The following is a 67,458-nucleotide window of genomic DNA, read 5'->3' as shown; positions in this document are numbered from 1 at the left end:
TGCAGTCCCGTGGTATTTCCCTTGCTTCCAAGTGTCTGTGTTGTGTCTCTTCTTCTTCTGTCGAGTCTTTACAGCATTTGTTTGTGTCTAGTCAGTCGGCGAGGTCTGTTTGGGACTACTTTGATGGCTGGTTTCCTGATATACGCACACACATTCACACGTGCACTGATATTGCACTTAGATTAGGTTTCTGGTGGAGGTCCTCTCACAGGGCTCCCACCTTCCACATCAGCTTCATTATTCCTTGCTTGGTCTACTGGTTCATTTGGACGGAGAGAAATAGCTGCAAGCATCGCAGCATTTCTTTTCGTGCTTCCCATGTGATTTGGCAGGTTGTACATCAGTTGCGGACTTTGGTGGCGGCGGGTGTGCTAGTCCCCCTTCATTGGCGTGGTTGCACCCCGGCTGCCGATTTCATGCCCATGGCTCCTCCTCGCCGGCGAGTTCTGAGGTCCTTGAGTGTTCTTTGGCATCCACCTGATGCTCCTTGGGTAAAGCTGAACACAGACGGGGCCTTTTCTACCTCGACTGGACAGGCTGGTGGTGGGGGAGTGGTTCGTGGTTCAGACGGTTCTCTCCTGAGGGCCTTTTGCACGCCCCTTGTAGCCGCGTCGGGCTTTGAGGCGGAGCTTCTTGCTCTTCTTCATGGTCTGAGGATGGCTTTGGAGTTCTCATAACAGGTCTGGGTCGAGTTGGATGCAGCAGCAGTGGTCGCGGTGTTCACTTCAGACCGTAGGGGAGCAGCGGACGTGCGACACCACATGGTTAGCATTCGTCTTTTGCTCTCACAGTTGCAGACGCGCTTCTCTCACATCCATCGGGAGGGCAATCGAGCAGCGGATTTTTTAGCAGGTAGGGGGGTCCAGACCCCTGCCCTCACATTCTTCGATGCGGATACAGCACCTCGGTACTTGAAGGCACTTGTGAGGATGGACCAGTTGGGCTACCCGAACTTCAGATTCAGGTACCGAGATAGATGATCGACTAGGTTTTTAGTTTTTTGAATTGTATAACTATTTTCTTCCTTATGGGTTGGTCACTTTTGGGCCAGCCATGGGTACGTATGTTTTGGTTCCTTGTTACATAGTCTTTTTGCTTGATTGATTGATAGATAGCGCCCGACTTGTGGGGCTGTCTTAGCTTGATTTTCTAGTTCAAGTCACTTTCGGGCTTGGACTATGTATGTTTATGACTTTTACCATTTTGGATGATATGGACAGGTTGGGGGTCTGCCTAACCCCCCACCGCTAAGGTGTTTGAGGAAAAAAAAAAAAAACCCTAAACCCTAAACCCTAAACCCTAAATTTGTCTTTCCTCCTTGTTATAGGAGTTGATTTGTAATTTCCTCCTTCATATATATGATATAAATATATGAAGTTAATTTTTCAAAAAAAAAAAAAAAAAAAAAAAAAAAAAACCCTAAACCCTAAACCATCCAAGCCCCTTGGCCTAGCGGTAAAGGGTGCTGGATACCGCGTCCATCCTGGAGGTCTCGAGTTCGAACCCTGGGTGGCGTAATTTGTCTTTCCTCCTTGTTATAGGAGTTGATTTGTAATTTCCTCCTACATATATATGATATAAATATATGAAGTTAATTTTTAAATAAAAAAAAAAAAACCCTAAACCCTAAACCCTAAACCCTGAACCCTAAACCATCCAAGATCCAAGCCCCTTGGCCTAGCGGTAAAGGGTGCTGGATACCGCGTCCATCCTGGAGGTCTCGAGTTCGAACCTTGGGTGGCGTAATTTGTCTTTCCTCCTTGTTATAGGAGTTGATTTGTAATTTCCTCCTTCATATATATGATATAAATATATGAAGTTAATTTTTTAAAAAAAAAAAAAAAAAAAAAAAAAAACCCTAAACCATCCAAGCCCCTTGGCCTAGCGGTAAAGGGTGCTGGATACCGCGTCCATCCTGGAGGTCTCGAGTTCGAACCCTGGGTGGCGTAATTTGTCTTTCCTCCTTGTTATAGGAGTTGATTTGTAATTTCCTCCTTCATATATATGATATAAATATATGAAGTTAATTAAAAAAAAAAAAAAAAAAAAAAAACCCTGAACCCTAAACCCTAAACCCTAAAACCCTAAACCATAAACCCTGAACCCTAAACCCATTGTCTCGAGCACTATTCTGTCGTGTCGGGTCAGATGGTGAACAGGGGAAAGAGTCATTTCTACCTCTTTGAGAAGTTCGACGCTTGGGCGGCTGAGGTGGCAGAGGCGAGTGGATTCCAGCAAGGATTCCTCCCTTTTACCTACCTCGGTGTCCCTATATATAAGGGGGGGCTGAAGGCCGGCTACCTTTTAGATATCCGACAGAAGATGGTGGACCGGATTCACAGCTGGTCTCACAGACATCTATCTCTTGGAGGGCGCCTCGCTCTGATCAAGAGCACCCTTGTAACCATCCCTCTTCACATCTTCCAGGTCCTGAAGCCGTATCAGTATTGGATGAGGGAGTTGGAGCAGATCTTGGCCCGGTTCTTTTGGGGCACGGTTGGGGAGCAGAGGAAGATTCACTGGGTTAGCTGGAAGAAGAAGATTTGCCTGCCGTTGGATGAGGGAGGCCTCGGCATCCGTTGTTTCCGCGAGGTCGTCAAAGCTTTCAGCATCAAGCTCTGGTGGAGATTTCTCGCGCAGGATTCACTTTGGGCGCAGTTCACCATGCGCAAGTATTGTTTCCATGCTGGTCGTGCTTTCATTTCTCCTTACTCTGTGCATGATAGTCCTATTTGGCATCGTCTCACGGACATTAGGGGTCAGGTTCATGGTCTCATTAGGTGGTCCCTAGGCAAAGGGCGGATTAGTTTCTGGGACGACGTGTGGGTCGGGGATCTCCCCCTTATGACCTATTGTCCGCCCGGGACTGATCTTCCTGCCGCTGAGGTCTCTAGATTTTGGCATGATCATACTTGGCATGTTGAAAAACTGCATGATTATCTGGCTTTGTATGGTGTGCCTTTGCATGTGTTGGATCTTATCAGGGCTGTTCCGATTGAGGTGGGCAGGCGGGATGTGATGCGATGGAGCCTCACTGGCGATGGCGAGTTCTCGACGGCCTCAGCTTGGGAGCTAATCCGGACACGGTCCCCTAGACATTTCGGACTTCGCATGGTTTGGAATGCTGGGCTGACCCCTACCATCTCTGTCTTCATCTGGCGCCTCCTCCTCCAGAGGCTCCCTGTTGAGTGTTATGTTCAGGCCCGTGGTATCTCTCTTGCATCCAAGTGTCTCTGTTGTGTCTTTCTATTTCAGTCGAGTCGTTTCAGCATTTGTTTGTGTCGAGTCCTCTGGCGAGATCGGTTTGGGATTACTTTGATGGCTGGTTCCCTTACATCAGCACACACATTCACACTTGCACTGACATTGCACTTAGATTAGGTTTTTGGTGGAGGTCCTCTCATAGGGCCACCGCCTTGCACATTAGTTTCATCATTCCCTGTTTGGTATACTGGTTTATCTGGACGGAGAGGAATAGCTACAAGCATCGCGGCATTTCTTTTCGTTCTTCACATGTTATTTGGCAGGTTGTTCGGCACCTGCGGATCTTGGTGGCGGCGGGTGTGCTAGTTCCCCTTCATTGGCGCGGTTGCATCCCGGCCGTTGATTTCATGCCTTTGGCTCCTCCTCGCCAGCGAGTTCTGAGGTCCCTGCAAGTGCTTTGGCATCCACCCGACGATCCTTGGGTGAAGCTGAACACCGACGGGGCCTTTACTAGCTCGACGGGACAGGCAGGCGGTGGGGGAGTGGTTCGGGGCTCAGATGGTTCTCTCTTGGGGGCCTTTTGTACGCCTCTCGTAGCTGGGTCGGCCTTCGAGGCGGAGCTTTTAGCTCTTCTTCACGGGTTGACACTGGCTATGCAGTTCTCCTCGCAGGTTTGGGTCGAGATGGATGCGGCAGCAGTGGTCGCGGTGTTCACTTCAGGATGCGGAGGAGCAGCGGATGTGAGACATCACATGGCTCGCATTCGTACTTTGCTCGCACAGATACAGTTTATGTTTTCTCACATCTATCGAGAGGGCAACCGGCCAGCAGACTTTTTGGCAGGTAGGGGGGTTCCAGACCCCTGCCATCACTTTCTTTGATGCGGATTCAGTGCCTCGGTATTTGAAGTCGCTCGTCAGGATGGACCAGTTGGGCTATCCTAACTTCAGATTCAGATATCGAGATAGATGACTACTTCACTTGATTCGTGGTTTTGATTTATAGTTTTTTTTATTTCCTTTGGATTTGGCCCGCTTTTGGCCATCATCCTTGTCCTTTTTATGATGTATAGCTTTGTTATGTTTATTCTCTCTTTAGTTAGATGGTTAGTACCCGGTCTATGGGGATACCATAGTAGCTTTGTTAGCTCTTGTGTTTTGTATCTCTCGTGCGGACCGAGTCACTTTTGGGCTCGTCTGATGTATGTTCTTTTGGTGATTTTTGATATATACAGGTTGGGGGTCCGCCTTAACCCCCCGCCGTGATGGTGTTTGAGGAAAAAAAAAACCTAAACCGTCCAGAGCCTTTGACCTAGCGGCAAGGAGCTTAGACATTATTGTATGAGGTGCTGAGTTCGAGTCCTCTTGACATCAGTTGTAATTTCCTCCTTGCTATAGGAGTTTATTTGTAATTTCCTCCTTCATATAGGATATATGAAGTTAATTTTTTTTAAAAAAAAAAACCTAAACCCTAAACCCTTGGATGTCGCGGCTAAATTTGCGAAGGATATGGAGGAGCAACGTTTAGAAGATGAGAAGAATGGTCATTATGTTGGTCTTCGAGGTCAGAAGGCCAAGACTCTTTCAAAAGTGTATCTAGACGACATCCCGTTGGATGAGGGAGGCCTCGGCATCCGTCATTTTTGTGAGCTCGTCAAAGCTTTCAGCATCAAGCTCTGGTGGAGATTTCTTGCGCAGGATTCTTTATGGGCACAGTTCACCATGCGCAAGTATTGTTTCCATGCTGGTCGTGCCTTCATTTCTCCTTACTCTGTGCATGATAGTCCTATACGGCATCGTCTCACGGACATTAAGGGTCAGGTTCATGGTCTCAATAGGTGGTCCCTCGGCGAAGGGCAGATTAGTTTCTGGGAGGACGTGTGGGTCAGGGACCTCCCCCTTAGGACCTATTGTCCGCCTGGGACTGATCTTCCTGCCGCTGAGGTCTCTAGGTTTTGGCGTGATCATACTTGGCATGTTGATAAACTGCATGATTATTTGGCTTTGTATGGTGTGCCTTTGCATGTGTTGGATCTTATTATGGCTATTCCGATTGAGGTGGGCAGGCTGAATGTGATGCGATGGAGCCTCACTGGCGATGGCGAGTTCTCGATGGCCTCAGCTTGGGAGCTCATCCGGACACGGTCCCCTAGATATTTCGGACTTCGCATGGTTTGGAAAGCTGGGCTGACCCCGACCATTTCTATCTTCATCTGGCGTCTCCTCCTCCAGAGGGTCCCTGTTGAGTGCTATGTTCAGACCCGGGGTATCTCTCTCGCATCCAAGTGTCTGTGTTGTGTCTCTTCTTTTTCAGTCGAGTCTTTTCAGCATTTGTTTGTGTCGAGTCCGTTGGCGAGATCTGTTTGGGACTATTTCGATGGATGGTTCCCCTATATTAGCACACACATTCACACGTGCACTGATATTGCACTTAGATTAGGTTTTTGGTGGAGGTCCTCTCACAGGGCTCCCACCTTGCACATCAGTTTTATCATTCCTTGCTTGGTATATTGGTTCATTTGGACGGAGAGGAATAGCTGCAAGCACCGCGGCATTTCTCTTCGTTCTTCTCATGTTATTTGGCAGGTGATTCGGCATTTGCGGATTCTTGTGGCGGCGGGTGTGCTAGTCCCCCTTCATTGGGGCGGTTGCACCCCGACTGTCGACTTCATGCCTTCAGTTCCTCCTCGCCGGCGAGTTCTGAGGTCCTTGAGTGTGCTTTGGCATCCACCCTACGATCCTTGGGTGAAGCTGAACACAGATGGGCCCTTCTCTACCTTGACGGGACAGGCTGGTGGTGGGGGAGTGGTTTGTGGTTCAGACGGTTTTCTCTTGAGGGCCTATTGCACGACCCTCGTAGCTGCGTCGGCCTTCGAGGCGGAGCTTCTAGCTCTCCTTCACGGGTTGACGATTGCTATGGAGTTCTCATCACAGGTTTGGGTCGAGATGGACGCAGCAGTGGTGGTCACAGTGTTCACTTTAGGACGCGGGGGAGCGGCGGATGTGAGACATCACATGGCTCGCATTCGCATATTGCCCTCACAGTTGCAGGTTAGGTTCTCTCACATCCATCGAGAGGGCAACCGGGCAGCTGACTTTCTAGCAGGTAGGGGGTCCAGACCCCTGCCATCACTTTCTATGATGCAGACACAGCGCCTCGATATTTGAAGTCACTTGTGAGGATGGACCAGTTGGGCTATCCAAACTTCAGATTCAGATATCAAGATGGATGAATTCTTATTTTTGTTATGGAATTTGATATGTTTTTTTGTATTTCCTTTGGGCTTGGCCACTCCTTAGTCATCACCCAAGTTATTATGTATTTTATTAGTTCGTTTGCTAGATGGATAGTACCCGGCTTGTGGGGATATCCTAGTAGCTTAGATAGAGTTTTTGATATGTATCTCTTTTGTGGACCAAGTCACTTTTGGGCTTGGTCAATGTACGACACATTATCGTTTGATTTGATATGGACAGGTTGGGGGTCCGCCTAACCCCCCGTCGTGATGGTGTTTGAGGAAAAAAAACCCCTAAACCCTAAACCATCCAAGCCCCCTAGCTCAAGTGGTTGAGTAGGGTGGCAAAGATACCGCGCCACCTTGGAGGTCTCGAGTTCGACTCCTGGATGGCACAACTTGGGATTAATTTCCCCTGTGGGCCTTTACAAGGCTTGTTGCCTTGGGGCTTGGCAAGCTTACGAGCCTGGACCCGAGCCATGAGGGTGGCGATCGGTTTCCGAGCCATGAAGGTAGCAATGGGGAGGGGCTAGGTAGGTTGTCGAATGTATCTCGAACTCCCAAAAAAAACCCCTAAACCCTAGCCCATATCACTTACCTGGGTGTCCAGCAGTGATTCCTCCCTCTCACTTACCTGGGTGTCCCTATATATAAGGGGGGCTGAAGGCCGGCTACCTTTTAGATATCCGACAGAAGATGGTGGATCGGATTCACAGCTGGTCTCACAGAAATCTCTCTCTTGGAGGGCGCCTCGCTCTGATCAAGAGCACCCTTGTCACCATCCCTCTTCACATCTTCTAGGTCCTGAAGCCGTATGAGTATTGGATGAGGGAGTTGGAGCAGATCTTGGCCCGGTTCTTTTGGGGCACGGTTGGGGAACAGAGGAAGATTCACTTGGTTACCTGAAAGAAGAAGATTTGCTTGCCGTTGGATGAGGGAGGCCTCGGTATCCGTCGTTTCCGCGAGGGTTTAGGGTTTAGGGTTTACGGCGAGGGGCGGATTAGTTTCTGGGAGGACGTGTGGGTCGGGGACCTCCCCCTTAGGACCTATTGTCCGCCTTGGACTGATCTTCCTGCCGCTGAGGTCTCTAGGTTTTGGCGTGATCATACTTGGCATATTGATAAACTGCATGATTATTTGGCCTTGTATGGTGTGCCTTTGTATGTGTTGGATTCTATCAGGGCTGTTCCGATTGAGGTGGGCAGGCGGGATGTGATGCGATGGAGCCTCACTGGCGATGGCGAGTTCTCGACGGCCTCAGCTTGGGAGCTCATCCGGACACGGTCCCCTAGACATTTCGGACTTCGCATGGTTTGGAATGCTGTGCTGACCCCGACAATCTCTGTCTTCATCTGGCGCCTCCTCCTCCAGATGGTCCCTGTTGAGTGTTATGTTCAGACCCGCGGTATCTCTCTTGCATCCAAGTGTCTGTGTTGTGTCTCTTCTTTTTCAGTCGAGTCGTTTCAGCATTTGTTTGTGTCGAGTCCTCTGGCGAGATCGGTTTGGGATTACTTTGATGGCTGGTTCCCTTACATTAGCACACACATTCACACGTGCACTGATATTGCACTTAGATTATGTTTTTGGTGGAGGTCCTCTCACAGGGCCACCGCCTTGCACATCAGCTTCATTATTCCCTGTTTGGTATACTGGTTTATTTGGACGGAGAGAAATAGCTGCAAGTACCGCGGCATTTCTTTTCGTTCTTCTCATGTTATTTGGCAGGTTGTACAGCATCTGCGGATCTTGGTGGCGGCGGGTGTGTTAGTCCCCCTTCATTGGCGCGGTTGCACCCCGGCCGTTGACTTCATGCCTTTGGTCCCTCCTCGCCGGCAAGTTTTAAGGTCCCTCAGTGTGCTTTGGCATCCACCTGACGATCCTTGGGTGAAGCTGAACACCGATGGGGCATTTATCACCTCGACGGGACAGGCTGGCGGTGGGGGAGTGGTTCGGGGCTCAGACGGTTCTCTCTTGGGGGCCTTTTGTACACCCCTCGTAGCTGGGTCGGCCTTCGAGGCGAAGCTCTTAGCTCTTCTTCACGGGTTGACATTGGCTATACAGTTCTCCTCGCAGTTTTGGGTCGAGATGGATGCTGCAGCAGTGGTCGCGGTGTTCACTTCAGGATACGGGGGAGCAGCGGATGTGAGACACCACATGGCTCTCATTCGCACTTTGCTCTCACAGCTGCAGGTTATGTTCTCTCACATCTATAGAGAGGGCAACCGGGTAGCCAATTTTTTGGCAGGTAGGGGGTCCAGACCCCTGCCATCACCTTCTTCGATGCGGATTCAGCGCCTCGGTATTTGAAGTTGCTCGTGAGGATGGACCAGTTGGGCTATCCGAACTTCAGATTCAGATATCGAGATGAATGACTACTACATTGGGTTCGTGGATTTATTTTGTGGTTTTTTGTTTTCCTTTGGAGTTGGCCAACTGTTGGCTATCATCCTTGTTCCTTTTATGATGTTTACCTTTGTTATGTTTGTTTTCTCGTTAGTTAGATGGTAAGTACCCGGTCTGTGGGGATACCATAGTAGCTTTTGTTAGCTCTTGTGATTTGTATCTCTCGTGCAGACCGAGTCGCTTTTGGGCTTGGTTGATGTATGTTCTTTTGGTGTTTTTTGATATAGACAGGTTGGGGGTCCGCCTTAACCCCCCGCCATGGTGGTGTTTGAGAAAAAAAACCCTAAACCCTAAACCATCCAAGCCCCTAGCTCAAGTGGTTGAGTAGGGTGGCAAGGATACAGCGTCATCTTGGAGGTCTCGAGTTCGACTCATGGATGGCGCAACTTGGGATTAATTTCCCCTGTGGGCCTTTACAAGGCTTGTTGCCTTGGGGCTTGGCAAGCTTACGAGCCTGGACCCGAGCCATGAGAGTGGCGATCAGTTTCCGAGCCATGAGGGTGGCAATGGGAAGGGGCTAGGTAGCTTGTCGAATGTATCTCGAACTCCTAAAAAAACCCTAAACCCAGTTCTTCTATCATCTGTCCTCCTTGTTATTGCAGGTCTGATTTGACTGGTTTTTTACTGGCCTGGTTGGTAGGGTTGTTGAGAGTCATCGGCGATGCTAGTACGGAAAATAGTTGCCTTGTAGGTGAGGGATCTTCCTTCAGCATTCCTTTCAATGGGGTGGCTTGGTCAGGTGGTTTCTCAACCCTTCTTAGTTGGGTAATCTCTCTTGACTCGGCTGGTTGTGACGTCTGGCAAAATTCCATAATTGCCCTTCTAATGGCTTGATCGTTCATTCCTCCAGTCATCGCCGTATCAAACCATTCTGCTGCCTCTCTCTTGAGCTGTTCACCTTCAGTGGAACCAGAGGGTGGTTCTTTGAAGGATTTCTTTTTCGGATACTTTTGTTTCCTAGGGCTGATAGCGTCTACTGTTTGAATGGTCTCGCTGTCCTGTGGCTTTCTCACAGCTTTATCAATTTCGAATGTAAGCTGTTCTCCATTAAAACTCGGCTTCATCGTCCCTTGGCGGACGTCGATGACTGTGCTGGCTGTCGTCTTTATGACGAAGAAGTCGGCGGAGTACATGAATTTGTTCACTTTGACAATTTCATCTTCCAGAACTCCCTCGGGGTAGATGCAATATCCGTCTGCTAGCTATATCTCCATATCAGTTTTGATAAGCTTAGCATCTTCCAGCTTCTCTTATATAGAATACGGCATAATATTGATGGATGCCCCTAGGTCGCACATTGCTTGCTCCATTAGAACGTCTCTGATGGAGATTGGAAGCGTAAACACCCATGGGTCAGCTTTCTTAGGAGGAAGATCTCTAGGTTGGATTACACCGTCTCATTTTCTGCTTCGACCATCCTCCCCTTCTCAGCAACCTGTTCACGGGTGCTAGACCCTTCTTCTTTTACGACTTGATTAAAGGCAATGGGGCTCAAAACTTCCGTTATGATTGAGTCTAGGTGCTGGAAAGCTCGCAGATGAACTTTGACAAACTGTTTCCGATTTCAGAGAGACTGTATTGACAATCTCTCGTCCTGTAGGTTGCTGCACTGTGGCCGGAAGCTTTCCTTCATTCCCTCTCAGCTCACCTAAAGACATGGCTACCTGAGATAACTGTTTTGTAAGCATCTCGAGTGCAGCCCTCTGCTCTTTCTGAGTCTCTTGTATTTCTCGCATTGCATGTTGGGGCTGATGCGAGGTCATCACATCTCCTGGACCTTCAAATTGTTGTTTGTTATATCTCTGATTAAATCGACCTCCTCCATAGCCTTGCTGATAGTAACCGGAAGGTCCATACTGCTCTGGCTGGTTCTGGGGGGGATGATTCTGTTGGTTCCCTCTTTGGTACTGTGGGACATAGTTCACAAGTTGATTATTTGACTGTCTTCCCTGGTTGCTAAACTGAGGGCCTTGGTGTTGGTACCCCATTCTCCTTCCTGTTGCCGACTTGACCAGTTAGACTGTCCTCCACTTGACCAGTTCCCTTGAGGTCCATTTGACCATCCTACCTGACCCCCTGCATTATGTTCCCTCCAGTGTTTGGCCTTTCCTGGATCCGAGCTGGCCAGTTGGGTTGCCCTCCATAAGGTTGCGATGGTTGGCTCTGATTCTGATCAGTCCACCTGAAATTTAGGTGATCCCTCCATGGAGCATCTCTCTGCTTCCCCTGGATCCAGTTGCCATTTGCGTTCCAGTGGCCCACGGCATTTACTTGGGCCTGTGGTTCTGCCTCAGGGGGAAACTCGCAATAGTAGTAGTGATGCTCTTCTGGTGGGGACGGTTGCGGCACATAATGCGTTTCTTTTGGTGCAGGTGGTGGAGATGGTCTGGCTTTCTCTACTGCCTCTAGCAATTTCTTGTCCATCTGCTCAAATCGAGCCTCCAACTTTTCCTTGTTACGCGCCTCTGCTACGTGCACTGCCCCTCTCCTATACTGCCCTCGGGATGTCTCATACCACCACTTGGCCTCAATAAGCCTCTCCAGGATATTTTGGCTTGGCCAAATGCGGTTTTCGAGAAGTCCCCTTGAGCTGCGAGGTTGAGGTCGTTCTTGCTATCCACAGTGAATCCACTGTAGAAAACAGAGTAGATTTCCTTCTCCTCCATCTTGTGGTTGGGGCATGCTTGAAGCAAACCTTGAATCTGTCCCAGTACTGGCCAAGGGGTTCATCGTACTCCTGTCTAGCCTCTGTAATCTCCCTTTTCAGGGCACTAGTCTTCGACGCTGGGAAAAAAGATCTAGGAATATCATGCAGAATTCAGCCCAGGTTCTGATGGATCCTTCTGGCAGCCTTGACAGCCGGACACCCGCATCGCCCTTCAAAACGAAGGGAATAGCTTTGAGCCTGTAATCTTCGGATGTGGATCCAGCCGGCACGGGCTGAATATCACAGTACCGGCAGAACTCCTCTAGGAAGGCGTACGGACACTCCTTCGAAAGACCGTAGAAGTGGGATAAGACGGCCAGTACTCCCGATTTGATCGCGATGGTCCGCATCCCAGGAGTAGCGGCAATGGCATGTGTGGGCTCCTTCTCATTATGAGCGTGCAGAGAGCCAATCCCAGAGTCGTCAACGACAAGGGCCATCTCTGCTGGTGGTGGTTGTGTGTTCTGTTCAGCGGCTGCCGCGGCTTCTAATGCTACTCTGTAACGAGTGGTGACCACGCCGGCTTCCTGGACTCTCCAATGAGCGTTAGTCTCTCTGTATAGAAAGGGGTGATTCCAGTGTCCACCTTGTTGGTACCTTCTCATCAACAGTGAAAAACAAAATGAGAAAACAAGAAAAAAAGACTATATACACCTACGCACTACGCACAAACATAAAGTAACACCATGCTTCCCCGGCAACGGCGCCATTTTGGAAGGCCTCGAGAGGGGCGCGAATTCAGACCAAGTTATATTGAAAATAACTGAACCAACTGGATCAGTTAGCAAATGTCGTTGCCACTTGATCGATTCAAACTCGCTCTCGCTCGTTTCCTACCAATGTAATTTGTAAACTCCCAATTTTGCACTACTTTAACAGTAAAGCGGCAAGTTCGGGGTCGATCCCACAGAGAAGTTGGTGTGTCGAGAGTGTGTGTAGTGAACAGGGGGTTGGCTGCTGCCACGCTTTAACTTGGGAGTTTTAACTACTGTTTTTACTCTAGGCAGAATTAAACTTGCTAATTTGATCAAGGTAAATTTATCTACTGGGTCAAGTGAATTGCAGGTGAAAACGTAACAGTAAATGCGAGGATAAAAACGTAATAACTTTGATTAAACTAAACTGAAAGCAGTATAGCATGAAATTGAAACTAAGCTAATACTTCGGAATACGCCGACAGATAACAAGTATTCCGCAGCGCTTCTTTAATTCCCATTTCTAACTACGCATTACTTTATCTAAGCTAAGCTATTCTAGAGAACTGGACTAAGCTAGAGGACTAAACTAAGCTAAACTAGGCGGAAAGTAAAAGATCGGATTCTTTTCTTGTGATGGCACACCCCCTATTTATAAGCTCGATTCGGCCTCCAGCTGGATAACGATCTTGACAGGGAATATTCACTCATGCTGAGAATGAGCGACTCATTGATTGCTACGTGCTCTTCTTCTAGAATGACGACGCTTTTGAGTAACAGATTCATAACTCTGCCCCGTCCTTACGTCTCATAAGTTAGCACGTGTCCCCTTCTAGAACGTCGTCCTTGATAATAGAATGGTGCACCACATCCAGCTCATTTCTTCACGTGTTCTTCTTCTAGAAGCATGCGGTCCTCGCCTAACTGCTTGATCACTCCCCCTTGATCAACTTCCCTGATTCTTGGCCTTTTATCGCCTTTTGTACTTGTTTGATCAGTTCGGCCTTCCTGCCTTGGTCAAGCGGCATTCCTGCACATTTAACACTTATTTTGCGTGATAAACCGATCAAGCAGCGTACATTTTTCCTCAAACCGATGCATGAAATGAGCCTTATCAGACCCTAGTGCAGTTCAACCTACCTATCTCTCGGGAAAGAACCACAAAGAAAACCCGAGATAGAGCTTATAACAATGCTCGACTCTTTATTCATATTACATTATATTAAAGAGCAAAAGAAACACTAAACATCTAACGAGGAACATAGTCTTGGAAACGTCTTGGTTTCTTCCGTATGCGTCGAGCTCTTGAATCGTCTGTGTTGTGTTCTTCAACCATTTGAGTTGGCTGATCCTCTGGCAGTGTTCCTTGACAAGCTAGGTCCGTGGTGTTCTCGTCATTCGACGTATGGTGTGGCTCCTCAACAGAGTTCTTATCAGCGGCCTATCTGTGGCATGCAGGTGGAGGCGCAGGCGCAGGCTGTGACAGTTCGAGCGAGAGGGAGGGGCAAAGTGAAAAGAAATGGCGCGAGATAGTAGCCTAGAGGGGAGAGAGAGGCCGAGAGAAAGAAAAAGATAGGGAGAGAAGGAAACCGAGAGAGAGATGATGGGAGAGTGGATAATGGCCGCCGAAGGGAGGATGCTGCTGGTAGTGAGGTGGCAGCGGCGGCTACTCCTATTGAGAAGGAGGAGGCTAGATTTTGGATAATGAAGAAAAAAAGACTCCGTTTTGATATACTTTGGGCTCCTTTTAGTTAAATGGGGTTGGGCCGTAAAATAGTCCAATTAATTGAAGCTGGGCTTGTTTCTAATAACAAAGTAAATGTAATTAAGATATTAATTACTACATTTTTTAATCCGGATAAATATATTGTTTTGATTAAATCATTGGGTTTTACTAAAAAAATAAAATGTAATCTATGTGGTAACATAGGAAGAATCTCAAAGAACAAATTAATTTGGTAATGAAATAATCTTCCAAGTAATTAAACCTTCGATTCAATTGACCGAAGATTAAACCTCCTACCCAAAGAAAATTCAAGAATGGGGAGAGTCCCTTATCAAATTCTATATTTTCTAATTTCAATTCAAGCTTTCCATGGCTACTAATTTCACAAAAAGGCCAAAAATAAACTTTTAAACTTATCAAATTTGCTAGAGACATGGTGATATTTTTCTTGAGTTCTGTCGAGTTCAGAAACCTAAAACGTGCAAACCTCATCTTTATTGGACGGATGGAGTATAATAATCCCTTCATCCCAGTTTACCATTTTTGGTGTCTCACTTTAAGAGTCTCGGTTAGAATATTCCATGAATGGCAATAAACCTATATTTCACTATCATTTTTTACCAACTTTCCTTTACATTTTTTAAAATGTTTGTTGAACTCAAATGGGACTCCTAAAGTGGGATGTTTTTTAAAATGTTTGTTGAACTCAAATGGGACTCCTAATGTGGGATGGAGGGAGGATTGGACAATTTTTCGTTGTATTTCCTTTTCATAGTAAAATCATTAGTATTCGTATGAATCCATTGGAATGAATAAAAGCACAAGAATCTATCTTTCAAGCACCTCGGACTAGATGACAACAGAGGAGGGGACAGTCTCTGGAGAAGAGTCAACATTATCTTCATGTTCGACTGATTTCTCCTGCTTTGCCACAAGCATGAGCATATCAAGGCGCTTGTCAAAAAGCAATGCACTTTCATCTCTTTTGTCTAGCTCAGCACCTTCAGCCTCAAGCCATTTCTCTCGCAAATCATCAAGGATATTTCCTTCTACTACATTTACCTCAGCTCCTGGAGCACTTGGAGCTGTTGTCCGAAGTGAAGAATCTCCGGATGGAGGCGGCAGAGTCAAAAGCATTGCCCGAAACTCACGAGTTTCAGCAAAAGTTTCAAAGTTGAGCGCTATAGCATCTAAGCAGTATTCACGTATCTTTAAGACACCGTACCTTGAAATGTAACAAAAATCGCTTCAGCAAAATACTAAAACAGAGAAGATTCAACCACAAATGAAAAGGAGTGCCACCTTTTGTTATATACCAAATTACCAATATTCGATTATCTATAATGAGCAACCAAAACTATATGCTCTAGTTTTTACAGGAAAGTACAGGACAAAATGAAGTGCAACAGCCAGTAACAGCAGTACTAAGTGACATGCCAAAATTAATATCACGAACCAAGATTGAGATTAATCATATCAAGATCGATGACAACTACCAGACAAGGATCAGCTATACTGGATTATGCAGGCTCAGGCTTTTACTGAGTTATGACATATGTGTGTTTCAATATCATAAACCCTAGTTTAGTTTGACAATCAATATATGTTGCCATTCCCTCAAGTGTGGTAGCACAAAAGGTCATGTTATTCTAGTGAGCTATAACTACTTTTCTTGTTGTGTTATACTTTCAAAAGAGATACAACAAGATGTCAACGGCAAGCAACATTTCTTCAGCTCATCTTGTGGAACAATGAAAAGGACAGCAGGTGTAGCACTAATCAGAGTTTGCTTAGTGCCTGTTCGGTATGCACTATTAATCAGTATTAAGTGTCAAAGACCGTTTAAATTGGTATTCGGTTGAAAAAATCACGGCCCACAACTCGTAAGAGGCCCTCACAGAAGCCTGCATAAATAATGCAATTTGACTATTTTAATTAGACTTTTCATCTAGCCTTACCCCCTCCGACTAAATCAATCCTAGATAAAGCCCATTCTATCAAAAAAAGCCCATCTCTGTCGTATCCTATATTGTATCCACCATTATTTTATATGGTTAACCGAACGGGCACTTAGATGTTTAGTAAGTTGGAACAAGGTCAATCAATGCAGGGTGATTTTCTCCCAGAGGACTCATGGCTACAGTAAGATGTGTGCTTCCATAATGATTAAACACTCTCCTTACAAGCTTGATGCCTCACTGGGAACCTACATATTAGATAAACTGATAAATATTTATGATGAATTCCACCAAAGAAGACTGTGTCCAACTCCAACCTTATCCGTGTTCAAGTGGCAATACATACTATCATTGAGGATTCAATGTATTAACATGTCAGTTCAGTTTGAATGGAATTATATTGCTTATGGAATATTACACCCTTCACCCCAAAGTTGTTATCATGTGCTATTATCTACCAAAAAAAATTTTAAAAACAAGAACAAGAAGAAACATCCATTTTTCACATATGAACACGATAGTATCTTTTAGAAGACAAAACAGAAGGTGAAAATTAGAGAATTAGTGAGTCATACATGTCAGCTAATAGCAACCAATGACATAATTCTGCAGGGGAAACCATCTCCAACTGAGGCAGAATAGCATCTGCAACTGGCCGTTTAAGAGGAAATAACAAATATCTTGAAGCAGCATCAAACATTTCTTCTGCCTGCAAAATTTTGAAGATTTAATAGGGTGGTGAAAATATATTGTGCAGTTCACAGAACAAAGATGAAGCGCACCTGGTCAGGGTTTATCTCTACTAGACCATCAGTATACCTGTATTGACAAATATGTTAATAGTATAGAAGCCTAAGTAGAATTGTTGGGACCAACTGGACCTTTCAAGAAGTTAACTTGTACAGTATGGGTAAAGCGTGATATTACAAGTCAGAGAGTTTTTTACCAAAAAGGAGCCGGCAACACAAAAGAGGTCTTTGTGCTGGTGTTGATTGGTTGGTAGAAATAATATCTAATTGGATAATAATTTCTACATTAAGTATGAACTAGTAAAGTGAAGTCACTGAAGCCTCAAATTGACCTAACTTCTCTCATTATAGATACAAATGCCTAACAAAATTGATAATCCAATAATGACGAATATACATGTGCCCAATACTTAAAATCATTATCTGTCTTGAACTCACCACATATATCCAGGTAAGAAATAAACAAAAAAGACAGCATATATTAAGCATGTGGATCAAATTTGGAACTTGTGTACGTTGAGTTGTGCTTCTGATAGGATCTAATGGGATAGATATGGGCACTGCACTGGGAAGCAAGGCTCAGTGATGAAAGAGATTCAAGAAAATACGGTGAAAGTATTTGTTTGGTATATGCAAGTGAGATATAGAGATGACTATGTATGGATGCTGTAGTATCTTGATTCGAATAATTTCAGATAGGAAAGTTTCTACTCCCTCTATCCCTTAAAAATAAGAACTATTTCTATTTTAGTCCATCCCTTAAAAATTATGCACTTTCTATTTTAGGAAATTTTTTTCAAGGTGGGCCCCATTCTCTACTAACAATACTTTAATCACTTTTTCTTTCTATCTTTTTCTTACTTTACCAATTGTGCATTAAAAGACACGCCCCTTTAAAAGTTCTACGGAGGGGGTAATATTAAAAGCTTAAATACTGAAGTTGAATAAGAAGAAAGAATGTGCATCAAAGAAGAAAAAATCCTTCCCTGCAACCCCTCCCTATTTGAACTTGCATATCTTTTTCCACCGGACACACATATAACACTTAACACGAATCTTATGGTCCTTGATCGGAAGTTCAAAAATCCAATGAAGATGATTGATTATGTGTGGTTCACCTAGCAATTACACGGTCACGGATCCTTGATGAAATGCTTAATACACAGGTTTTCAGGTCTAGCTTCTCTCACAGTTGATATAAAATTGGGAGTGCAGAGAATGGAGGGAAGAATACATACATATACTCAATCACTTTCTGGAAAGTCTCTGCGTTTAGGTCATGTTCATCAAGACAAGGAAGAGACTGATGAGGTAAAGGGTCACTGCCTTGAATGAAATCTTTTATTCGGGATAATCTGGCCTTAAAGTATTCTGATCGTGAAGCTAAGATAACTCGATGGCATCGGAATATCTTATCCTCAACTCTCACACAAACATCTGCAAGGTCCTCCTCTGTCTGCATGAAAGTATCAATGCCTTGTCCTCTGGGTGAATTGGCAAGAGAGATTTGGAGGATTCGATTTAATGCAGCAGGGAGACGATCTTCTTCAGGAAGCGAAATGCCCTGCAAGATGAACCTCTTCTGAGAGTCTTGTATTTCTCTAAGAGCTTTGTAGTCTGCATGTTTTTGATGATGCATTTCTTTCTCAAGGAGAGTCTGTAGAGAGTGGCACTTGCAAACTTTGCAAATCCTAACAAGATCTTCGACGTCATCAACAGCAACCTCTAGTCTATCAGAATAGAAGAAGTGGACAAGGCTAAAAAGAGATGGATAAGAAAGCCTCTCCCGTGAAAATCGCACTTCATTTCTTTGTTTCCAGTCGGTCTGAAATTTTTTATTGAAGAAGGGCGATCGGGCAGCCAAGATGAGCCTGTGAGCTTCAAGAGGTCTTCCTTGCACGTAGAATACAATATCGGGGGGGCAGTAGGAGGAACTGGACTCTCCTTGTGATGAATGACCTGATTTCAACAATTCTTAACTATGTTGGTGAATTTGTATACTAATATTAGGATTAATTGAATCAGGGTTTAGGAAAAAGTATAGTATAGAGACCTGGGAGAAGAGAAGTGAAATTGAAGTGAAACTGGTGTTGAAGGTAGGCGTTATTGGCTTGGCAGGAGAAGAAAGTGTCTCTGAGCGCGGCCGGTAGAGGCTGGAGAGGCGGCGGGCGGGCCTCAAAGGACTTGAGCAACTTGCGCACTTTGAGATTGAGGGCGGCGTAGTGGCAGCGGTCGCCGTCGAAGGTGTGCTCGGAGCAGATGGCTCCGCTCTCGAGGAGCATCCGGGCGGCATCGAGATGGCCGGCGAGGCAAGCGTAGTAGAGGGCGACGGAATCCCATTGGTCGCGGGCGTTGACGTTGACGCCTGACTCCAACAGATAGCGGAGGCGCCCCACGTCGCCGGCGCGGGAGGCCTCGAAAATGTCGCCGTAAGGAACCTTCTTCAGCGGCAGTGAGGAGTGGAAGTCCGCCGCCTCTAAATCTATATCGTCCAACTCCGACAACATGACTCTATTTGCTACTCTCACTGGCCTCAGCCAATAGTAATACAAATAAATAAAAGTAAGGCCATCCACAACGCTGTCTCTATACCGTCTCTTAAACCGTCTCTTAACTACTATTTGAGCACTATTTGAGGGCCCCACTGTCCTTTTTTCCTCCATAGACGGAACCTGCAACGCTCCGTCTCTTAACCGTCTCTATACCGTCTCTTAATTACTATTCATTCAATTTAATTTATAATTTTTTTTAAAACCCAATTCAATTTAAACAAACACACTTTATTAAAATTAAAACAATATTACAACTTAACATTAAAAAAAACGAAGACATAATTAAAATTCTAAAAAAATAAAAATGACATAATTTAATCTTCTCCGCCAAAGTTTTCCCAAATGTGCTCAATTAGATCCTCTTGGAGTTGGGTGTGGGGGTGGTGCGGCTTCCTCCGCCTCTCGTCGTCGATCTTCTTCGAGTGATTGTTCCATTAATTGGCGCATTTGCTCAAAAGGATCCATTTGTTTGAGTTGATTGAAGATGGAAATTGGAGTGATAGAGAGGATTTGAGAGGAATAGATGTGTGTTTGTGTTTGAAATGAGTATGGAATAAAATTATTTATAGAGTAAAAAAATTAAAAATTTAAAAAATGAAAATAAATATTTAACGGTAATATTACCGTTTGAAAAAAAAAATTTTATTAAAAATCGATTTTTTTTTAAAAAAATGAATTATTGCGTCATCAGTGACGACGCCCACTCGCGGGCCAGCGAGTGGGCGTCACGCACGCATGGGGACGTGCCACGTGTCCCTGGCGCGTGGCGAGACATCTCGTCTCGTGTCTCGCCGAGACGAGCTACGCGACGAGACGGGCGCGAGCTGGAGACGAGATGGGCGCTGCAATGCGTCTCGCGGGGGTCTCGTCTCTCCGAGACGAGACGCGAGCCCGGCGCGAGACGCGTGGTGGATGGTCTAATGCGGAGTCTCACTTTATCCAACCAACCACAGCAACCCTACACACATACTAGTACTACTATCTCTCTCACTCTCACTCTCACTCTCACTCTACACACGCCGCGCGCCGGATCAAACTACACATCTATTCCAGTGGCGATTTTGAGAAACATATTTTTGTTTTTCACCGATAACCTCATCTCCTGCTACAACTGCATTTGAGGTTTTTCAACTTTACCTTTTACATTTGCTTTTAACATTCTAGAGAGAAAATCTCTTGGTTCCTGCTCACTTACTTTTTTAATGCATTTTCAGTTCAGCAGTATGGCATTATCGGATGAAGAAGGCGAGATTGTTCCAGATTGCGCCACTAATTATCTTTTGGTTGACAGCAAAGAAAATCTCATTTCATTTTCAAGTCTACCTCTTATATGGAACGACAGTGGCCAAAGGGGGGTGACAGTACCAACTGAATCTACATTTCTAAAGGGAGCGGTGGATGAAGGTTGTGGACGAATATATACCAGGGTAACTGCCTGGAAGTTTATACTATCATATGCCATTCCCGAAATTTATGTGTTGCGCGATTCCAAGTATGAGAGATGGATTAAGCTCCAAAAACCAAATAGGGGTTATGAATCCATTGCGAGGACGGCCCTCATTACAGTTCACTATCTCCACTTTATGAAGAAGAGCTCCAAAGAGATATCCGGGGAAGACTTATGGAAACATCTCGGGAAGACCTTCAGGTAGCCACTCTTTACTATAGGTTTACATTTATGCTCTGATGTTTTTTTATTCTCAGTTTACCTGCATTTGATTTTTTTCTCATTCTAGTTCGTATGAGGATCCACCTTCTGCAAATGATCTTGCCGACCACTTGCAATTGATCAAAGAGGCTGCTCTAAGGGACAAAGATATTGCAAAGACTAAGGTTTGTGTTCTTACGCTGTATTCATAATAAATTGCTAGTTTATAATATTCTTAAGCTCCATTTCAGTGGTTGGTTTATCTTCTATATCTTCGTGTATTTTTTGATAATGGCGAATGAAACAGAATTTGCATGCCTTTCTTTCTCAAATACCTGAAAAAAGGAAAGCTTTCTGTCAGGTCTGCGCCCATTCCCGAAATCTCCTTACCTGTTTTGAAACTTCTTTCATATCTACCTTTTGCTAATTTCTTAACAAAATTGCTCTGTTTACAGGATAATAAGACAAGGAAGAAACCAAAGTTTATAGCTCATGATGATGAAGACATTGATGCCCATAATTATTCAAGTGATGAAGACCATGATGATTTGTTTGATAATGTCTGTGCATACTGTGATGATGGTGGCAATGTATTGGGGTAAGCAAGTGTTTTGTGGGTACTATTCAATTTTGTTAGATGAAAATTCCTCTATCAGTGATATGAGATTCACATCTCCTTCTACTAAATTTGGGGAATGTCAGCTTCAATAAGCATCACAATACAATAACTTATAACTTATTAGAACCAAAAGCCAGTTCAAAGTGGTTGTCGTAGCCTTTCTTCAGCTATAGACCCTAGAGTATTCGTCTTTTTTTTTTTACAAATTTAAGAAAGTGGTCTTCGTGTAATAAATTGTACTATCAAATTCTTCGACGGCCAATATGAAAACTATAAAAGCATTTCAATAGTTCTTAAGTCCATATGGCACAAAGATGAATTAGTATGCCACTATGACTTTTTGTTTTTTTTTTGGGCTGAAATTGCTTTGTGATGTGACTGCTTTACTCCTACACAGCTGTGAAGGAAGGTGCATACGATCGTTTCATGCAACTATAGAATCGGGTGCTGATTCTAAATGTGAATCTCTTTGTTATAGCAGTGAGCAAGTCCAGGTAAGTTCCACATTTTCTTCTTTCCTCTGTCGTATATCTTTTTCATGTTGCACATGCAGAAAATGTTGGTTTTCTTGAAATGGATGCTGTAGTTCTAGTTCCAGCTCTATTTATCACGGATCTGAAAGGAGAGGTTTTTTGAGCAGGCAATTGATACTTTTCTCTGCAAGAATTGCAAATATCAACGTCATCAATGTTATATTTGTGGGAGGCTGGGAAATTCTGATATATCTTCTGGGGCTGAGGTGCAACTTGTTGCCTGTTTAGACTTTAGAGACAATTTACACTCTCGCATTCCATATCTACAGAGTGTTGCTAATATAAATTTTGTCTTTCTTATCTTATAAGGTCTTCCCTTGTGTCTCGGCAACATGTGGGCATTTCTATCATCCAGACTGTTTATCAGAGCTGCTCTTCCCCAGAAATGACTATCAAGCTCAAGTATTTAAAAATAAAATAAAAGCTGGAGATTCATTCACATGCCCTGCTCATAAATGTAATGTTTGTAAGCTAGGAGAAGATAAAAAGTTACCTGAGATGCAATTTGCAATATGCAGACGCTGTCCAAAGGCATACCACCGTAAATGCTTGCCAAGGTTGCCCATAAGTTGTAGTAACTTATGTTCGTTTGGGTGCTAATTTGTTGAGATATGTCTGAGATCTTAACTGTTAATAAATTTTCAGTTCTATATTGTTTCATCGAGATGATGCCAATAACATCCCTCAAAGGGCTTGGACAGGTCTTTTGAACAATCGAATCTTGATATATTGCAGGTATACATCTTTCATTTCCTTCATGATTTACTCAATTGCCCTGAATTTTTGCAAATCATATATATATATATATATATATATATAAACATATTCTATTCAGGGATCACAAAATCTGGCGTAAAATTCTCACTCCGCGAAGGGATCATTTGCTATTCCCAGATGATGATGATGATGATGGAAAAATAGGGCAACATTCTACAAGGAGTAAGGCATTTGGAAGTCTACCAGATGAAGATAAAGTAGAAAAACATTCCAAAGGAACATCTGGTGATATTTTGAGTGGTGATCCTATAAATAAAAATAGGATAAATCAACCTGGAATTGTTTCAAAACGGAACTCGAGTTCAAGCAAAATAAATGTTGGTCATCCTGAATGCAGAAATCTGGAGCAGCCTTCCACGATCAAGAACAACCAGATATGTGGTAAGCGGATGTCAATATCAAGTATGACAAGAATTCCTGAAAAGGATGCAACTGAAAATCCCCCTACTGGAACTGCTGCAACTTTGAGAACTGCAGAAATGAAAAACCGGTGATGACCTGTATATTTGGCTATTAGCTGATGTAGTTGTTCTTGATGTTTGTCTCTGTAGAGTATTTTGTGCTTGAATGTCTATTCATTTGCAGGATACACAAATTAATGGAAGATTCTGTTTCTTCCTTTAACAAGGAAGAATTTCTTGCAGACCAAAGGAGGAAATGTTCGCATGATTCCTCCACATATTTCCAAGTTAATAAGACAATAACCTTGGGAAAGATAGAGCTCTCGGTGCAGGTTTATTTTAATTCTCTCCTAATTGGGCCCAGTAGTTGTCATAATGCCTTTAGGCGAAGCATACAGCTAGCGTTTATGTTTGATGTCACTCCTCAAATTTAATCCCATAACTGTTTTGCACTTTCTTTCGGTGATGAACGAATTTGATATGAGGCACCTATCCTCACGATATTCTTATGCAAAGTTATTTGGGGAATTTCTGGTAATTGTTAAGGTATTCTCAGCTGCAACATGGAAAAGGTTTCTCAATGGAAGTTTATATATTTTGAGATAGTGGAAATGCCCTTTTCTTCATATCCTATTTGTGGATATTCGTCTTAGGAATCTGCAGGATCTAACTTTTTTTCCTTTAACTTGTTTATTGGTTTCTAGGCTATCCGTGGAGCTCTACAGAAATTACAAGAAGGAGGTACTGTTAAGGATGCAATGGATGTTTGTGAGCCTGCTATTCTTACTCAGATAATCAAATGGAAGGTCTATACCATTATGACATAACTAGTAATAAAAGCTGTCTAGCATTATGTTACACCCTACCAAGGAGATTAAGATTAGAGCAGGTCGTGATGTCTTTCTACGGGGTTGTGGGTTTCTTTAGCAGTTTCTATTTGTGGTGCACAATCTGATATGGAGTCAAAGGCTGGAAGAGAATAACTTTGATATAAGAACTGGATTGGATATAAATTGAAACTAAATACAGAGGTTTGCAAGTATTCGACAAAATGACTGAAAGACTGGAACAATCTCCTGGAATGTAGGTAGTGGTAGATATTGTGTGCTCTTCAAGTTGCATATACTCCTAGAAAGAAAGAGCTAAGTAAGAGAAAAAGGAAGGAAGAGATGAAACTTCATTAACTCCAAAAGGGTTATGTCTTCTGCCCTTATAATGAGTAGAGCAGCCCCTGAGAAATGAATGTTGCTCCTTTGCAGATTGTTCCATGAACAAAAGTTAGAGGCTATAGAGCAACATGTTTTGTGCTATATGATCTGATCTCCAAATCCTATTCTTGAACCTTAATTCATACAATTATCTTTGTCTAGTTGGGTCTCTCTCTTGGGCCACTTGTAGGATGACCCTTCTTTGTCACATTTTCTTCACTTCACAATTTTTTGTCACCCAGGAGTAGGGGCAGAGCCGAAATTGTCTTAAGGGGGGCAAAAATATATATAGAAAAGTTTGGAGAATTTGAGAAGGGGCATTTAGTAAATAAAAGGTGTATATGTTTGTAGTAGTGAAATATAGATGTATATATGTATGTGGGGAAATTTGATGGGGGTATATGCCCCACCTACCTATACATTGGCTCCGCCCTTGCTCGGAGTATTGGCCCAGGTTCAGAGTTATTTTTCCCCTGATACACAAGTTTATCACTTCGATATACGAGTGCATCGGATATTTGTAACTTGATGCATCTTATCGTTATTTACCAAGCAAAAGTACTTTTTCCTCCTACAAATAGTAATGTCATCTGCACTTATAGGCCAGCTCTTGCTAAAAGTAAGTGGGCTATTGAGGTTATAGGCATAACATTTAGTTTTTGGCTTCGACCAATTTTGATTTTCCATCTTTAAAACACATTCAGATAGATGCCACTGTTTTGTATGTAAAGCTTCTCCTCTAGTTAATGGGTGTTTTTAAATGAACTCAAAGATATTGGGTCAGATATATTTTGAGATTTTCCTTAAATATTGTTAGATAATATTCACTTGCCATATGTTTAAGTGCAATGTAAATTGTATGCATCTTGTTTTCTGGTTGTTTTATATGACATTCTCAACCTGGAACTTAGGCTCATAAGTTATTGCTGTCTTTGGTATATGTTTTCCAGAAGAAGCTAGCTGTCTATCTTGCTCCATTTATCCATGGTGTGCGTTATACCTCTTTTGGTCGGCACTTCACGAATGTAGACAAGCTAAAGCAGGTGAGGATAGATTTATGGTTCCTTAAAAAATTAAATAAAAATATTTCTCCTTCTCGAGTAGAAAGTTCCACCAGAGAAAGAGCGGAAAAGGAAAATTCCTTTTCAACATAAGACTTTATTTTGTTGCTGTTGTACCCTTGTAATTTATTTATCATAGGTTGCATGTAATCATTAGGTCACATATGCAGGTTGTAAATCGGCTGCGTTGGTATGTTCAAGATGGTGATATGGTAAGAACGGTTTATGGCCTCATCAATTGTATGATACAATTCTAAGACTGTCCTATATACTTCAGGAATATGCTTTTGTCACTATAACATGTTCAATGAAACCAAATTTATTAATTTAATTACCAACAGTACTAAAATTGCATGTACCAGTTAGAAGATCTCATCATGCTTTTATGTTCGGAGTTACTTCTGTATATAATAAAAATTTATGTTTGTACTCTGTAGAGTGTAGAGTCTTATATATAGTTGAATACAAGCAATCGTTGTATTCATTGGGGCATAAGTTTGGGATTATTCTTTTCAATTGCTCACCGGATGATAGAGAGATTGAAATGTGATGTTTAGTCAGTGAGTCTTAATAGAATGTAAGACCTCATAAGTCATGTAATTGTTCTGATAGAGAATATCGCACATCTTGGTAGAAGAATAATGCAAAATATTTATATTTCTTTACTTAACCCCCCCCCCCCCCTCTCTCTCTCTTGAAAGTTTCGTGTGTGTTCCAGCCTTAGAGAAGGTAATATGTTCAGGATTAAACCTAATATCAAATACAGATTGTCGATTTCAGCTGCGGATCAAATGATTTTAGCTGCTTTATGAAGGAAGAACTCGATAGCATGGGGAAAAGGTGCTACTTCAAAAATTATGATATCATACAGACGAGGGTAGGCATTCTGATGGATCTATATTGATTTTAGCAACAAGCAACTAAAGTTATAACACGTTTTTTTTGTTTCTTTACTTTGTTGTGCATTGCATGCGTGAGATATGTATAGCAATTCAAAATGCAATTGGAAACAACTTTTATTCCTTGGACTACTTCTTACCCTTTCTCCAAATATAAAACATGATGTTTGTGCAGAAAACTCAATAACATGAATTGACATAGCTGATAATCAGTAAGAATTGCAATTTGAGGTGTGCGCCACACCATATGAATTATTATCACTGCCATAAGAAAAAGTACCAGAACGTAAAATATACGATTGAGTTTCATAATCTGTTCAATCATATTTTTTGGCGTATTAAGTGATGACCCTCTACCCACTCCTTTAAACTGTCTTGGCTGGACTAATTTGTGTCAGGTTTCTGTTCAATCATATTTTGGTCCAACTATCTTGCTCTCATATGTACTTTTATCTTTATTTACTGATTCACCCTGCAATCTGACCATGTTACAAATCTTGTTCCTAGAATGACTTCAATTTCGAGAAAAAGGATTGGATGACTGTTGGTGCGGAAGAATTATCTGAAGGGTCTAAACTGGTAACGAGCATTTTTGAAGTGGCAAAATCTGTGTTGAAGAACATACATGTGTTGTTGTTTTAGTTTGACTCATAGCATTGCTGGTCTTTTGCTAGATCATTGGCCTAAATCCTCCTTTCGGAGTCCAAGCATCCCTTGCAAACCAATTCATAAACAAAGCTCTAACTTTCAGGCCAAAGCTTCTCATTCTCATAGTTCCTAAAGAGACTGAAAGGCAAGAATTGATAACAAGTCACATCTTCTCATTTTTCTGCCTTCTTATAATTTGTTGGCTGTCACAGATTGGACAGGAAAAATAGTCGATACGACCTTATTTGGGAAGATGACAAAATCCTATCTGGCAAGGTATGCATTGATTCAGAAATGAAAAACTTGAATCTAAAATTGACAAGTCAGGAACTCTTATGCGTCTCTTGATATTCTGCCAGTCATTTTACCTTCCTGGATCAGTAGATGTGCATGACCAGCAAATAGAACAATGGAACTTGGACACACCGCCTTTATACTTGTGGAGTCGACCAGATTGGACTGGCAGGCATAAACAAGTAGCTGTGGAGTGCAGCCACTTGATCGAGAATCAAGAGATGGAATTGTCAGGAGGAATTAGAGCAAGTTCAGTTTCTAACTATTTGATGGAAGAAAATCAAGATTGCTATGGTGATTTCTCCAGTATTGCGGCTGGATACAATGATATAAACAACATATTAGAAGAACTTCCTGAACCATCAGATGAATTTTAAACTTGTCACTCCTATTTTCATCCTACATATGTAGGAGGTGACCCGTCGACTGTCGTATAGCACAATCCTTTATTCTGAAAATTGTGTTGCGTCTTATATACTGGTAAACCTCTCACATAGTACCACAAACAAGAATTGGAGTAGAAGTTGATAGATCGATTAACACCAAGCTACCAAATAAAGAATCGTGAATAGACAATAGAACAAGTTATTTAGGTGCTCTCTTAACAAGGAGGGTAGGGATGCATAATTTACAATTACAACTTTGGCACCAAGATGATTACAACAATATTTGTCTTGTGCTACAGCCCACCTAGTCCAAGATCATGATTTCTCATCATCATTTAGGGAATTTAATCGTCTTATTCTTTGATCAAGCGCTGCCATCACTGCTGGCTCCTGCTTTTTTCTCTGCTTTGATATGTTTGTGGTTATCATGAACCCTATCTTCTCAAACGCAACCTACAAAGGTCGTTTTGGCACACGAGTCCGGATCAAGAAATCAGTCACATAGAGATAAGTTAAACTGAGGGAGTTACCGTCAACAATTCATCAGGATCGAAAAGGTAGTGAGTACTTCTCTGTATTACATTGATCACATCACCTACATGATGTGTCACCAGTAACTCTTCTTCATTCATCTGTTTTTTCATCACAAGACACAAGTTCAGTCTTCCCCGTGTTTACATATTCAGAAATTCAACCCAGCTATATAAACTTCACCTTAAAAATTGCCAAGGCTACACTGAACAAAACCTTTGCTCCCTCGTAGAAAAGAACATCCCACACGCGCAATGTTGTCTGAATGGAAAAAATGTTATTAATGAACAGCCACTTCAATACAGCAATGTAGAAGAGCAAATATAAGGACTTTCACCTCCGAAGGCAAGCTCTTAGAAAATAAGCATAAAAACCACTCTGTGCAAACAAGAGAAACATCAAACTCCAAAGCTCCCAGATGAGCAGCTATCCTGCATCAATTTCTATCTTCTTTCAGTAAATCACAATATCTTAGCTACAGATCAAACAAAAAGAAAATGGGAGAACCTGGGGCACTTTTTGGTCAGGAGATCTTTAAAAACTCTCTGTTCGACATGGCAACCAGATAAATTAGTTGTGTAACAATCGCTAACCAACACGTTTTCTAAGAGAACAGCAAGCATCCAGAAAGCTTCTTCTTCAGTTTTCATCACAACCAACAGTAGGGCTGCAACATAATTTAAACCCTGCAGCACAATATATAAAACAAAAATATTACTGAAAAATTAAGAAGGAACTTAATTAAGCTCTTAGTATGGTGTAAAATATCACCTGACAATAACCAACATCAGAATCTCGGAAAGAATACCCAACAAGAACGTGTCTTAGAGAAGCATGTCCCTCTGGGGTGTCCAACCATGGATGACCAGGGAATGTTCGAGGAAGATCCTGTACTAGCATACAATGGTCAGACACACGACTATAATTTTCACCCTTTTTCTACTGCAACCACAATCTATAGTGCTGCCTACATATGTCAATCAAAATTTAGGAAATCAAACTCAAATATCTGAGTGATTATCCATAAAAACTCTGTCTTGGTTGTGCAAAGCCTATTGCTAACAGCCTATTGCCCTTATAATGGTATGCACTACTCCGCCCATAACTAGAGGTGCTGACATAAACCTAATAATCAATTGTGATTGCAAAAGGTAAAGTTATATTTTAACATCGATTCAATCGTTTTTTTGAATAAAATATGCCATGAAGCTTATTGAATTGCAGCCTAGAAAGAAGAAGAAGTAAAGCACAAAATGAAAGCCAAAAAGAAAGGTAAATGCCACATACATGATCAATCTGCTTGGTTGCAGGGGTAACCTTATGCTCAACAGCGGAGATCAAATCATTGTAATAGCTATCGGGCACCGTGGACTTCTTCTTAGCAGCACCAGAGAGGGAGAACCAGACCTTAGGCCTCAGATTAGGGGGGATGCCCTTCCTGATAAGCTTCTTGAGAGTGATGGCATTAACCAAAGTAGAGAACTTTAGGGAAGACTTAAGAAGAGTGGAAGGAACAAAGCTCTCAAGATACCAATTGGCACCCTTGTCGGCCTCCAAAGCCCACCACATCTTCCCCTGCTGCCTCACTTTCTCTCTCACCTCATTCAACACATTCACATCATCCACATTTCCTTCCACTGTGAATTCATACAGATCTTGGAATTTCACCATCATGTTTGCCCTTCTCGAGTGGATGCTCGGCCTCAATACGGGTATCTGAGCTTCATACTCCATTGCCATGTCTCTCTTGCCTCCGTACATCGTCTTCAGATCAACAAAAAAATTCAAAGGAAAAACGATCGGAAACGGTCAAGCCCCAAAGGAGGAAAAAGGAGAGCTTCAAAATCAGAGAGCGATTAAAAAAACATCGTTACGCCACACCCACGTTGAAGAGTTGCTAGAGAGAGAAAGCGAGAAGAGTTGTGGAGATTTTGTTTCTATTTCTGTGAAATCTTTGAATAACATATTTTGCCACTGTTTAATTTTCATTAAATTAAATATTAAAGGAAAAATACAGGCAAGGCAGCAAAACCCAAATTAAAATGCAACAAAGTTCAAAGCTACATTAGCCCGTTATTTAGGGTTGGGAAAATGGATATTTATAATAATTTTATATTTTAAATTAATAATACATATTTGTAATCCATGTTTCTATTTTATTCACGAGCTAGCGCTACTTAAATATTAATATAATATTATTTATATTTATTATTAAAAATAATATTAAATTAAGGAGTATTTAATATTTAAATATTAAATTTATTAATATTTAAAATATTAAATTTCATCCCACCATTTTCGGGGTCTGGATCCACTACCGCTTACAACAATTAGTTTAGTGTCACAACTACATTCAATCCCCAATTAACTTTTTTTTCTGTTAAAATAGGGAATTAGAAAGTAAAAATTTCTCTAACTTAATAAATCACTAGTACACAATGACGATATTCATGTTAATGACTAATGACGCAGTGATTTAAGAGTAAAGGCCAAAGTGATCCTAAACATATGATCATTTTATGAATTTGATCCTACACATAACGCTTTGAATTGTTGCATCATATACATTTCAACTCGGGCCACAATCAGTCCAAAATGGACGGAATCGTTAAATATTTACGGTCAACGGGTGTTTACCCGATTTTGACCCAATTAATCATTTTTAATAAATTCAAAAATAATATAATTATTATTATAAATAAATAATATTATTATAATTTAATTAATCATTTCCACCGTCAACACAGCAGTCGTCGCGTTGCATCGTTGCTGGAAATCAGCAGCGCCTCGTCTTCGGAGTCCGACGCCTACTTTCCTCCGCCGACAGTCGTCTCCATCGCTCCGTGCAATCGGAGTCTACTCAACGGAAAACGTATCCGCACTGCCTCTTGCTGCTCGACAACTCCGAAAACAGCTCCGTTACGCCTCGAACTCGCCCGGAACAGCCGCGAAACAACCCCGAAAGAACTCCGGCCTCACTCGAACAGCCCCGATTACCACGAAAGATAAGTTCTCTTTATTCAAAGTTATGTTCTTCCGTTTTCCGTTTGCGCTGAGCCTGAGGGATGAGACGGTGGCGAAGGTGGTGGGGGCGATGAGGGGGAATCGGGAGGCGAGGAGGGCGGCGGAGATGGTGGAGATGCTGGAGGGGGAGGGGGGTTTATATATTTTTATTTATAATATAAATGTTTTTTTATTTATATTAATAGTTATATTATTTTTGAATTAATTAAAAATGATTAATTGGGTCAAAATCGGGTAAACATCCGTTGACCGTTAATATTTAACGGTTCCGTCCATTTTGGACTTATTGTGGCCCGAGTTGAAATGTATAGGATGCAATAATTCAAAACGTAATGTTTAAGACCAAAATCGTAAAATGGGCATATGTTTACGACCACTTTTGGCCTTTACCCTAATTTTAATTATTATTATTATTATGAGGTAATCAGTGGTGGAATATAAAATTTTAAAAACTGGTACTGAAATTTCAAAAACAATGATATTATATTATTTTACATGTAATGTTTTAATAATTTTTGTGAATGGGCACACAAAATTTATTGATAGAAACTCCATTAGATACAATCTTCTTTTTTCTTAATTCAATCTTCAAACCCTAAATTCATTGAGACTCGGGAAAGTGTCAGGCTCAAGTTATTTAAGGCGTTGAGGCGAAGACCAGACTGAGGATGATTGTGGCAAAGGATTTTGGGTCCGGCAACGGCCAAGCCCCCATTGTAGTTGTGGGCTTGGCCCCCGTTTAGTTTCATCGTTGGAGGTAATGACTTAGGTTTGAGGAATGTGAATTACTATTATGAGGTTAGCTCAAATAAATCTAAATAAATGAAATTCTAAATAAAAAATTATTTTGAATATTCAGATACCCGCAATGGGTATTAAGATAACTCACATTCATGATCAGCCTGGGTTCGAGTAGGATGCATTTGCCTTTTTCAGGTGCAGTTACCTGATTTGCCGCCCCTTAAGCATTAAGGATTGATGTTCAATCATAAACAGAAGGAAAACAGATGGATATCATGTAGGAGAAATGAAAAGAGTGTTAAAATGACAAGTCCTTCCCTTTTAAATATCATGATGTCCCAACGAATAAAAAGAACAAAGCCCACACAGTTAATTAAATACTAAATCCAACCAACTTACAATTTTGGGCCTTTCAAAAGGATGCAGCAGCCCAAAGGCTTATTAAATGGTAGTAGTCGTATTACCTAAAAAAGTAGCGAAAAGGAAGAAAAAGGAAAATTAATAAAATCTACGCAATGAAAAAAAAGAGCACCAAAAACCCTAAACTTCTACAGCGCCGCTTCTCATTTGTACGCTATTTCTCATCTATTTCAATCTCCATCTTCTCCACCAATACACAAGAAATCGTTTCACAGTAGATCCAAGAGATATAGCACACGCGGCACCATACTGCGATTCAGCAAATCTGAGGTAAATCCGCCTTCTTAATAAGTAACTTTATATACTCCATTAACAAGTACTTACTACAATTTTGAAGCCACAAACGCTTTTATAGTAGTGGTAGGGGCATTTCCAGAATTTGTCTGCCTTTCACTAATTTATTTCGCTGCACCCAAGATGATGATTTTTGGAACAGAGTTGTGAGTAACTGAAATAGAAACTGTAGTGGAGATTATTAGTTGCCAAAGAATCAAGATCCTGAATCAAAACTGCTTCGTCTCTTATTAAGATGTCTCACGATGATTTATGCTTGTTTGGTTTTAGTGGTTGATATTCTTGATCTGAATTCAACCAATTCCCCGTGCCACATCGACACTTTTGTCCCTATAATACCATCATGTAGAAAAATTGTGCATGCATATAGGCTCATCTTTTGTTTCTTAGAGCTTATTGATCCGTATCATTCTATTCTATTTGTTAGACCAATCTACTAAGAGCTGCCACAATGTCGAGGAAGGGCTTGATGGAGCAGGATTTAAGTAAGCTGGATGTAACAAAACTAAATCCACTATCACCTGAGGTTATTTCTCGCCAGGCCACCATCAACATTGGTGAGCTCGTATTACCAATACCTTCGTCTTGCTACCTAAGAGTATCACATGTTTTTACTCCCTTTTGCTTGGTCTTTATATGTGCTAGTGTGAGGGTGGTATTTATTTCTCAATACTTAGTCCCTTTTGCTCCTCCTTCAGGAACCATTGGTCATGTGGCTCATGGAAAGTCAACAGTTGTGAAGGCCATCTCTGGTGTCCAGGTATTGCACTACTGTTTAGACATCCATTCACTATGTGAGTTTTTAAGCATTTGTTCTGTACTGCTATTAAAAGTTTAGTAGCATATGATTTTGATGAACACTTGTTAAGTATATCAACAGTATCAAAACTGAGTATGGACGAATATCCAGGATTTAAGTTGTTGATGCAGATATTGTGGACAGGACAGTTGGATTTGTCAAGTTATTTTTTTTAACCTTTTGGTTTATCTAAAACCCTTTTAGCTTTATCATTCTGTCAATGTAATAATAATTTTATTTTTAAGTTTAACTTCTTGGATGCATTGTTTCAGACTGTTCGTTTTAAAAATGAACTGGAACGTAATATTACTATCAAGCTTGGGTATGCCAATGCCAAGATATATAAGTGTGAAGAGGATCAATGCCCTCGGCCAGTGTGTTACAAGTAAGATGTGACTTATGACTAGGTCTGATTGCTGTACTACATATCCTGGCTCTTGTTGAGTATACTATTATTTTTCTCAGGGCCTACGGGAGTGGAAAAGAAGATAGTCCAATGTGTGATGTCCCTGGGTTTGAGAACTGTAGGATGAAATTGCTTAGACATGTATCTTTTGTTGATTGTCCGGTAAGGGTTCTCTTGCGTTTTTTGTCATCGGCAACTGTATTTGTATTCTTGTCTACTCCTAGAGTAAGGCTGTCATAGTCGCGAATTTCTTTTGGATCTATTTTCCAGTTATAATGCTGATTTTGGTCTTAAATTTGTCTGGCTTAACTATTGCTGTCCTCATCTACATGACTAAACACTTGCTACTGTCATATTTGTCCACAGGGTCATGACATTCTCATGGCTACAATGCTTAATGGAGCAGCAATTATGGATGGAGCATTACTTTTGATAGCTGCCAATGAAAGTTGTCCTCAACCTCAGACATCAGAACATTTAGCTGCTGTGGAAATCATGCGTCTCCAACATATCATAATACTTCAAAATAAGGTTGATCTTGTTCAGGAAAATGTCGCCATCAACCAGCATGAAGCCATTCAGAGGTTCATTCAGGTCAGTTTTTGCTCCTGATGCAATGTCAATTAATTATACCCCCTCTGGCCCAAGCTACTTGCAACATAAAAATTATATCCTCTCTCTTCCTTTATTCTCTTTTTCTCTCTCCACTACATTTCGTAATGCCATCTTTCAAATTCTCTCCACAGGGGACTGTTGCAGATAATGCGCCAGTGGTTCCAATTTCTGCTCAACTGAAATATAACATTGATGTTGTATGTGAATATATCGTGAAAAAAATCCCAATCCCAGAGAGGAACTTCATATCGCCACCAAATATGATTGTGATCAGGTCTTTCGACGTCAATAAGCCTGGGTCTGAAGTTGATGAAATTAAAGGTGGTGTTGCTGGTGGCAGTATTCTTAAGGTATAGTCTTGTATGTGTAATTCTGGCATCCGATATCTTGTCGGTGTTATTTTTTCCCTGATCTAATTGCTTGTAAACTTGTGTAAATAGTATTCTAGAAGATTAACTTATATCTTTCCTTTGGTCATTTTCTCTCACTGAACTAGTTGCATATACATCTTTCTGTTAATACAAGCCTAGAAAGTAACAGTCCAATTGCACTGAATTACCGTAGTCGCATAACATTGTTTTCTCCTGTATCTGAAGTGAACAGTTTCTACATGCAACCTAGTCATCTAAGGTGCTAATGTAATGGAGCCATCGAATTTTACTTGCAGGGTGTGTTGAAAGTAAATCAGTTTATTGAGGTCCGTCCTGGTATTGTTGTCAAAGATGAGAATGATAACATCAGGTGTACACCTATATACTCCAGGATAGTATCCTTGTACGCTGAGCAGAATGAATTGCAATTTGCTGTACCTGGAGGCCTTATTGGAGTTGGAACAACAATGGACCCCACACTTACTCGTGCTGATAGGTTGGTCGGCCAGGTTCTTGGAGAAGTTGGTTCTCTACCTGAAGTATATGTGGAGCTAGAGGTAAGGGCATCTCCTGGTAGAAGTTGTCTTTGATTTGTCCTTGGGTTCATATTTAGTGCATTGATTTTTTCTGTTATGGAATTATTTGGTAACGTTGTAAACTTATCTGTTCAACCCCCAGGTTAATTTCTTTCTGCTGAGACGGCTGCTGGGTGTCAGGACAAAGGACACAGAGAGGCAGGGTAAGGTGACAAAGCTGACAAAGGGTGAGATGCTAATGTTAAACATAGGATCAATGTCAACTGGAGCCCGTGTTGTCGCTGTCAGGAATGTGTTTGCAAAGCTGCAGCTCACTTCACCTGTGTGCACAAGTAAAGGAGAAAAAATCGCTTTGAGTAGAAGAATTGATAGGCATTGGCGTCTGATTGGTTGGGGTCAAATTCAAGCTGGCATCACTCTTGATGTTCCACCCTGCCCCATCTAAAAAGGTCACCAATAAGCAAGGAATTGAAATGTGGGAGGGCTGACATTTGCAGGGAACAATTTTTGTTCGTTATAGTAGAAAAGATTGCCTACAGTCTTGGATACTTTTATTGTGATGATTTTCTTTACTTTTTGGAGTTCATATTGTTGTCTCAGCTGTTTTCTATGCATTCTAGATGCTCAATTACTAACTACTAAATCATTGCGTTCTAAGCAAATCCTCTTCAATGGGGTGGGTTAATCCAAACGTATTATGTTACATTGGCTCACATTTGACTATGTAGACTCGAATAGTGTTTATTTTGCTCCATCTTAATTGTTTAGAGATGAATCGCACCATTCCATAGAACATAACAGGATTAAGCATTTTTTCTATACATGAAATAACATAGTCGAAATGCATACAAAAAGAAAATCATGAGTATGTTTAAAATCCAGCCAATATCGAGTAATCTCTCCTCTTGCCAACTTCCACTACAGATTGTATCACCATCTACCAAATCTCTGGATTCTCCGCTGTCGTAGTTCCTCAAGCGAAATGGATTCACTTGTGGATGTGGGTGCAAATCCATCACCGTTACTTTCTGTCCCACACATCTCGCAGACACTTGAAAAGCTTGGGTTCTCGTATGTACATGCTCCACAACTCCATACACCTGGTGTCTCGCCTCCTTGGAGAGTTCCCCTTCCAAACACACGGCCAGACGAAGGCCGCAAGCACATACCGTTCAGAAATCTTAATGGCCAACATAACAGATGGGTGACAACCCTCATTATCTTCACACAAGGGTTAACACCAGATCTTGCACCCCTAAGGTATACGTAGGAGATTCCAGCAAGAATTCCCCCAAGATGACCGAGAAATGAGACTCCAGGTACCAACATTTGAATGAGAACAAGTTCTGCCCACACAGCATAACGTGCAGGGACCATGAGTCCGTGCACATATGTATAGCTATCCGACTGAGAGTAGAGAACAACTTTCATGGCAAAAAGCACACCAGAGAATCCCACGGCATATTCATTGTAGTAGGCTCTCTCATATTCAAAGAGCAGAAGAAATTTGGCTAGCAGTAACGTGATGCCTTGAGACATACCAAGTAGAGCTGCAACCATTGTTGCAAATTCCACACTTCCCATTGCACTCTCCAACTGTATTCCCTTCCACAGTAGGGATAACATATTGTATACAAGATGCGGTTCACCAGTGTGGTACAATGCAGATAAAATAAGGCGCTTCAAATCCTTGTTCTGCTCCAACCAAATCAATAACTAAATACTTTGAATTCTAAGCCAAAAACATTTGCAGTATTCTCTTTAAGATGAAATTTGACTGGGAGAGAAAGGCATAAATAATTGTTAAAATAGTCAAAACACATCCGGGGATAAATCATAGAGGCAATAGGTTCAACCTTCCTCAGCTACAAGATAAAGCGGGTGAAGTGATGACAGCAGGAAATCCAAGTTCAATAACTGATGATGAATAAGCGAGGGATGAAAGAGTTACCTTGACGATGAGGCGGGGATTAAACCAGACTTGACTGAGGGTTGGAAGAATTGGATCGAGAAATTTAGGGCGTAAGTAAATAAGTGTATTAGCCGCGATAAGACCTGCGGTGACAGGAGGCTTGCGGTCGAGGCGGCCATACTCGCTTAATGCCTGGAGCACAAGCAGCCCTACCATTCCTCCGCCTCTTCTACCTCCTCTCTCCATCTCTAAATTGGATTGGAGTTTCTCCCCTCTACAACAGCGGCTTATGTTTCTGAATTCTCGAATCAATCTGATATCAATTGCCGCAAAAGTTTGCTCAGAAAGTTCTAGATTTCTCGATATTAGTAGTAGCTTCTTTTATTTTATTTGTTATTTTTACTTAAAAAAAACTTTTACTCGTGACTGGATTATTATTTCCATAATTTTAAAAACAACAAATTTTTGAAAAGTCACATATTTGAATAGCAATAGTGTGGGCTTTGGCATTGGGTTTAGAGTTGTCAACTGGGCCGGGCTGGCCCAGCCCAGGCCCGGTATGGGCCGGCCCAGGCCCGGCTCATTAGAGAAATAAAACGGGCTCGGGTTGGGCTTGTTGAGTGTAACGGCTCTATTTGGGCCTATTTGTAAACCCAGAACCGGCCCGGGACCAGGCCCACTAGCAGCCCGAGCCCAAGCCCAGCTCAGGCCCAGCCTAGGCCCAACTCAGCCCAGCACAGCTTCAACCCACTCACTTAATTAAATATAATTAGGTTTAGGATTTAATTAAAACTAATATATTTAATGGCAAATTGATTATGGACCTTAATTAAAAAGTGGCGCGGTAATAGATTGAATTGAAAAGTGGCGTGCACTATTAATTAATAGATTGATGATTGGTAAATAAAAGAGGCGTCGGTCTTCATTCTCAATTTTCATTCATCCGTCGGTCTTCTTCTCCAATTTCTAGATCCAGCTTCATTCTCAATTTTCATTCCATCCGTCGGTCTTCTTCTCCAATTCCAAGTTTTCAACGGTAAAATCTTAATTGTTCTTCTCTGATTCTCCTATAAATACATGTAATTGTATTCTCCATTCCATCTTCATCCCTACTCCAATTCTCTTACTCTTATTCTCTGCATCCTCAGTAATTGTTGTCGAGAATCATCCATCTTCATCCAACTGTTCATCTGGTGGATTTGGTGTTGTCGAGAATCATCCAATCGAAGTATCATTTGTCTAATTTGGTGTTGCTGAACTGCCAATAATCACCTGGTTTGTTTTAATTTTGGTTTATATATGTTCTTGTTTCATATTTGTTAATGTTGATTTTTTATAAACCTAATTTTGCTCCAGTTGTGATTTATTTGTTATAGCTTCATTGCCTATTTATTTCTTGGCTATTTTATATCTTAAAAATGAAAAGATTTATGGGAATGTCTCCGAGTTCATCTTCTAGAACACCACAAAATGAGTCTGTTCCACTTTTTTCAGAATCTGCATCACAGCCACAACATGTAAACTTAGAGGAGGACCAAACCACTTTTGTTGAAACTCAAACTTCTATTGCAGTTAAAAAACCACCAGTTAGATCTAAGACTAGTAAAGTGTGGAATTATTTTACCTTGAATGATGAAAAAGCAGCTTGTAAGCTCTGTAAGGTCAAATTTACTTTTAAAGTTAATTATGGCACTGGTAATTTAACTAGACATTTGAATAATCATCACAAGAATTGGGAAGATAATGACTTGTTAGATGATAGTAGACAACAAAATTTAGATATTTCATCTAGTGGTGCTGTTATAAATTGTGCATATAAACAAGATGAAGTGAGAATTGAACTTGCTAAACTTGTTATAGGAGCTGAACTTCCTTTTAATTTTGTGGAAACTCAATATTTTGCAAATTTTATGAAAAAAACTCAACATCGTTTTAAAAGTATTTCACGAAACACTTGTTACAAAGATGGTTACAAAACATATGAATTTGAAATTATTGCTTTGAAAACATTGTTTTCTAAATTAAATTCTAAAATTTCTTTAACTACCGACTTATGGCTTGGTAGAAAAGGTTTGCATTATTTATGTGTCACAGCCAATTGGATAAATGAAAATTTCATGTTGGAAAAAAGAATAATTGATTTTTCATTGCTTGAGCATCGACATGATGGTATATCTATATATCAAGCTGTTATGTCTTGTTTGAATTATTGGGAAATAAGTGATAAAATTATGTCTATTACATTAGACAATGCCTCAAATAATGGCAAAGCTATGGAGTATTTTATTGAATTTTTGAAGCCAAATTTTGATGCAAAATTTTTTCACATTCGTTGTGTTTGTGATGTGATGGAATGAAAAGTATTAGATCTCTCATTGATCTTATACGAGATTGTTTGTTATTCATTACATCATCTTCGGTTAGGTTACAAAAGTATAAGATAATGGTTAAAAGTGCGAAAATGAAATTTAAAATTCCTTATATTGATTTAAAAACGAGGTGGTCTTCAACTTATAGAATGTTAATGGAAGCTAAACCTTATTCTTCAATAATAATACGCTATATGAAAGAAGAAAAAAATTCTAGCATTAGTGCTATTAGTGAGAAGAATTGGGAGATTGTTGACATATTAATACCACTTTTACAAACGTTTAGTGATATGACTAATGTTATGTCCGGTAGTTGTTATCCTACTTCCAATATTATGTTGCGTGAAATAGTTAACATTGTTAAAATTTTTGATGAGCATAGAAATATGGAAAATGTGAAAGACATTATTGGAAAGATGGAGATTAAATGGAAAAAGGATTATCAAAATGTTCCTTTTTGTGCTATTTTTTCTTATATTTTTTATCCAAGATGCAAAAAGGATGGTTGTGAAGTTTATCTTGAAGAATATTACTCGTGTCTTGGTATTGAAAATCCTATAACAAATGATCAATTGGAGGATTATTTGAATTTGTTAGTTGGTTCATATACCTCTTGTTTTAAAAATACATTGACAATTGTTATTCCATCTTCTTCCAACAAAAACAGCTGTGGTTGTTCATCTAGTTATGCACTTCTAGATAAAATAAAAAAGAGGAAAAGTGATTCTGGTACTAGATCAACAAATGAGCTTAAACATTATTTAAGCTTAGATTTAGTGGAAAATTGTGAGGATTTTGATATTCTACATTGGTGGAAAATGGAACAAAAAAATTATCCTATTTTATCTATGATTGCATGTGATCTACTAACATGTCAAATGTCTAGTGTAGCATCCGAAAGTGCTTTTAGTGCAGGTGCAAGAACAGTGACAGATAGAAGAACTCGATTGACACCAAAATCTATCAAATTTTTCATGCTTTTGAAGAATTGGATGGATGGAGAATTTCGATTGAACAAGTTGAAGAGGCTCGAAAGATATAGAATGTCAGAAATGAAAGAAGAAGATCAAGCAGATGAAGATGGTGAACCGGATTTGGTAATTAATGCACAAGAAGATCAAGAGCCGGATATCGAGAGATTTTATTTTCCAATAACGGATTATTACTATTCAAGTACTAATGATCCAAACTTTACTTTTGATTGGCAAAATTACCCGGATTAACTCTTCGAACATGTAATATTTTTTGTAATTTTACAATTGAAGTCTTTACATTTAAGAAATTTTTTGTTTATCTTGATTATTATTAAATTGTCAAAGTCAGGCCCAGTTCAGCCCGGCCCGGCCCAGCTCGGCCCACTGACCAAGTGGGTCTGGGCTGGGCTGGGTTGGGTTGAGATATATGAAAATAAGCCCGGCCCGGCACAACTCATTTCAGACCCTGGTACTGGGCCGAGCTGGGCCTCAACACCCTCGGGCCTCACCGGGCCTGGGCCGGGCTGGGCCAGCCAGACCCAGTTGACAACTCTAGGCAAACCCAACAGAGAAAATAGTAAGCTTTTCCGCTGAGCAAGTCTCTGATGTAATAGAGTCTACCGTGGAAGGTGACATCGCCTCGACTGTTTCTCCGCTAAGGATATCCAATGTAAGTACTCTTGTAGATACAGATGATTGTTTGGCTAACATTGTGAGTATAGAGGAAATAGAAACTTCAATGGAAGCTGGGGGAGGAGAAATTGATGAGGTCGAGATCGAAGGAGTTGACCCTAATACTGGGAGATACATACTCCCACCAAGATCAAACAGAGGAGTTCCACCAAAAAGGTACACACCAGAGAAAATTGACAGGAAAAAATGCTACTCTATTGTGAACCTAGCAAAAGGCCATTTATCAGAAATGGCACAGGCCTTCGAAAATGCACCGTATTAGGAAGAAGAAATACCATAGACATGGGAAGAAGCTATGAGACACAAACATTGGAAGGAAGCAATGAAGAAGGAGATAGATGCGTTGATCCGAAACCATACATGGGAGAAGTGTGCTCTGCCGGTAGGGAAGTGACCAGTAGACTGTCGGTGGGTCTTCACTATCAAAAGAAGACCTGATGGCTCGATAGAAAGATACAAGGCACGGCTTGTCGCGAAAGGCTACACTCAGACTTATGGAGTAGACTATTCAGAGACCTTCTCGCCAGTAGCCAAGATGGACACCGTTCGAGTGTTACTATCTGTTGCTGCTAATAGGGACTGGCCGTTGCATCAGTTCGATGTGACAAATGCTTTCCTTCATGGTGAGTTGAAGAAGGAAGATGAAGTGTATATGGAGGCACCTCCGGGTTTTGCAGGGGAATTCAAGGCAGGTGAAGGTTGTCGATTAAGGAAGACCTTGTACGGATTGAAACAATCCCCAAGGGTGTGGTTTGGAAAATTTGACGGAGCAATGAGTAGTAATGGATATACACAAAGCAATTCTGACCATACTCTATTTCTGAAGAAGAAGGGTGACAAGATCACATGCTTAATCATTTATGTTGATGACATGATTATTACAGGTGACGACCTAGAAGAGATTGAGGATTTGAAGAAGAATTTATTCCAAGAATTTGAGATGAAGGACTTGGGTGATCTCAAGTATTTTCTGGGGATTGAGGTTCTGAGGTCAACTAAAGGAACCTTTCTGCGACAAAGGAAGTATATCTTGAACATCCTCGCAGAAACCGGTGTACTGGAATGTAAACCAGCGGACACTCCGATGGCAGTTAACCATGGCTTACGAATCAGAGAAGAAGCTGAGTTGACTGATCGTAGTCGGTACCAGCGACTAGTTGGAAAACTCATATACCTTTCGCACACTAGGCCGGATATAGCTTATGCAGTGGGGATCGTAAGTCAGTTCATGCACCAGCCACAGACTGACCACATGGAGGCAGCACTTAGGATTTGTCGATATTTGAAGGGAACCCCGGGACATGGAGTGCTATTCTCCAAGAACGGACATCTTGAGATTCATGGATATACAGATGCTGATTGGGCAGGGAACCCAAATGATAGGAAGTCCACAGCAGGCTACTTTACCTTTGTTGGAGGTAATTTAGTAACGTGGAAGAGTAAGAAGCAGAAGATGGTGGCTCTCTCGAGTGCTGAAGCAGAATTTCGAGGAATCAAAAGTGGGTTGATTGAGATATTATGGCTAAGGAGATTGATGAAAGAGATTAATTTCTCCCCTAACAAGTCCCAGTTGTATTGTGATAACAAGGCCGCCATAAGTATCTCACAAAATCCAGTCCAACATGGTCGAACTAAGCATGTGGAGGTAGACAGACATTTCATCAAAGAAAACATTGAGAAAGGCATTGTTGAGCTACATTTTATTCGATCAGAGGATCAACTTGCCGACATTCTAACTAAGGCAGTCAACGTGAGGAACTTTGAAGATGTGCTATCCAAATTGAGTATTGGAGACCCCACCACTCAATTTGAGGGGGAGTGTTGAAGAAATGAAAGATCTCGGAGAATCAAATCACCCTAAATTAGGAGTCAATCACCCAAATCAAGCACGTGTAATATTGCTCCTAGAATAGATGATTTGTTTACCATGTACATTGTATTTCTACACCCTATTTAAAGGGAACACTACATAGTGAATATATCATCAGACACAATACAATTCATTGTCTTCCATTGCTCTTCTCTCCCAATATGCCGTCTGTACCATTAAACAACATGTGTATAATATAGGCTCTGCTAAAAGTGTGGAAGTTGGCATGCAACGAGTCGACGCCGGCAAAGGTGGTGATACCTAAGGGTGAATGGACGCTGAAGCAGGCTTATCTTCCTGGACCCAACAAGGCCCCCTAGAACTTTAGGTGGAGGGCACTGTGAAAGCCCTAGCCGACCCTTACCAACTCCCCGACAAGCAGAGAGAATGGGTGACCGTCAACTACATCAGCAGCTTTACCCTCTCTGGCGGCGGCACCTTCGACGACAATGCCAAGCTTGCCTGGACCAAGAACGACTGTCACAAGAACAAGAACTGCATGAAGCTCCCCACCAACCTCAGCTTCAACTTCATCAACAACTCCATCATTAAAGACATCACCACCAAAGACAGCAAGAACTTCCACGTCAACCTCATCTCCAGCAGAAACATCACTTTCCAGCGCTTCAGGGTCTCTGCCCCTACTGAAAGTCCCAACACCGATGGCCTCCCCATCGCCTGAGGCGTCAGCTATACTATCATCGACTCTATTATCAAGACTGGCGACGACTGCATCTCCATGGGGGACGAGCTCACTGACCTCCTCATCAAGAACGTTAGGTGCGGCCCTGGCCACGGCATCAGTATCGGCAGTCTCGAGAAAAACATCCAGGAGAAGGATATCGCTAGAATAACCGTAGATAATTGCACCTTCATCAACAGCGACAATGGTATCAGGATCAAGACATGGCCATCTGCCCCCGCCACCTTAACAATTACCGATCTCAAATTCACCAACTTGACATGGCCAACGTCAGCAATCCCATAATCTTCGACCAACAATACTGCCCATATAATTTGTGTTCCCTCGACGTACGTACCTAACTATCTAAACTCTACTTATGTCAATTACTCCCTCAATTCCATAGTAATGGAGGCGTTTCTTTTCAGCACGAAAATTAAGAAAAATTGTGTTAGGTGAGTTAAGTAAAGGGAGAATAAAGTGGAAAATGAAAAAGGTAGAGAGATGAAGAGAGAAAAAAGTAAAAGAAAGTAAAGTAGATGTGGAAAAATATGTTGACTTTTACTAAAAAGGGAAATGACTCTATTACTATGGAACGTACCAAAATGACAAAATGACTATGGAACGGAGGGAGTATAATTTATCATAATCACTAATTTCCAATAAAAACACATAACTTTTCAATTTTGTATATTCAAAATTATCAACATAAAGACATAACTTTATCAATTGTCTTGTATTGATATACTTATGTCTTTGTGTTAATAAAGTTATGTCTTTCTTTTGTTGATATTAGTGGAATATGGGTCCATTACCAAAAAATAGTAAAAGTGAAGTGATGCAATTAATAAGGGCCAGACCCAAAAGGAAAACTGGAACACATAGTGGGGGACGAAGAGAGTATTATTTGATCAAAACAAGAATTGATCTTAATACAACACGCAAGCCAAATCCTAACCCTGAGATTCGCCAGTCTGATGGTAAAAAAAATTATACATCTTACACGGATGTCATTATCAGTTAGTTTTTAGGTCATTTAAAAAATCGAATTTGATGTCATTTTTAGATCATTTTAGATCATCCTTCTAAAATTATTTAAAATAAACTAACATTAACCTCTATGATACCTAAAAATTACCTCTGTATTTTTGGTTCTGTGTTCTGCAATAAGATTGAGTTTTACATATATCACAACTAGGGGTGTGATCAATTGCTAACTATAGCTAATTTAATACTATAAGATTTTAAAAGTCTAATGATCTATAAATGCCAAGTGTAAATTCGTTTTTAATTTTATAATATTATAGATAATAACAACTCTAAATTTAGGGTTTTAGATCAAAATATCAACACAGTGAATAAACATATCAATACCATGTTTTGAATATGTCAACACAGTTTCATAAAACATATCAATACCATGTTTTGAATATGTCAACACAGTTTCATAATGACATTTTTTATATATATTAAGTTGACATATTATGTTTAACATGTTGAAATATATGAAAATTTACGAAAGTAATATCAAATTTTGACATCGAAACATATGCATGTGGGATTTCGTTAGAATCCTTATAAAATTATCATTAATTTGATATATGTTGTGTGAAAAAATAATTTAACTCAAGATAGTTATATGCATTTTAAGTTTTGAGATATTTTTTAAAAGTTAATTACAACTAATTTGTTGTTAATTGACATAAATACTGTAATTGACATTTTTTGTATAATATATTTAGACTTGGAGTTGAATAATCTTGATTCTTGATTTAAATATCTAATGCTTATCATTTAGTTGAAGTTAGCAATATAACACATCAATCACAACTATATATATACATATTTATGATGGATGGATTTGTTTGTATTTGCAGAAAGCATCGCTGATCCAGATTAGTAAAGTGAAGATTGACAATATCAAGGGCACAAGCTTTAGTCAAGATGTGCTGATCTTTGCTTGCAGCACAACTAAGCCATGTCAGGATGTGCAGATTGGAAATATTGATCTCAAGTTCACTGGAGATCCTACACTAGGGGGAGCCACCACCAAGTGCCAGAATGTCAAGTATGTTTCCACTGGCAAGCAAAATCCACCTCTCTTCGCCAAGAGCAGCGCCCCTAAACCTCTACCCAGGTAAATTAATGCAACACCATATATATTATATAGTGTGCGTCTGCATTTTCCCAGTTAATTATTTGTTTATGTCGATATAGGTTTCCCACGGCCCAATCTATGTGGTTATAATAAAATCATTAGATTAGAACATTTTGTGAGTGATGAGAGATATATGTAAATATTAATCCATTTGCTTGCAACATTAATGGTGTCTATTGTTAGTTTCATTTCGTAACAATTTCTTCTTTGCTTTGTCCTTGAGCTCGCATGGTATTACTATTCAATCTTTGATCGAGCTACTATATATAGTTAAGATACATATATGAATAAATTTATTAGAGATAATAAGAATAAATTCAAATAGCAATTTGATCTTGGAGAATGTATGTATTGTAATACAGCTATAAAAAAATGGCATTCTTCGTATTAACTTTTGGTTAATCTTTTATAACTCTTTATTCTTAATATCTCCAGGCCAGTCTAAATTAAAGTTTTGACGAAGGGTTGATTATAAATTGCTATCTTTTTTTGTAAGATTCAATTACACTACTAAAAAATTCACATTCACGGATAAATGCAACTAGAAAACTATTATTTAACACTTTATATGTAATAGCACTTATTGCATGTGTGAGGAAAAAAAGTGTAATAACAAGCAAAGTGTGAAGATAAACCCTTCTTTATTACACTAAAAAAGTGTCAAGAAAAAACTCTTTGTCATCAAAATGCACGCAGATTTACAAAAAAAAACCCACAAATATATATTATTACAACCTCCCACCTATCTTTTATTTGATTTATACTTTTGACCTACTAATTGCTATGATTTGTATTTTCTATCCTATAAATATTTATAAATTACATTTAGTCGTTCAAATGTTTATATTTACATCTTTATTAAATATATAACTACATTTCCACTTTTAATGTAGAAATCATATTAAATTGCTATTAACCATCCAACAAAATTTATATAAACAACTAATTAAAAAATGCTAAATTTGATTAACAAAAAGCCGATATCATAATGATCTTACATCAAAATCCTAGGTGCATAAAATAGTAGTAGTACTAAAAATTGAGGTCCAAATCTATGATTAAATAGATGTGTTATTTTTTATCTGATTAAAAAATATTCTAAACCTACAAACTTGTACTTAAATTTTGAACCTCATTTATTTTTCTGTAAGAGATAATAGAGGACTGACTACTAGTATATATAAGAGCATCTCCAATGGTATTTCTTTTTATAAGAGCACACTAATGAAAAAACAAACACGACAAGGAGTATAATGTATTTCTTCTTACAATATTTTTTTTAAAAGATGAATTCTGCGTGGAAATGGAAGTTGGTGGTGGTTGCCAGAAACGAATCGGTGGAGATTAACCGTCAGAAATACGGCACAAAGGCCGACGCCAAGTCCAACGGCAGCGCAAAAAAAAAGTTCAACGGCAGCACAGTAATTTTAAAAATTTTCCAATGCATAGTAATTGTATCTCCAATTTTTCAACCGAAGAGTGTGTTGTACTATGAATGCATGAATTTTCTTTTTCAAACGTCGAGCATTTTATTTTAAAATTGCACTTTATTTAATTAAATGTGTGGATGCTAGAGTCCCCAATCAAATTGATTGATTTGATGGATTCTTTCCATCTAGATAATATCAAATTAATTACTAATAATGATAATTCAATTAATATTTGGCTTAATCTAAGTTTTTATTTTATTTTTTTAACTTCCACTAAAATCAAAATGTAATGATCTTAGCCCAATAGTGACTAAGATCCAAAACAAGAACATGAAAATGTAAAGCAGAGGTCCCACAAGCCGGGATCCTCCATACTAACAAGAGGGAAAAAAGGACTAAATAAACAAACAAAAGGAAGAGACGAGTATGAAACAAAGCTAACCATCATGAGAACAAGTTCAACCCACATCTCTACGTCGGAAACAGAAGTTAGGATATCTCAGCTGGTCCATCCTAACTAGTGCATTCAGGTACCGAGGCGCAGAGATTGGGTCGTAGTATGTGAGGGCAGGGGTCTGGACCCCCTACCTGCCAGAAAGTCGGTAGTCCGGTTCCCTTATCTGTAGATATGTGAGAATCGAACCTGCCAGTGAGATGTCATACTCCGGATCAAAGCCATGTGATGTCTAAGATCCACATATCCAAGATGTCCAGATGACAATAAGGTAACCAGAACCGTTGAGTCCAGCTCTATCCAAATGTGTGTAGAGAGCTCCATAGTCATCTCCAAACCCTGAATCAGAGCCAAAAGCTCTGCCTCAAAGCTCGATGATGCAACTACTGGAGAGCAGAAGGCCCGCAGAAGGCCTCCATCAGACTTAATCTAAGTTTTTATATTTAAATGGAATGTAGGCATAGATCTTTAAAGAATATTTCATGTAATTCTTTCATAATTTGATTTAGGTTTAATTTGAATTTTGTCTTTAATTTTATTGATGTTTATGGATTTAATAATCCTAGATAATATCTTAATTAAAGACATAGTTAATTCAAAAATTAAAAGAATGCCTAAATCTAGGAATTTTCATGATTTTAATAATTTTAATTTAAAGGGAAAACATTGGAATTTATTTCCTATATAGTTAAATGTTTTAATATTTGATTTATCTTTGGCTATTTGATGTGGGTGGATTAAATCCATCTAGATAACATTTAGTTTAATTAAAGATATGGTGTATATGATTCAGAGGTAAAGTTTTACCTAGGGTTCCCTTAATTATTCTTAAATCATGGAATTAATGAAAGATAATGAAATTTAATTATCCACTTCATAGTGGATTATATCTTAATTTAAGTAGATATTTATGGATTTATATCCTACTAGATATTATCTTAAGTAATTAAAGGTATAGATAATTATAGTTAATTGAGTCCAGAAATTATAAAGTTAAGATTGTGATAGACTGATTTATTTTATTTAAGAAAAATCCTAAATGATTTAAATATTAAATCATAGAGGTAATTAAAGTGCATCATTAAATTTAATGGACTTGGATTAAATTTTAGTTTAGATAAATTTTAAGTATTTAATAATGATAAGCGATTATTTGGATATTTAAGATTTAATTTTATTAAATTAAAATATAAAAGATTTTAAATGTTTAGGGTTAAATAGGTTTTTCTAAATGAAAACGCGATTTAGGGCTCAAGCCACCAACGTTTCGGCTTAAGTTCATTACCAAAGTCGGCTTTAATTTTCATTTTGCGTGTTATTCTTCTTTTTTGTCTCATTTTGAACAATTTCTATTTTTGGGTAGTATTTTTATATTCTCTTTGAATTTTTACTTTATATGCTTTGCTTTGTTTGCATAAATAATATCAAGAGTTTATTGCATCAAATTAAAGTATATAATTATTTTTAAAAATTAATATCGTTTTTATTAGATAAAATAATTATAAGAGTTGATAAATTTAAAAAGAAAGGTATATATATATAATTTTTAAAAATTTACTTTTTCAATAAATATTATATTATAATAAAATTTATTTTACAATAAATACTAATAAAATAATTAATTTAGAGGTGCGATATGGTTAATCTCGTCCGTCTTTTCTTTGACTCAATCCGCATGCATATACACTTTTATGTAGCACTTATAGTACTACGTTGTACTCCCTCCGTCCCATAAAAATTGTCTCATTTTTCCATTTTCGTCCGTCTCACAAATTATCTTATTTCACTTTTTACTATTTTTAGTAGTGAATCTCATATTCCACTAACTCATTTCTACTCACATTTTATTATAAAACTAATGCAGTATATAAAAATAGGACTTATATTCCACTAAACTTTTCATTACATTTCTTAAAACCCGTGTCCGGTCAAAGTGAGACAATCTATGTGAGACAGATGGAGTAAGTACGTAATTTTATCTAATCAAATTTCCATATTAATGTCGAAAATATAAGTTGAAGAAGTGCGATTTGATGATTTCTGATTATGTCGGCATGATATCATAATCCAGTAATTAGGGAATAGAGAAACGTTGACCGTGGCTATAGAATCGTGTGAATAAATGGGAATTAATGCCGAGTAATTAGACGCGGTCGGTGTGTTGGTTGACTAGAAAAGCTTGCACATTAATATATCAAATTAAATAAATAAAAGTAATAGGGTTAGGTGTGAATCAAAATCATAAGTGAATAAATATCGTGGAATAGTAGTAGTAGTCTATATCATGTACAAAGAGCAAAAGGAAAAGTACAAATGTCCCTCTATCTGATTGTACATGGCAAATGAATAACAAAATAGTAGTACTAGGAGTATATAATTTTCTACAAAAATAAATTCCAAATCAAGCTTGGTATCCATTGACTCCGTTAGTTACGTGGTGAGATTGCTTATCGACCCTTTTCCTCTTGATCACAAGGTACCATGTAAATGCTTCCAATACAGCAACACACACCCCCAAAAATATCAACACTCCGATATATGCATTTTTCCATTTTTTCTCTGGGTCCAAAATGTCTAACCCTTCGAAAATGTTGGCAATGCTAAGGCTGATCACAGCATATCCTATGGCTTGGTGGTAAATATTCCAGTAGAATCGATATTTGTGGTCGGGCTTGGGCCTCAAAAGCAAGGCAAAAACCTGGAGTATAACATATATATATATATATATACACAGTATTAATACGAGGTGAGTAGTGAGTAGAGTAGGTAAGTAGGTAGCGATCAACATTGAACCTGAAGTGTTCCGAGAGCAAAGAGGGTGATCCCAATGTTTCTATGAACGTTATGCTGGACTCCGACAGAGTCGCTGCCGAGTTTGATGCCGGTGCCCCAGCCGGCAACACCAACAATGTAGGCGGAAGCCTGACAGGTGACGTGGATGTAAAACCACGCGGGATTGGCTGATTTGAACACCTTCAAATACCTGGCCGCCATGGCTCCCATTGGCATCAACATTCCCCAACTCACCACATTTAACACCCCATGAACCTACATAAAACAAACATTTACTGCTGTTAATTGGTTGCATTTTAGTACTCCAGTAAAATGATACTGATAAATACTTGTACTCACATTTCTTTTACGCTGTCTGGATCCTCCTGCGGCCGCGGGCGTGGTGGCTCCGGTGGCGAAGTTAATGTTCCCGAAGGACCTGACGTTGTCTCCGGTGGTGGAATGCTGGAGAGGGATGCCGTTGGAGACGGGGCCGTGCTGCCACAGTTGAGTGAAGGTGGTAGCCCCAGCAGGAAGATTGAGAGTAGCGTATATGATGATCTGATCGCCGGTGACGAATTCGGCGGATATGGAAGGCGCAGGCACGCGGAAGCTCAATTCTCCCTCTTGCAGTGTGGTGGAGTAGCTGGTGATCGGAGAGGTGTAGGCGCGGAGCTCACCGTTGGAGCCGAAGAAAGCCACCAATGCCTGCGCTCCGATCATGCTGGTCCCGGTGGGATTGAGGGCCCACGCCACCCAGTTGGAACGGCTGACTCCGCTGTGACGGTAGGCTATGTCTACGGAGTTGTTGCCGTCGCGGTAGTTCCAGTGAAGGAAGGAGTTGAGGACGGGAAGGGCGTTGCACTCAGAGAATGTCCTCCCGTTTGAGAAACTATACGGCGGGCAGTTCTGTAGTAGTAGTAATCAATTTATAAATTATCTAGGAGTATTAATTTTGATTTTATTTTTTCAAGAAAATTAATAAGAATAATATGCACCTCCTAGTATTTTTAGTGATCTACGTACTGTCATTATAGACAAGTTTTTAAATGACACCGTATTAACAATTGAGTTAAGTATTTATGAATACGATTTTGATGGTTCAAAATAGTGTATTAAAGGCTAACTACTAGTACTACTTACATTTGTTGTGGTTGTGGTTGTATTCGGTGGTGCAGCGGCTGCCTCCGGAGCAAAATCAATAGTCCCTCGCGACCTGACGTGGTCTCCGATAGTGGGATGCTGGAGAGGGATGCCGTTGGAGACGTCGCCGTGCTGCCAGAGGTGAGAAAAGCTGGTGGCAGTTCCCTGCGGAAGCTCGATAGTTGCATATATGATGATCTGACTGTCGTTGATGAATTGAGCGTTTAGAGAGGGAACTCGGAAGCTCAGGTTTCCCTCTTGCAGTACGGTGGTGTAGCCGGATATGGGGGCGGTGTAGGCACGGACCACGCCTCCTGCTTCGACTAAGGCGACCAAGGCCTGAGCTCCAACCATGCCCTGGCCCGTCGGATTCAGGGCCCATGCTACCCAGTTCGAGGAGTTGATTTGCGTGTGGCGGTACGCGATGTCGGCGGTGCGGTTGTTCTCGTGGTAGTTCCAGTGGATGGAGGAATCTAAGACGGAGAGAGAGTTGCAGTTGCCGTAGCGTCTGCCGTTGGAGAATGCTATGCTGGAGCAATTTTGAGCATTGGATGCCGCCACCAGAATGAACAACAAGACGGAGAACAAGAGGACACTGCCCATTTTCATATTAACTCTCTCTTTTTCTATGTGATTATAATTATATTGAGGAGAATTCTGAATTTTATAGAAACTGGAGAATCTGAATGGGAGAAAAGTAGGCGTGTGTAGGTAAAGACTTGGGATACTCTTGACTTCTTCAACCAGAGCACCCAAGTTGTGAATTTTTTTCTCTGAGAGAGGAGGGAAGGAGAGAGGAAACTCCTGCTTTGCATGAATTCGGAGACTATTCTCCTTTTCTTTTTTACTTGAAAGCTTTCCTATTGGTCCACCTCTCCAACTACTTCTCCATTGCTTTGAAACTTTTACTGTGTCTATTTCTTCATAACATTATTATGACTTGGCAATTTATGGGCTTGTCCTTGTCATAATGTGAATTCACCTCACCGCCTCACATCCCAGTTGGGATTCTCATTACCACAAATGCTTATTTTTCAGTATATAAATTCAAATTATAAAGTTAATTTAGTTTTAGAGCATCTACAATGGGGGACGATAACGCGCTCGATGTGGGTGCGCGGACGACGGACGATGCGTCGTCCGCGCCCTAAGCTTAGTCCACGGACGAAGCGCGGACGATAGGGCATCGTCTGCCTACTGTGGGCGACGCGGACGATGCAACGCGTTTTAGTTTTTTTTTTTTATTCAAAAATCTTGTTTATATAAATACCTCATCCTCATATTCCATTTGTAACTTTTTGATTCACTTTTCAACTCTCAAATTACGCTATAAAATATCCAAGCCCCTTGGCGTAGCGGTAAAGGGCGCTGGATACCGCATCCATCCTGGAGGTCACGAGTTCGACCCCTGGGAAATCCCATCTTGGGGATTAATTTTTCTTGGGGGTGATGGGTTCACTGGCCTGTACCCATGTTTCGGGAATTTTCTCTCAAAGGATCAATTTAAAATTGAGTGAATACCCAAAACCCAGCCCAAGTTCGCTTCCTTATCAGTGGGCTTCCTAATCATTAAAGCCCAGCCCAAATTACTTTTATTAGTAGGCATCCCACACTGTATATTGTTGGGCCTTTTATAAGTTGGAAGTGATAAGAATAAATAACCAAAGCCTGGCCCAAGTTATATCAAAGAAACGAAAAAGAAAAAAAATCAGGATTCATGACTTGTGGAGCAACAACTGCAAACCTACTAATGATCACCACATTCCACACTAAAAACCTGCTCTCTTCCTAATCACATAAAATTCTTGCATATAAATCCACACACAACAAAACCCCATGCCCCATCCCATGCAAACATGCAATAAACACCCATGGCCTCACTTTTTCTCCTCCTCCTCAATCTCATGCTCAACAATTTTGCTGCTACTAATTCTCTCTCCTCATCATCTTCTCTCTCATGCCACAACCACATATTCTCATCCAACAGAGTGTTCACCTCCTGCACTCACCTCCCCTCTCTAGAAGCCCACCTGCACTGGAACTACACCCCATCTCTCGCTCGAGTCTCCATAGCCTATAGGGCTAAGCAAGTCCCCAAGGGATGGATCGCGTGGGCCATCAACCCCACCAGCTCCGGCATGGTTGGCTCACAAGCCTTGGTAGCTTTCCGGACTTCCAATGGCACCATGAGGGTTTACACGACCGCCATAGCCAGCTACAACCCCTCTATGCTCCCTGCACAGATCAGTCTACCTGTGTCAAACATATCCACAGAATATGTAGGCAATGAGATGATAATATATGCCGCAGTTGGCCCCCTGCTAAATGGAAGCGTTGTCAATCATGTTTGGCAGGCTGGAGCCTCCGTTTCCAGCAATATTCCTCAGATTCATTCCACGTCACCGCCCCATCTTCAGTCTATGGGGACTATCAACTTCCTATCACAGTTTTACTGCCTGAAAAATGAAACAAGGAATAGAGAAAGAGAGAGAACATGATCATCTTACTCTTTATCAATCATTTGCCACAGAATCCTTTGTTATAAACTATTGAATATATTATTCATTTTCATTTGAGTACAAGGATTTCGGGTATATGATATCACCTATGGTTACAGTTGATAAAAGAGAAAGAGAAACACGTGAAAATGAGGGGAATTGCATTTAGTAATAATAATTTATTAAACCCATAAGAGTTAGTCTAAGAATATAAACCATGTTAAACAGATATAAAAGACATTGTATCTTGCCACAAGAATGATATATATTGAAGGATCAAAAGTAAGTTGCAGCATTGGCTAATAACTGATGCAGTTCCTCCCTCTTCAATTCCGTTATTGGAAATTCCAGCGTAACCTGTGAAGCACAGAATATATATTTAGGCATCAGCACAACAGAACAGAGGTCATTCCAAAATGTTCAAGCCTACTCAGAGACGAAACTCTAGAACAGAGACGAAGCACAGAAAGTTAGGAGCTAGCTCAGGAATGAGCCTTTCTGTGCATGACTATGATTAGTTTAAGGATAAATAACAATACTTAATACTTTAATCCAACAAAAGCGGTGCTTTTTGAGTCAATAAATACATAACGGAATTGCTTATTACTACAAGAGGATGGCATGCTTACCTCTTTGAAGATCTCACTGCAAGAAGTTTCCATGAAGCCCTGTAGGAAAAGTGTGAAGTGGTTAGTCACACGTCGTTGTGTGGAATACATATGAGTGTGTGCGTAAATGAGAAAGCGGAAGAGTGAAGTCACTCACCAGCTTTTTGAATAGTCTCAGTGAAGCTTCATTTGATAAACCTATTTTTGCACGAAAGTTGTGGATGCCAAAATTCTTGACTGCAAAGGCTATCATCAGCAAGATTGACTCTTTTGCTAGTCCTTTGCCGCGACTGTGAAAGAAGAATCCAATGATATAAATTTTGAGCTAAATCATGCATAGGCCAGACCACTTGAACTACGGCATGTTAATTAACTCTATGTTCACTCCTGACACTAGCCAAAACTTGAAAAGTTTCATTAACACATTTATATTCAGCAATAGTAGTTATGTTACACTCCACTAAGTTGTATCGATCTAGAGCTTCAAAAATGGGTGCATAAAAACTTCAAATATTATATATATATATATATATATATATATATATATATATATATATATATATATATACATGACAATGAGGCTAGATGAAAATGATAAAATTATTACAGATAGGTACCTTTTTAGTTCCGCGATCATAATTTCTACCTCTGCTATCAGAGAATCATCAATGTCGTTCATAAATATATTCACATCACCGACCATAGCTGGAAAAAAACCCACAACGTAAAGTTAGGATGCCATTCTATACACTAATGTGAACCCCTTAATGTATTACTCCACATCTCACACCTCTCTGAAGAACTAAAATGGTTTTACTAAGTGAGTAATTATAAAGTGAGTAAAATGACCATCAGTACGAGGTTCCCCATGGATGAACTCTCCAACCACTAATTCTTTGTCCAGCACTATAAAAGTCTGTTCTGCCAAGCATAAAGGAAGAAACTATTAGAATACATACAGGCAACTTGACATTCATGACTAAAGCTAACTAGCTTATAACTAGATAGAGAAGCTAAAATTCATACTAAGGGGGTCTTGAACCCACGAAAGCTGCATCTCGTATTCTTGATCGAGTGTAAGCGGCTCAGACGCGGTGGCTTGGAGGATGGCAGGGTCTTGCATCCAAACATGGTACCTGGGCACATGATCCTTCATGTATGGCACCAGAATAACTTTTTCTCCTACTATACTCACCCCCATTCTTCCGGCACCAAAGAATAAGCATTGGATTTCAGCACTAATCAATCAAATTCCATTGCAACTCCACAGAAGGATGTACTTATATACACTCTATTGATATACCTACGAGGCTAAGGCTTCATCCAAACAATTTAAAGTTGCCAAGAAACTCCATTTTTTCTGGAGAATGTTTTTTTCCCGCAATCAAGAAAGAGCTATATTTTAAGTGAGACAAAAGATCAAACAGTTCATGTGCGACACCAACTCAGCAGCGCACCTTAACCCAGAAAAGGAGATGGAATTTTTTTTTATCTGTTCTGCCAATAAATTGTGCTATAAGTTCAATCACAAGATAAATTTTAGAAAGAGAACTAGTACTAAATGTGTTTTTCAACTCAAAAAATAAAATAAAAAATGTCACTCACCAGGAAGCAGTTTTGGAGCTGCTGTGGTTAAAGAATTACTTGATCGCTAAATCTGGGTATAGATCTGTGTTTAATCAGTTCGGCAGGACCGGGGAGCTCAGATCAAATTGCCGATAAAGTTTGTGGTTTTGGTGACTCCGGTATTGGAAGAGTAATTCATTAGTAACTTGGGCTTTTGGGTATTTTCACTAGATTTCTTGAGTATCCATTCTCTCTCCTCTCCTAGTTTGGCGGCCCAACCCCTATTGTTGTCGCAACCGTTTTACTCATAATAAAGGAAAACCAACCCGGAATAAGGAGGAGTATTATTAGCATTCCATGTTCATTAACTTATTATTAAGACAATTTACTAAAAACTTAGGAGATGACAACCAACCTAACAATTTGTTAGATAATTAAGGGTTTTTTTTACAATTAATTTAAGAAATATTGTGTTAAGTGAATTAAATAAATAAAAAATAAAGTAAAAAATGAAAAGAACAAAAAGATTAAAAGAGAATAAATTAAAAGAGAATAAATTTAGAGAGAATAAAATAACTAAATAAATAAGAAGAAATGTGTTGACTTTTAGTGAAAATGAAATGACTCAAACTATTATGGAACGTACTAGATAAAATGACTACACTATTATAGAAAAGCGAGAGTATAATGCAAGGACACCAATTCTATATTCATACATGTAAGTTTAATTCAAAAATAAACTACATCTACTAAAATTATACTACTCCATAATTAATCAAATTAGTGGAGACCAACTCGTAAAATTGGTTTATTTACCTATGCTGTATCTGAAACCGAACTTTATACGTTGTATAATACACACCTTCAGTTGCGTCTGGGAATAAACTAAAATCATATTGTAACAGATGCTCTCTATTTTTCTCAAGAAAGGGCGAAACACAATGCAGATGAGAAATCATAAATCTGCTGCACTTATCGTTTTCATCTAGTCGGCTAATCCATCACAATTCGACGTTTCGATTCCCGCGAATTCAGAATCACTCACGCCGTTGCGCCGCATAGAAAGACAACTGAGATCCCATTAAATATCCTACGCCTGTATTATTTTATTGATCTCCTAAAATTTGATTGCGAAATCCACCGTAAGAGCTATCCCGTTCTCTTTGAATTAGCTCGATTTGATGTTTCGGATAGTGTAGGGCGTCTTTGTTGAGTAATCGGTCGTTCGATGGCTTCCTGGCTGAAAGCGGCTGAAGGTACGATTTTGTTATCCTAATCGATATCCAAGTTTGATGCACATTTATTCGTATCGTTGATTTGCGTCATTGCTGGAATCGTGGTTTGATCTACGTTGTGCATTTCTCGTAAATCTGAGCTAAACCCCAATATTCTGTTGAACTTTTATAAACTTGAAGCGCCAAATATATTGAATTGATCTATCTTAGCTGCTCTCAATCTATAATGTTTTGGAAGAAAAGTTGCGCATTGGGCATATATGTATGCCATGGTCAGATTTTAGCTTCTGTTGGAATTGATGTGCTGTCTCCTATTTTGAGCTTTTGAGATTAATATTGTAGGAAGAGCGTAGTTCTGCTAGACAGGAATCTAAATTTTCTGCACATTGTTGTAACTCGTACTTGTTTTTTGCCAGATTTATTTGAAGTAGTGGACCGAAAGGCGAAGCTAGCAGTTGGAGAGAAGCCAGATGAACTTCCTGTTGCTGCCAAAGGTATGACTGTATATGTTGATTTTCATACCCTGTAAATTGTAATTAGTGACTTAATTGATGGATCATTGTGAAAAATCACTTCGATAGTCCTGCTCCTTTTTGTGACTTACCTCCTTTTTTCTCAAAAGGTTCTAATGGGCGAGGATCTCAAGCAAAGAAGGCTAGAGCAAGAGCAAAGGTATAACTTTTTGTGTGTGTGTCATTAGTTGTGCAACTATTATACATGTGGACAGTATAAGGATCTTGGAGTTTTGTAACAAAATTTTCTTAAAACTGCAGAAGAAACTTGTATCTAATGAAGCTCCTTCTGCTGCTGATAATGAAAGAGAGCAAACTATACCTGAAACATCACAATCACCAGCAGAACCTGATGAAAATATCCCATCTCCTTTGATTGAAAATAGTGAGAGTAATCCAGGTGTTCCCACTAGTAGAGTTGACATTGATGAGCATTCCGAAGCTCATAATGACGGTTCAATAACTGAGACTTCTGTGCTTGGAACAATATCTAGTAATGGGGCCACATCAGGTACTGGTGATCATGATGATACAAAAAAATCTACTGATGTAGAATCTAGAGCTTTAAATTTGAATGGTGAGCCCATGATGGAAGAATTGGTAGTTAACCCTGTTGGAAATCCACCGAATGACCCTATAGATGCTCATGTAGTGAATGGCAATCCTTCCTCTGATTTCAATCGAAAATTGAAATCTGAAGAAGTGGGTTCTTCAAAGAATATTGAACTTTCTGGATCTCAAACTCTACATGAAGATGCACCAATTAAGGCTGATACCCTATCCAAGGATGTGGATTTGATAAATGAACCTGATTTCAAGCACAAGCAGCATCAAGAGCAAGAAACTGTTGAATCACCAGTTAAAGTACAAGAACAAATAGAAGAGGTATGTGGTGAAATTATAAATGACAAGGAACTTGTTTTGGTCCCATTTCTTGTTTGCGATCATGTAAATTGTAAGGGAAGCTTTTGTATAGACTAATAGTTTAGTTCAACAGGCTCAAGGACTACTTAAAAGTGCAATTTCAACAGGGCAGTCAAAGGAAGCTAGGCTAGCTCGGGTAAGCAAATAAATCTTTGACATGGATAAGTAGAGATATCTTTGTTTTAAGCATTAACATTTTTAACATGTCAATCCTATATTTTGATGTTCTTGCTTGTATTGTGTAGTTTCTAGTATCTTCCTTCCAAAATTGGAATATTAACATTTTTAACATGTCAATCCTATATTTTGTTATTTAAGCTAATTCTTTTCCTCTGCTTGGTTCTATGACTTTAAAAGTCTAGCAATCCATGATGAATTCATGGATATGACATTGGTAAAACTATTAGTTACTCCCTCCATCCCAAGGTAGTTTAGTCGTATTTCTTTTCAGGCCGTTCCAAGGTAGTTGAGTCATTTCCTTTTTTTTTGGGAAAAACTTTATTCTCTCTCTCTCTCATACGTTATTCTCTCTCAACTTTAACCCTTAAAATCAATTTCTTAAACCCCGTGCCTAAGAAATGTTTCAACTAACTACGGACGGAGGTAGTACTATAAAACAGCAACCTGTACAGTACAGAAGGTGACCTGTCTGCATATAAGGGAGCATCTTGAGCGCATTAATTAAATGCTAGTGAAGCTTTTCTATACTACATAATGGTGTTGTTTAGCAGTCAGAAAAGACTTGTCATCACATCAAACATATTGAATTTTTCTTAACGTTGTCATGGTTAGGTTTGTGCTGGACTTTCATCACGCCTGCAAGAGTACAAATCTGAGAATGCTCAGTTGGAAGAGCTTCTCACAGCAGAGGTGAACAATGAAATCCTACTTGAAATAACTAAAAAGTTAACCTTTCATTTTCTAATATAGCCTTGAAAAGAATGTAACATTCTATGTGGTTGTGCATAAATAAAACAGAGGGAACTGACAAAATCATATGAGGCTCATATAAAGCAGCTTCAGAAAGATCTATCTGCATCTAAAGGAGAGGTGAGCAGAGTGGAGGCAAATATGGTAGAGGCATTATCTGCCAAGAATGCTGAAATTGAGGCACTTGTCAGTTCTGTTGATGCGCTGAAGAAGAAATCTGCTTTGGCTGAAGGAAACTTGACATCACTTCAGGTTAATTAATATCTTAAAATGCTTACTATGATTGTACATTATCATTTTTTGTGCCGAGAGAAGAAGCAACGTACCTGAACCCAAAAGGTGAAAATAATACCATATAGGATAAGGGAGGGAAGGTAGAAACTTGTTGCAGTTGTGCACCATTGTAGTATAGAGCCTCCAAATTTCACATAAATCTGCATGCTATATCCCTCATAATTGTGGGACTCTTCTTGTCAATGGATATTGGATACTGCCAATATTTAAGGACTCATGGGAAACATAAATCAAATACCTAAGTTGAGAAAATCCCATCCAGATATCAATATATCTGTTCTCATGATTCTTCTTCCTGTTACTTCCTGTATTTAGTGGACGCATGCGCAATGCTGCTTTATCATGTGGATGATGTATTATTTTCATGTATTGCCTAGCATGTAGTCTCTTTCTTATGTTATTTCCTTCATTATGTGCCAGGAAAGTCTGGAATCTATAATGAGAAATAGAGAATTAACAGAAACAAGGATGATGCAAGTAAGTTTCTCTCCTCCTTCCAATTTTCTGGAGCATGGTTGGTGGATCTTAGTTCAGTGTAAGCTGTCTGATTTCAGGCCATAAGAGAGGAACTGTCTGCTGCTGAGAGGAGAGCTGAGGAGGAACGTTTTGCACATAATGCCACAAAGATGGTTTATTTCTAAATTTCTCTTGTACATGCGTGTCCATTTGTTGTTGTTGTTGTTGTTGCTGCTGCTGCTGCTGCTGCTGTAGTTCCTTAATAATATATCAAACATTCTAGAGTTGATTTCATACTGAACCTCTTAACTGATAGGCAGCTAGAGTAAGGGAAGGAGAATTAGAACAGAGAGCAATTGAGGCATCTACAGCATTAGTCAAAACTCAGGTACTGCAACACATGATATTCCTTGTAAATATCATCTATATAAATCTATTGCCCCATCTTTCTTGTCTTTTTATCTATTTCATTTTTTAGTTAACAGGAGGGGGTTGTGATGTAACTTGGTAGACTAATGTACTCCCTGCATCCCATTACAAGTGAGGCATGTTCCTTTTTATGCCGTCCCACTATAAGTGAGACATTTCCTTTTAGGGCAAAAGGCAACACTCTATCTCTCTCTTACTTTCTCATCTCTCTTATTTTTTCTCTCTACTTTTTTTAAACTCCTAAAAACATGTGCCAAAAGAAATGTCTCACATGTAATGGGACGGTGGAGTAGTATATTAAATCTAGCCAATAATCAACAGCATCCCCATTGTACAAATGTGCTGGAAAATAGGCTCTGAATATTTGTAATATTTACATTGGTAACAACTAACAAGAAAAATCTTTTGCATGTGTACCTATTTATTCATCAGAGAGCAGCTGATGATAGGGCTTCAAAAGCAGCAGACCTTGAGCAGAAGGTAGCTCTTCTTGAGGTAATGGCTTTACTTTTTCTTCATATGTATGGACATTTTACTTCTATTCTTGTTCTTGCCCTTTTTCTGCCCGGTCTTGAAGCGAAAGAGGGAAGTGAATCAAATTACTGAGTAAATATTTCTATAACTTTTACATGTGGTACTAGGTTGAATGTGCTTCCCTGAATCAAGAGCTGCAAGACATGGAAGCTCGTGTTCGCCGTGGGCAAAAAAAAGCTCCTGAAGATGCAAATCAAGCAATACAGGTTCAAAAAGCTATAGTTGGATCTTCTTATCATATCACTTAGCCAGAAATTAGCTGCAATGACATGTTATTAAAAATGGGATCATTGTAATCAAATGGGACCGTTGTTTTAGTATTGTAAAGAGGGTGCCAAGGACCATAGGCATCTATGTATGAAATACTGACTGTCCAAACAACTGAGTATAGTTAAGATCGCCTATGTATTGAGGATATGTCTGAAAACAAGAAATGATTGTATCTGATAAGAGCATATTACGGATCTTTCCATCAATCTTTTCCTGGTAGTCAAGTTAGCAGAGATGTCTCTGTAGTAGTATGCCTAAGCTTGTCTCTACTACAAACTAAAACCTGATAAGTTATAGTTCTTCAATGATCAATCAGGAAAACACAGTTCTTTCTTCTTTTCCTGTTCCTTTGTCCCTCAAGTGTATAGCTGATTTGATCTTCTTAACATGAAGGTGCAGGCGTGGCAAGAGGAGGTGGAGCGTGCACGTCAAAGTCAGAGAGAGGCTGAGAGCAAACTTTCTTCAATGGAGGCAAGTTGATTATTATTTGTATTCTTTTGCTATTGATAATTTATTCTAGTATTTAATGTAGAGCTACAGAAGGTTAAGATCGGACATATTGGTAGTAGTAATTGTTTATTGTATCAATTGTACAGGCTGAAGTGCAGAAGATGAGGGTTGAAATGGCTGCCATCAAGAGGGATGCTGAGCACTACTCACGTCAGGTAACCCTAATCTATTTGTGCAACTCTTCTTTACATAATTTTGCATTGTATTGTTTATTTATATTGATCTCATATCTTAAGCTTGTCATTCGGTTTTGAAATGAAGTTGTGCATGTTTTTGAGCAGGAACACATGGAACTGGAAAAACGTTACCGCGAGCTAACTGATTTATTGGTAATTTTTGTCATGTTATTGGCTACCTCTGGACCTTGACAATTTGCTTGATATCAGACTATTGCATTAATTTCCAGTATTACAAGCAAACACAACTTGAAACTATGTCCAGTGAAAAAGCAGCAGTTGAGTTTCAGTTGGAAAAGGAAGTCAAGCGTCTTCAGGAAGCACAGGTCTCAACTCGGTTTATGCTGCATTTGTTTCCCCCCACACTCTTCCCAGATACCTTATTTAATTTTGAAATGTATCAACTCTTTAAACAGTTAGAAGCTGAAAGGAACAGAGTTTCTCGCCGTGCATCATCCTCTTGGGAAGAGGATGCTGACATGAAAACACTCGAGTACGTGTGTCCTCATTAATGCAACATAACTGGATTGCTTGAGGCACAATACCATAAATATTTACTTAGAACCTAGATGTTAAATTCTTATTCCCTCCCTTAGTCTAATCTCGTATTCTGAATTCAGACCTCTGCCCTTGCATCATCGCCAAATGGCTGGAGCAAGCTTACAGGTATGTATTATTTTGCTTCCAAAAGTGTTGCCTTGCTCACCCAGATTACCACGTGATACTCTGAAATCTGAATCTTCCGTGCAATTCCAGTTGCAGTTGCAGAGGGCAGCAAATATATTAGACACTGGGGCTGCTAGGGCAACAAGATTCTTGTGGCGGTATCCGAAAGCTCGCATTATCCTACTGTTCTATCTGGTGTGAAAATTTAACCGAATCTTTAATTTATTGATCTTGTTCTCTAGCAAAATTAGCTCTATGTTTCATTTTCTTACTCAAGCCTTTTCTAATGATAACTATGTGATGATGCTGGCAGGTTTTTGTGCATCTCTTCTTGATGTACCTCTTGCATCGCCTTCAGGTATGTAAATCTGCTTAATCCAAACTATAAGCAGTGATATCTTATGTGATCATAACTACCGTGTGTCGTGCAGGTACAAGCTGATAACAATACACCTAATGAAGTTGAAGAATCTATGAGATTATTTAACCGGACATCACGTTGAGCTGCTGCCTTGCTGGACGTTGTTTGCTTTGAGTTGCCAAGAATATCTAATGGCAATTGTTCTGCTGATTCTTACACTAAACTAGGTTTTGTCACTAACAGGAATTGCTCAACATGGAAGATGTATATGATCCACATCTTTTTCTTTTTTGTTCCGGTAGTGAAAGATGAATTTGTGTGCTATCCGAGAGTTATATGATATAGGAGTATTATTCTTTGAATTCTTGACAATATATCCATCCGTAAATGTGAACTGGAAATTTAACCCATTGCATTTGCTGGGTGTTTCCAATTTATGTTGAAGCACGACATGTATATGTAGAGTGTCAAATGTATTAGTGCAAGGTAAAAACAATTAGTTGGGGTTTCTTGCTTTTGTGCAGAAATATATGGATTTAGCCAGATTTGACCATTTTGTTTCAAGTCATATCTATCTGAATTCAAGATTACAGAGATCATTTTATTTAAGAACACACCCCACCCACCCTTCAAAGTTCAAACACGAACATCATCCTCAATATCATCATCCACAACATCAGCAAGAAATGGATCCTTGAGCAGCTGGGCAGCTGAGGGCCTATCCCTCGGCCTCCCCACACACCTCTCAACGAAGGCCTTGAGCTCATGGTCGTGCAGGTCGCCCATGGCCCGAGGCATCACCCCGGCCGTGACCTTCCTATATATCTTCCCGAGGCTATCGCACTCGCTGTAGGGTATCTCACACGTGGCCATCTCCAACAAGCACATCCCAAATGAGTATATATCAACGAGCTCTGTGTAGTCCTCCTCATACAGCTCGGGCGCCATGTACTCTGGCGTGCCTATCATCGAATGCGCAGCGTGGCTCTCTCCAACCACCGCGGCCAGCCCCAAATCCCCGATCTTGACCTTCCCCACATTGCCATTGATGAAAATGTTGCTGCAATTCAAGTCTCTGTGAATGATGCAGGGGTCATGAGTGTGCAGATAATCCAAACCTCGGAGAATCTGAACCCCCCATTTCTTAAGCGCCTTGATGGAAACATGGCGATGCTTCTTCCTGTAGTCCCTGAGATTGCCAGAAGCGCAGGCCTCGGTGATGAAATTGAGAGTGTTGTGCTCCACATCTTTCCAGAAATGGTAGAGGAATATGATGTTTTGATGCTTCAAGTTTTTGAGAAGCTCGATCTCGGAGCGCAATCGGGTGATTACAGATGGATCGCTGCTGAAGCTTCGTAGGCGAACTTGATTCCAGGCAACGTCTCTTCCCTCACGCTGATCGAATGCGCGGTACACCTTTTTCACTGCTCCACAGCCTAAAAGCTCACTGTATCTCCCGAATCGCCCCGATGGATCAACCTCCACGAACGCCTCCTCTAATTCCTCCTCGCAATCATCTTCTACGCTGCTGCTCTTTGTCGGCCCCATCGATTCCTAGGTTTAATTAATCGGCTAATCAAGGTTTGATCGAGATGCAGAATTATTAGGCAGAAATGCATAATCATCCTCATATACATGGCTAAATCTTACCTTAGATCTTATTGCAGCTTGAAGAATAGACAGATTTCGCAAAACAAATTGATGAAGAAGGTTGGAACGGAACCATGAATATAGACGAGAGAAGCTGCAGAAAAGAGACGTATCAAAGTGTGGCCTATATATAGAGATAGAGTCATGGAGACTCTTACTTTGATTATGATTGTTGCTGCAACACGGGATCATGGTGTAATTAATGAGATATTAGTAATTATTAATTGACTTACTATTAATCTAGTTTTACTTTGACAAGTTGTGTGCCGTACGATTTGGGTTGTGTGCATGGGGTGGTATATTACTTAGTTCTCATTTAATTAAATGCTAAGCCAATAATCAAAGCCTAATTTAGAGAAGTATTCATATGGAGTAGGAGTATTATATTCTTGTTACAGCTTGCACGATATTGACTTCTTCTTTTCTCTTAATAGAAGCACATACGACTCTTTTCTCTTTATTCCAGAATCAAGTAAATAGAGAAAACGAGTTAGTTGCTTGTTTAAATGTCTACTAGGAGTGTGATTTATATTCCTTGAATGTGGTGTAATTTGTAAGACAGTTGAACAGCTAGGTGGGTCTACAGACTCTAGACCAACATGTGACATCATTAATGAAAGCGTTGATATTTATTGACAATATAATAGGAGTAATACATATATGTATGCAGTATGTTGCATCTATGAAGGCGAAAATAGAGAGGACTAACTGCAAAAGCCATGGCGATTCATGACATTCCCATGCATACGCAAATATCTCTGCAAAACTAATGAAGAAAATGCATGAATTGATTCCCTTCTTGTTAGCTTTCTGTAGATTGCAGTTGTAGTTGTAGTTGGGCATGTGAAAGCAGGAGAGTTTTATATAGTTTGAGACTTGAGTAATTTATAAGCTGCAAAATACCCTAGATGGGCATAAACCAGCTCATTGTCATGATCAAGTGTCGATGCATCATCATGCATAAATAGGCTGTATCAAGTCAAGTGGGAGTTTGACATGAATTTTTAGATTTGAACAGTGATGAGATGGTCGTGACGTAATCAAATGCAAACTTTAAATATTATACAAACTCCAAATTATGATTTAGACTATTAAAAATGTCAATAAATGACAAAATAACAGGAACAAAAAATGTCTAACGCAATGTCAACGTACCCTGAGACAGTCTTACAGTAGGTACTAAGGTAAAGGCAAACCAAGTACGCTAATGACAATAACGCCCACTATTATCAAAGCTTTAGTCTATAACTTCAAATAAATAAGTAAAATAACAAATTGAGTTTTGAATTTTATTTAATGTTTTACTCCCTTCGTCCCATAATTGGAGTCATATTTGGTGTGTGCATGATTTTTAAAAAATATAAAGAATAATGGAGTTGAAAAAGTTAGTAGAATATGATGTCCACTTTTTATATTGGTTTTATAATAGAATGTGAGTAAGATGAGTTAGTAGAACGTGAGACCTACTTACCATTTATTGTAAAAGTGAAACGTGACTCTTATTATGGGACAGACCGATATGGCAAAATATGACTTTTATTATGAGACGGATGAAGTATAATCAAACTAAATATATAAAATAAAACAAACTAAATATGCGTAGAACAAAGAAGATGCTCAGATAAGGTTGGTGGCATATCATTTCCCAACTTTATAATATCATACTGTATCTTTTATATTTTTAATTTTGTACATATATAAATATCGAACGAGGGCCCCATTTTTTGAAAAACTCAACACATATCTTTTGACTTTGATGTAATATCGGTGAAATAACTTTTGCTTATTTTGAAATTTTTTTTGTCTAAAATGCTTTCAAGCTTCTATACGTCATTTAAGCCTTTTTATTCAAATAATATTTTGATATTATGTTAATGTGTAGTCAATCGGGCAGACCCGTCGGGTTTCGGGCCAACCCTACTCGGGTTGCGGGTCAATCGGG

At 40.0% G+C, this 67,458-nt stretch overlaps 10 protein-coding genes across 18 annotated transcripts; 4 read left to right on the top strand and 6 right to left on the bottom strand.

The window, feature by feature from the left end:
- Positions 1-14,711: 14,711 nt before the first annotated feature.
- On the bottom strand, positions 14,712-19,215 carry LOC121741981 (BTB/POZ domain-containing protein At2g04740). Its single transcript, XM_042134976.1, has 5 exons — positions 18,731-19,215; positions 17,916-18,636; positions 16,711-16,747; positions 16,504-16,637; positions 14,712-15,195 (listed from the first exon to the last, which is right to left on the bottom strand). The coding sequence occupies exons 1-5, from the start codon at positions 19,182-19,184 to the stop codon at positions 14,820-14,822; spliced, it is 1,722 nt and encodes a 573-aa protein (XP_041990910.1). The 5' UTR covers positions 19,185-19,215; the 3' UTR covers positions 14,712-14,819.
- Positions 19,216-20,201: 986 nt separating this feature from the next.
- On the top strand, positions 20,202-27,790 carry LOC121811528 (protein ENHANCED DOWNY MILDEW 2-like). Its single transcript, XM_042212409.1, has 19 exons — positions 20,202-20,351; positions 20,444-20,877; positions 20,966-21,062; positions 21,185-21,238; positions 21,333-21,475; positions 21,894-21,990; positions 22,137-22,235; positions 22,339-22,586; positions 22,675-22,764; positions 22,865-23,296; positions 23,392-23,539; positions 23,912-24,013; positions 25,366-25,458; positions 25,647-25,688; positions 26,243-26,353; positions 26,883-26,954; positions 27,050-27,168; positions 27,236-27,299; positions 27,383-27,790. Exons 2-19 carry the CDS (start codon positions 20,453-20,455, stop codon positions 27,692-27,694), a joined length of 2,748 nt encoding a protein of 915 aa, XP_042068343.1. The 5' UTR covers positions 20,202-20,351; positions 20,444-20,452; the 3' UTR covers positions 27,695-27,790.
- Positions 27,791-27,829: 39 nt separating this feature from the next.
- Positions 27,830-30,184, bottom strand: LOC121811529 (TBC1 domain family member 2A-like). Its single transcript, XM_042212410.1, has 7 exons — positions 29,522-30,184; positions 29,006-29,122; positions 28,742-28,920; positions 28,572-28,665; positions 28,418-28,495; positions 28,234-28,335; positions 27,830-28,156 (listed from the first exon to the last, which is right to left on the bottom strand). Exons 1-7 carry the CDS (start codon positions 29,993-29,995, stop codon positions 28,019-28,021), a joined length of 1,182 nt encoding a protein of 393 aa, XP_042068344.1. The 5' UTR covers positions 29,996-30,184; the 3' UTR covers positions 27,830-28,018.
- A 2,328-nt stretch (positions 30,185-32,512) lies between these two features.
- Positions 32,513-36,026, top strand: LOC121811595 (eukaryotic translation initiation factor 2 subunit gamma-like). The gene is made up of 9 exons (XM_042212463.1): positions 32,513-32,689; positions 33,141-33,270; positions 33,412-33,473; positions 33,785-33,897; positions 33,978-34,080; positions 34,285-34,512; positions 34,665-34,883; positions 35,201-35,461; positions 35,583-36,026. The coding sequence occupies exons 2-9, from the start codon at positions 33,165-33,167 to the stop codon at positions 35,883-35,885; spliced, it is 1,395 nt and encodes a 464-aa protein (XP_042068397.1). The 5' UTR covers positions 32,513-32,689; positions 33,141-33,164; the 3' UTR covers positions 35,886-36,026.
- Positions 36,027-36,203: 177 nt separating this feature from the next.
- Positions 36,204-37,695, bottom strand: LOC121811596 (rhomboid-like protein 14, mitochondrial). The gene is made up of 2 exons (XM_042212464.1): positions 37,392-37,695; positions 36,204-37,135 (listed from the first exon to the last, which is right to left on the bottom strand). The coding sequence occupies exons 1-2, from the start codon at positions 37,596-37,598 to the stop codon at positions 36,371-36,373; spliced, it is 972 nt and encodes a 323-aa protein (XP_042068398.1). The 5' UTR covers positions 37,599-37,695; the 3' UTR covers positions 36,204-36,370.
- Positions 37,696-50,211: 12,516 nt separating this feature from the next.
- On the bottom strand, positions 50,212-52,684 carry LOC121742059 (cytochrome b561 and DOMON domain-containing protein At5g47530-like). Its single transcript, XM_042135087.1, has 4 exons — positions 51,898-52,684; positions 51,115-51,663; positions 50,776-51,030; positions 50,212-50,680 (listed from the first exon to the last, which is right to left on the bottom strand). The coding sequence occupies exons 1-4, from the start codon at positions 52,504-52,506 to the stop codon at positions 50,384-50,386; spliced, it is 1,710 nt and encodes a 569-aa protein (XP_041991021.1). The 5' UTR covers positions 52,507-52,684; the 3' UTR covers positions 50,212-50,383.
- An 870-nt stretch (positions 52,685-53,554) lies between these two features.
- On the top strand, positions 53,555-54,479 carry LOC121810895 (cytochrome b561 and DOMON domain-containing protein At5g47530-like). Its single transcript, XM_042211618.1, has one exon. The coding sequence runs from the start codon at positions 53,769-53,771 to the stop codon at positions 54,393-54,395; it is 627 nt and encodes a 208-aa protein (XP_042067552.1). The 5' UTR covers positions 53,555-53,768; the 3' UTR covers positions 54,396-54,479.
- Positions 54,480-54,554: 75 nt separating this feature from the next.
- Positions 54,555-56,860, bottom strand: LOC121810896 (N-acetyltransferase 9-like protein). Of its 8 annotated transcripts, none has more exons than XM_042211624.1 (7): positions 56,609-56,860; positions 56,030-56,516; positions 55,853-55,924; positions 55,621-55,708; positions 55,161-55,293; positions 55,025-55,063; positions 54,555-54,752 (listed from the first exon to the last, which is right to left on the bottom strand). In XM_042211624.1, the coding sequence occupies exons 2-7, from the start codon at positions 56,202-56,204 to the stop codon at positions 54,672-54,674; spliced, it is 588 nt and encodes a 195-aa protein (XP_042067558.1). In that variant the 5' UTR covers positions 56,205-56,516; positions 56,609-56,860; the 3' UTR covers positions 54,555-54,671. The 8 variants fall into 8 exon arrangements, with proteins under 8 accessions (XP_042067558.1, XP_042067554.1, XP_042067557.1 ...); XM_042211620.1 differs by having other exon boundaries at positions 56,030-56,500; XM_042211623.1 differs by having other exon boundaries at positions 56,030-56,495.
- Positions 56,861-57,439: 579 nt separating this feature from the next.
- On the top strand, positions 57,440-64,419 carry LOC121741401 (golgin candidate 1-like). Of its 2 annotated transcripts, none has more exons than XM_042134136.1 (21): positions 57,440-57,825; positions 58,221-58,298; positions 58,427-58,476; positions 58,578-59,201; positions 59,314-59,376; positions 60,033-60,110; positions 60,219-60,422; positions 60,885-60,941; positions 61,019-61,093; positions 61,237-61,308; positions 61,782-61,844; positions 61,991-62,089; positions 62,553-62,624; positions 62,750-62,818; positions 62,945-62,992; positions 63,070-63,165; positions 63,256-63,332; positions 63,460-63,505; positions 63,596-63,700; positions 63,819-63,863; positions 63,937-64,419. In XM_042134136.1, exons 1-21 carry the CDS (start codon positions 57,798-57,800, stop codon positions 64,006-64,008), a joined length of 2,121 nt encoding a protein of 706 aa, XP_041990070.1. In that variant the 5' UTR covers positions 57,440-57,797; the 3' UTR covers positions 64,009-64,419. The 2 variants fall into 2 exon arrangements, with proteins under 2 accessions (XP_041990070.1, XP_041990069.1); XM_042134135.1 differs by having other exon boundaries at positions 62,547-62,624.
- LOC121741402 (probable serine/threonine-protein kinase WNK11) lies at positions 64,354-65,677 on the bottom strand. Its single transcript, XM_042134137.1, has 2 exons — positions 65,517-65,677; positions 64,354-65,420 (listed from the first exon to the last, which is right to left on the bottom strand). Exon 2 carries the CDS (start codon positions 65,412-65,414, stop codon positions 64,503-64,505), a length of 912 nt encoding a protein of 303 aa, XP_041990071.1. The 5' UTR covers positions 65,415-65,420; positions 65,517-65,677; the 3' UTR covers positions 64,354-64,502.
- Positions 65,678-67,458: the final 1,781 nt, after the last annotated feature.

This window comes from Salvia splendens, chromosome 7, assembly GCF_004379255.2.
Source record: "Salvia splendens isolate huo1 chromosome 7, SspV2, whole genome shotgun sequence".
In the NCBI taxonomy this organism is placed as follows: domain Eukaryota; kingdom Viridiplantae; phylum Streptophyta; class Magnoliopsida; order Lamiales; family Lamiaceae; genus Salvia; species Salvia splendens.
Note: the sequence above shows the minus strand (reverse complement) of the source record. Positions and strands in the feature narration are given on the sequence as shown.

What these genes read in the sequence shown, in the direction of transcription:
- LOC121741981 (XM_042134976.1), bottom strand. Translation starts at nt 19,184, where the DNA reads ATGTTGTCGGAGTTGGACGATATAGATTTAGAGGCGGCGGACTTCCAC. An exon ending in TTTCACTTCTCTTCTCCCAG is followed by an intron (nt 18,637 to 18,730) that starts GTCTCTATACTA and finishes TGTTGAAATCAG; the next exon opens with GTCATTCATCACAAGGAGAG. An exon ending in TAGAGATAAACCCTGACCAG is followed by an intron (nt 16,638 to 16,710) that starts GTGCGCTTCATC and finishes AAAATTTTGCAG; the next exon opens with GCAGAAGAAATGTTTGATGC.
- LOC121811528 (XM_042212409.1), top strand. Translation starts at nt 20,453, where the DNA reads ATGGCATTATCGGATGAAGAAGGCGAGATTGTTCCAGATTGCGCCACT. An exon ending in CATCTCGGGAAGACCTTCAG is followed by an intron (nt 20,878 to 20,965) that starts GTAGCCACTCTT and finishes TTCTCATTCTAG; the next exon opens with TTCGTATGAGGATCCACCTT. An exon ending in ACTGCAGAAATGAAAAACCG is followed by an intron (nt 23,297 to 23,391) that starts GTGATGACCTGT and finishes ATTCATTTGCAG; the next exon opens with GATACACAAATTAATGGAAG.
- LOC121811529 (XM_042212410.1), bottom strand. Translation starts at nt 29,995, where the DNA reads ATGTACGGAGGCAAGAGAGACATGGCAATGGAGTATGAAGCTCAGATA. An exon ending in CTGATGTTGGTTATTGTCAG is followed by an intron (nt 28,921 to 29,005) that starts GTGATATTTTAC and finishes ATTGTGCTGCAG; the next exon opens with GGTTTAAATTATGTTGCAGC. An exon ending in CTAAGAGCTTGCCTTCGGAG is followed by an intron (nt 28,496 to 28,571) that starts GTGAAAGTCCTT and finishes TTTTCCATTCAG; the next exon opens with ACAACATTGCGCGTGTGGGA.
- LOC121811595 (XM_042212463.1), top strand. Translation starts at nt 33,165, where the DNA reads ATGTCGAGGAAGGGCTTGATGGAGCAGGATTTAAGTAAGCTGGATGTA. An exon ending in AGGCCATCTCTGGTGTCCAG is followed by an intron (nt 33,474 to 33,784) that starts GTATTGCACTAC and finishes GCATTGTTTCAG; the next exon opens with ACTGTTCGTTTTAAAAATGA. An exon ending in CCATTCAGAGGTTCATTCAG is followed by an intron (nt 34,513 to 34,664) that starts GTCAGTTTTTGC and finishes TTCTCTCCACAG; the next exon opens with GGGACTGTTGCAGATAATGC.
- LOC121811596 (XM_042212464.1), bottom strand. Translation starts at nt 37,598, where the DNA reads ATGGAGAGAGGAGGTAGAAGAGGCGGAGGAATGGTAGGGCTGCTTGTG. An exon ending in ATCCCCGCCTCATCGTCAAG is followed by an intron (nt 37,136 to 37,391) that starts GTAACTCTTTCA and finishes TGGTTGGAGCAG; the next exon opens with AACAAGGATTTGAAGCGCCT.
- LOC121742059 (XM_042135087.1), bottom strand. Translation starts at nt 52,506, where the DNA reads ATGAAAATGGGCAGTGTCCTCTTGTTCTCCGTCTTGTTGTTCATTCTG. An exon ending in CAACCACAACCACAACAAAT is followed by an intron (nt 51,664 to 51,897) that starts GTAAGTAGTACT and finishes CTACTACTACAG; the next exon opens with AACTGCCCGCCGTATAGTTT. An exon ending in TTGCTCTCGGAACACTTCAG is followed by an intron (nt 50,681 to 50,775) that starts GTTCAATGTTGA and finishes GTTATACTCCAG; the next exon opens with GTTTTTGCCTTGCTTTTGAG.
- LOC121810895 (XM_042211618.1), top strand. Translation starts at nt 53,769, where the DNA reads ATGGCCTCACTTTTTCTCCTCCTCCTCAATCTCATGCTCAACAATTTT.
- LOC121810896 (XM_042211619.1), bottom strand. Translation starts at nt 56,204, where the DNA reads ATGGGGGTGAGTATAGTAGGAGAAAAAGTTATTCTGGTGCCATACATG. An exon ending in ATGATCGCGGAACTAAAAAG is followed by an intron (nt 55,294 to 55,620) that starts GTACCTATCTGT and finishes CTTCTTTCACAG; the next exon opens with TCGCGGCAAAGGACTAGCAA. An exon ending in TGAGACTATTCAAAAAGCTG is followed by an intron (nt 55,064 to 55,160) that starts GTGAGTGACTTC and finishes CTTTTCCTACAG; the next exon opens with GGCTTCATGGAAACTTCTTG.
- LOC121741401 (XM_042134135.1), top strand. Translation starts at nt 57,798, where the DNA reads ATGGCTTCCTGGCTGAAAGCGGCTGAAG. An exon ending in CAGCATTAGTCAAAACTCAG is followed by an intron (nt 61,309 to 61,781) that starts GTACTGCAACAC and finishes TTTATTCATCAG; the next exon opens with AGAGCAGCTGATGATAGGGC. An exon ending in ACCTCTTGCATCGCCTTCAG is followed by an intron (nt 63,864 to 63,936) that starts GTATGTAAATCT and finishes TGTGTCGTGCAG; the next exon opens with GTACAAGCTGATAACAATAC.
- LOC121741402 (XM_042134137.1), bottom strand. Translation starts at nt 65,414, where the DNA reads ATGGGGCCGACAAAGAGCAGCAGCGTAGAAGATGATTGCGAGGAGGAA.